Below are 72,089 nucleotides of genomic sequence, written 5' to 3'. Positions count from 1 at the left end.
GAATCTGGACTTTATGTTCCTGATGATGTACGCACAGCCTAAGGGGACATTCTACGTGCAGCTAGAAGATGACATACAGACCAAGAAAGGTTATATAGCCACCATGAAGAAGTTCGCTCTGCAGAAAACATCGGAGAAGAAAAATTGGTTTGTCCTCGACTTTTGCCAGCTGGGGTTTATAGGTAGGTTTAAATTTATCTATAATATGTAGTTTTAACTCATAAATCCTTGACATTTGCCAGCTGGGGTTTATAGGTAGGTTTAAATTTATCTATAATATGTAGTTTTAACTCATAAATCCTTGACATTTGCCAGCTGCGGTTTATAGGTAGGTTTAAATTTATCTATAATATGTAGTTTTAACTCATAAATCCTTGACATTTGCCAGCTGCGGTTTATAGGTTTAATTTATCTATAATATTTAGTATTTACTCACAAACACAGAACAATGTTGTCTTGGTCTATTAAAAAACATAATAATGGATAGGTTTTTATTATTGAGATAACTTTTATTGAATGTTTTTGAGTGTTAAGGGATTATTATTTAATCAGCTGCTATTACCATCATTAATCATTATATTACCTGTGTACACCTGCTATTACCATCATTAATCATTATATCACCTGTGTACACCTGCTATTACCATCATTAATCATTATATTACCTGTGTACACCTGCTATTACCATCATTAATCATTATATTACCTGTGTACACCTGTTGGCATCATCATTAATCATCAAGTCACCTGTGTACACCTGTTGGCATCATCATTAATCATTATATCACCTGTGTACACCTGTTGGCATCATCATTAATCATCAAGTCACCTGTGTACACCTGTTGGCATCATCATTAATCATCAAGTCACCTGTGTACACCTGTTATCACCACCTGTTGTCATTAACCAATATGTCCACAGGTAAAATGTTCAAATGTGTAGAACTGCCGTACTTGGTTCAGTTCTTTATAATGTTCTATAATGATAAACCCGTCGACTGGCTCCTTGACTATCTGATACAGACGAAGAGTTGTAGCTTGGACAAAGACACTGTAAGTTGTGATGTGTTGTGTTGTGTTGTTGTTAGTGACTCCTAACCCACCTGGTGTTGTTAGGGGCTCATAACCCACCTGGTGTTGTGTTCAGTAATGGCCTGGTACATAAGCCATAAGCCCTCTTCTATACTAACCTAACTTAACCCTAACCTAACGTAACTTAACCCTAACCTAACATAACTTAACCCTAACCTAACGTAACCTAACCTAACTTAACTTAACGTACTTAACTTAATGTTTTATAGATTCCCGTAGCGATCGCTCGAGTTCTTTATGACGACAACGACATCGTCCATACTTGATGTTTGATGTCGTCTACACTAACACAATTAACGATGTTGTGATGTAATATATAAAGTCTACTGTGATCGTTAAGTGATTATGCCAGGTCGTTGGTGCAGAATGTATCTTGTATATCAATCAAAACTTTCATCTTTTTTATAAATCCCCAAAAAATTAAAAAAAATAATGAATAATAATCATCGGTGGTTAATGCAGCATTGTCTATAACGACCTGAGAGTTGTTAAGGCTTCATTGAGTAATGCTATTGGTCCAGGTGGGTCAGAGAACTAACAGCAGAAGACGGACACACACATTAAACCCTGTAACTGGTATACCTAACTATCCTAACAAACTGGTGAACGATTAGTGTAATTAACTGCTTGTACAGGGTGGTTCAAAAGTAACTTATGTATATATATGGGTATTTTAAGACCTCGTAAGTGTCATTTTCTTGTTTCACCCTGTATGACCTTATTAACTGCATGTACAGGGTGGTTCAAAAGTAAATGACACGTATATGAATACTCTTGAGGCCTTCTACTTGTAAATTGTTCTTGCTCCACCCTGTATATCCTCTTGGTGTCTGGTGGAATGGCTGTCTGTCCCAAGGTCCTACTTGAATGCTCATAACTGTCCCAAGGTCCTTCTCGAATGCTCGTAACTGTCCCAAGGTCCTTCTCGAATGCTCGTAACTGTCCCAAGGTCCTACTCGAATGCTCGTAACTGTCCCAAGGTCCTACTCGAATGCTCGTAACTGTCCCAAGGTCCTACTCGAAAGTCTTCCTAAAATACTCATAATTTAAGTAATTTTAAGTATTCTCTAAACCTGTATCCCTCCCCTCCTCCTCCTCCTCCCCCCTTCCTCCCTCCTCCCCTCCCCCCTCCCCCCTCTCGATGGAATGGCTGTAACCTGTGTCAGTCTGTAATGGCATGTACAGTAACTTCCCCCTCAGGTGATGGGCTACAGAGCATGACTTGTATTCTCTTGTATTTATCTAATGTATTTTAACTACAGTACTGTATCCTTGTTGAGTGTATGCTGTATTTATAGGGAGAGGGACGAGGAGTGTATGAATTATTAGTTACAAGTCAATTAGGTTCCAATAGACCCCAGTTCCAATAGACCCCAGTTGCAATAGACCCCAGTTGCAATAGACCCTAGTTGCAATAGACCCCAGTTACAATAGACCCCAGTTCCAATAGACCCCAGTTCCAATAGACCCCAGTTCCAATAGACCCCAGTCACAATAGATCCCAGTTCCAATAGACCCCAGTCACAATAGACCCCAGTCGCAATAGACCCCAAAGGTGTCCATATCCCAGGTTATAAAAGTCATCTGTAATCTGTGTCGCGTTAAATAAAACCTCAGATAATGATTTAGAAGCTACAGGTTAACTTGGTAATGTCCCCAACACACACTGTAGGGAGAGGAGAGAGCTACAGTTACCTCTCCCTCTCTCCCCCTCTCTCTCTCCCCCTCTCTCTCCCTCTCCCCCCCTCTCCCCCCTCCCCCCTCCCTGAGCCGTAAAGAAACAGTTCAAACGTAGATAAAATGTGTGAACTAACTATGGGGTGTAAAGGTGATTTTAATAAATACATGAGGACTTTTTTAACGCAAGATGTTTATTATTTTTCAGCTTCAAGTTTATATATAGAGACAATTGTTAGCTTAATGAACTTATGGGACCTTTACTGACAAAACTTAGCTGTTAACTTACTGAACTTGTACTTAGCTTATAGGACTTTTACTGACAAAATTTGAGTTATACTTGAGTTGTGGTCCTACTTGAGTTGTGGTCCTACTTGAGTTGTGGTCCTACTTGAGTTGTGGTCCTACTTGAGTTGAGGTCCTACTTGAGTTGTGGTCCTACTTGAGTTGAGGTCCTACTTGAGTTGTGGTCCTACTTGAGTTGAGGTCCTACTTGAGTTGAGGTCCTACTTGAGTTGTGGTCCTACTTGAGTTGATGTCCCACTTGAGTTCTACTTCTGGCTGTTTATATGCTATAATATTTCAGGAGAATACAACCATAGTTACTATTGGCCACTTAACACACCAACCATACACCACTTAACACCATACACCACTTAACACACCAACCATACACCACTTAACACCACACACCACTTAACACACCAACCATACACCACTTAACACCATACACCACTTAACACCATACACCACTTAACACCATACACCACTTAACACCACACACCACTGGTTAAAATGCGTCACATTCCAGGCAAGTGTTTCAAGACCATAGACCTGTCAGCACTGGTCACGTTCTTACTCATCTTTCATAACGACAAGCCGTGTGATTGGCTCCTTGACCATCTCATTCAAAACAAAGTGTGCCGATTTGACCAGCCGTCGGTACGTCTTGACCAGGCTAAACTACCTCATGCCTGGTTTGGTCTTTACACCTATTACAATGGCTCATTATTCACTTAACTACAGGCCGTCGCAAGTTCTCCTCTACTTATGAACTTTAAGAAGTGTCTCCTGTACAACTTGTAATCTAGTTTGGCTCTTACGTACATCTTTTAGTTTGGAAAATATGTTTATAATCTACTAGGGTAAAATTAGACCCAAAAATACTTATTAACAAAGAATTATCATCAAATAGACTTAAATTAGTTAAGACTCAGGAACTTTTGTCATTCATAAGTAAAGGAAAAGATTTAGTTGAGTTACTAAGAAGAATTACTATTATGTCTGGTTTGGTAACACTGTACTGAGACCACTGGTTTGGTAACACTGTACTGAGACCACTGGTTTGGTAACACTGTACTGAGACCACTGGTTTGGTAACACTGTACTAAGACCACTGTTACCAGATCAACGTAGGAATAAAATATGATTATTCTTGGTAAACGTTAAGAGAATTATGCTACGCCTTTTATCTGATATACAAACAGCGAAACCTCTATATACTGGACTATGCAGAGGAAAATCCCTTATATCGAGGGTTCGCTAGATGTTAAACCCCCATATAACGGATTAGAAGGAGAGATACGTCCATTATATCGAGGGTTTGCTAGATGTTAAACCCCCATATAACGGATTAGAAGGAGAGATACGTCCATTATATCGAGGGTTCGCTAGATGTTAAACCCCCCATATAACAGATTAGAAGGAGAGTTACGTCCATTATATCGAGGTTTCGCTGTATGTCAACAAACGCTTCCAGATTTAAGTGTTGTTGAGTTTGGCCTCAGGGGTTGAGAATATCCCCGCTCACCCAAGGCACCGCGCTGGCGTATACTGCACCTCTTGTACCAGTTGACCCGGAGAAGCTTTACACTTGTGGTCCTAGAGAGATCTGTGAGTGTTCGTGTTACATCACCAACACTGTTCACACATCAAATCAGGACAATGTTGTTCTTGTAACACTGAACAAACATCCACATTAACATGGCCACGTGTATAAAGTCTTCTGAGTCACCCTGTACGAGCTCCACCAATCTGCTTTCTTCCTGAGTGTAAACGACTTAGTGTGATGCACTTGTAGTTATGTATTTAAGTGATACAGACGGTAGTTAGGGCTTGTTACCACCAATAGTAAAACCTCTTAAGTAGTTACCAAGGAAATTCTCAGAGATATTAACATTAATATAACTTGTTAATGTTAGTTTTATGTGTTGCTGCAGTTAAACCTCTATTTAAGGAACTATATAGATCAGAGTCCATTATATTGAGGGTCCGTTAGATATAAAACCTCCATTTAATGAACTATATTGAGGTGAAAGTCCATTATATCGAGGGCCCTTTACATCATATAGATAGAGAAGTCCGTTTTATTGAGGTTCCACCGCACTTCATAATATCCTAAGTATAATCAAAACACTTAAGTTTTAATTCCCCCAAAAATGATTTAATTAATCTTTTACATAAATACAATGATTAATTTTATATCTAATTCTATATTCAGCTCCTCCCCGACTTACGACGGGGTTAGGGACCCAAATCCAGGTCGTTAGTCAAAAATACTTAAATAATACATATAAAATCTAAAATGGTTGTCCCTTTTTCTTCTCAGCTCCACAAAACTCTCACTTTTAAGCTTGCCAGATATTTTAAAGTGAATTATAAACGAAAATTTTGTCAGTACACAGCGCAATCACTAACGTCGGGACTCGAAAATACGTAATTTGACAAAATTTTGGTACGACTGAGGCGGTCGTAAGTCGGGGTGGTTATGAGTTGGGGAGGAGCTGTCTAGAGTTAATTATTATGTGGATATTTTACTAAGATAATAATTTTGTTAAAAGTTGCCAAGATCTGAGAATAGATTTTATGTTCAGTAAATAATGTTATGAAAGAGCTTTGAGTGTATGGTGAAGGCGTACGTACATAAATACACATGAACACGTGCACATACTGTACGCACATATTGTATGCACATATTTCCACACCCACACAGATTAACATACATAGATACATACATTCCCACACATGCCACATCTACACCCATACACACACACACACACACACACACACACACACACACACTTCACAAGGTTAGCTCATGAGTCTCAAGCTAAACCTCCAATCCTTATATGTTAACAGACTGTCTTGGCTTCAATCTAACTTCAAAAATATAATTATAAACTAATTTTTAAGTATATATTTCTAATGAATGACTTTTTGCACATTTTTTCAAGTTTTGCTATGCTTATAGCCGTGAGTTTTGCTGGCATGAGCCGTGGAGTTTTGCTGCGCTTATAGCCGGGAGTTTTGCTGCTTATAGCCGTAGCTTAAGGCGCTTTTATAGCCGGAGTTTTGCTGCGCTTATAGCCGTGAGTTTTGTTGCGCTTATAGCCTTGGAGTTTTGTTGCGTTGAAATATTATTTTATTAAGTATTACAAAATAAGTTTCCCACAGCTGCCCCTAAACATGTTATATACATACATATATACATACATATATGCTGCTGTTACACACATAGCCAAACATACAGGATACTTGGGATCAGAACAGCTAAATAACAAAGACATATTAATGGAGCAACACAAAGATTGTCACTCTAACTTAACCCATATAATGCCTTAGGCTGATGCAACAGTGAGAGGAGTCGAAGTTTGATGTAATACAACACAACATGGTTAAGGATTTTACGCTGTTTCTCCGGCGAAGGCGATAACAAAAAATGGTCAAAATAAACTGAATTATAATTTGGTGAAGTTTAGTGAAGACCACAAGACCTGGCAAGATTATCGCCCGAGTCCTCCTAAACAGACTTCTTCCTAAGACTTTAGACCATCATGTGGCCACTGACAAGATCTTTCCTGCCCTCTGGTGGACCCTCAGCTGCTTTGGCTGCCCACCAAAATTCATCGCCATTGTGAGGCAACTCCACAATGGCACCCAGTCTGAGTTGTTCCCCATCCAAACGGGGGTTAAACAAGGGTGTGTACTGGCACCAACTCTCCTTTCCATTTTCTTGGCTGCCTTCCTTACTCGTGCCAGTGCCAATTTAGCCGGCGGGGTGGACATCCAGTGCCGGATTGAGGGTCTTTTCATCATAAGACTACTCCAGGCAGGAACAAAGGTGTCGGCAGCTTCCATTACTGAACTTCAGTATGTAGACGGCAGCTTCCATTACTGAACTTCAGTATGTAGACGGCCTCACCCTTGTCGCTCACACTGAACGCAACCTACAGGAGATCCTGAACACCTACGCAGATGCTTATCCCTTTTTCGGCTTTGAGGTGAATGTACGTAAGACTCAGATTCTCTCTCAGCCTGCCCCTGGTTCAGCCACACCTCCACCATCCACCCAGCTTAACAGTACTATCCGCTCTAATGTTACCCACTTCCAGTATCTCGGCTCCCACCTGTCCACCACTGCGGACATCGATGAAGAGATTCAGCATCAGATCACCTGTGCATCTCAAGCCTTTGGCAGACTCTATACCCGTGTCTTCAGCTGTTGGGAGCTGAAATTATCTACAAAGTTACACGTATATCGAGCAGTGGTCCTCCCCACCCTGCTGTATGGCAGTGAGACATGGGTCACATACAGGAGGCACCTCAAGGGACTTGATAACTTTTACCAACGTAGTCTATGTTCCATCCTCCGAGTTCGCTGGGAAGACAAGAGAACAAATGCCAGTATTCTTGCTGACATCATCTGTAGGAGCATCGAGGCTACCATTATCCATGAACAACTACGCTGGACTGGTCATGAGTGACAGTAGACTGGCCATGGAAAGCTACTTTACAGTCACCTAACTGATAATAAACGTAGCGCTGGCGGGCAACTGAAGAGGTATAAGGATAGTCTTAAGACAAACATGAAAAAGTCGCCTCACCTGGGAGACAATTACTCCACACCATAACGCTTGGGGGAGCACCACACAAGATGGTGTCAATACTGTGGAGTTAGCCCGACTGTATACCGAGGCAGACAAGCGCCAACGGCAGAAAGACGCTGCCGCCTCCCCTCCCGCACTAGATGTAGCCACCCACACCTGCAACATTTGTGGATGACTGCCGGTCCCGTATCGGCCTCTTTAGTCACCTCAGAACTCACCAACGAAGGTGACATCCTTAATAACTCATATCATTGTATCATAGTTGGATGATACTCCATTACCAGTGTGTGTGTGATTTGATTTTTGATTTTGCCCCGTACAGCGGCTACTTTATTGTGCACCCCACACTCATCCTGTGAGCGGTAGCGCAAAAGGATTACAGAGTAGAGTTTACAACGGGTCATAATAATTAACCCCCGTTGTCAGGATATTATGGCACTGAATGTTACACAGTATTTCATTTACATTATTTGTTTAGTTCTATACATAAAGCGTAACTTATTCACAAATGCGTGAGTACAGGAGTGTGAGGCAGTATGTCTGGCCTCACACTTTGTTAGTACAGGAGTGTGAAGCAGTATGTCTGGCCTCACACTTTGTTATTGTGTGTGTGTGTATGGATGGCAGAGTACAAACAATATTATTACATTATTAATAATTTTGACCACAAACCCAAAAACTATAATAATTACATTGATTCTCCATAAAGGTAATTTATTTCAATACCTAAATTATTATTACCTTGAACAGCATAATTATATAATTTCAACAAAATATAATTGACTTGACGACCATAATTATTACTATATCACCTTGAAGGTATCTAGTATCAAAGACATTACTACACATTATATTACCTAAAACCATAATTAATCTGTATGACATTAATATAATTCCAACAAAGGTAACTTGTCTATAACACCTCATAAGCCTAATTGATCTCCCAAATGAAGACACAGGTAATTGATGGTCGTTTAACCTTTGCACAGTTACCCAGACAGCCTTGTATAGCACAGCTGCTTGTTCGTATCTGCACCTCTTATGCTATAGCCACTGAGCTTCTGTGCATGGTGATATATACCTGTCCCTATAGGCCTAAGCATGACTGCCTATATAAGCCTATATTAATCCGCATGTAACAATTTATTGATATATTACTTTTATTTATTGCAAAAGTCAAGATGAATTATTTTGGCCATATTGTATCATATATTAAATATTTTGGCCATATTGTATCATAAACTATTAAATATTTTGGCCATATTGTATCATATAGTATTAAATATTTTGGCCATATTGTATCATAAACTATTAAATATTTTGGCCCAACCTAACCTAACTGAACCCTAAGCTGATCTGTCAACTTCTCGTTCTGTTTACTGACCAGAAACACTGCAAAAAGGCAAAGGAAAATGTCTGGATCCACTTCAAACCTTCCCTCTTTCAACACATAGGGACGCACTCATCTCTCAAGGGCAAAGTGCAGAAGTTAAAGGTGAGTGTGTGAAGTGTGTTGGTGTGTGGGGGGAGTGTGTGGGTGTGTGGGAGTTGTTAGTAGACTATCACCACTAACACCTTCACTACAGGGACGACATTTTTAATATATGGTTAACAACAGAGGTGACCCCATACACAAGGTGTTAGTAGACTATCACCACTAACACCTTCACTACAGGGACGACACTTTTAATATATGGTTAACAACAGAGGTGACCCCATACACAAGGTGTTAGTAGACTATCACCACTAACACCTTCACTACAGGCACGACACTTTTAATATATGGTTAACAACAGATGATTTTATTCAGCTCAGAGGCTATAGGAGCTAATATTCAGGTGATATAAGCTGTGGGCTGATTATCACATAACCCATTGTCTCCCCACGAACCCATTCACTGACCCACACTAAAACCCCTATGTCAGTATACGTGCCTGTCTGACCACCTTCACTATATAAACAATATATCATGTAAATAACAACAAAAATAATATCTTTTTGATTTATAAAGTTAATATCAACATTATACTAAATTTTCCCAGTAGTTTATATAGCCTTTTGTCCTGAATTTATATAATAATGTATATTGATGTTTTCCCAAGATTATATAAATCAGGTTAATTTATGTTCATTGTGCTTCTTATCTTCAATTTATATATTTCTACGTTTTCTAAAGATAATTTATATATTTTTTATGTTTTCTAAAGATAATTGATATAATTTACATATATCTAAACATTTTTATGCCTTGTTCTGATGTTTTTAGATAAATTTGATCTTAAACCAATTTTTTTTATATGGTAGAATTTGTATAACAATTGTCTATACTGCACTTAATATTCCTAGCTGCTTATAATCTGTATATCTTGATGTATATATTCCATAGATCTATTTAACATTTTAACATCTTTATAACATGTGAGTCCAAAGTCCTTGATGTGCATGTTAAATTATTGTCTGCAAATGTAATGTATTTTAACATCTTTATTAACATCAATTTAACATCTCTGGTCTAGTTTTAAATCTTTATAAAACATCCCAAGTTAAATTCGTCATGGCTGCCCTGTGTGTTTACTGGGCCGTTGTCTAAATCAATTTCTCGATGTTGTGTTGTTTTTTGAGAGTCTTGTGTTGGCTGACGTATTTTATCTCTGTGGTCGACGAGAGAGTTGGTCTATGGGGTGTTGTCCGAGTGACGACGAGTGAATAATAAATACAATATCGGGGGTTTGGTGAGAATTATCCAAACACAAGTAAATAATAAATACAGTATCGGGGGTTTGGTGAGAATTATCCAAACAACGAAGTGTAAACACCAAAGAGAAGGTCGAGTCCTGGGGTTGACGTGATTGGCTGATCGGCGATAACTAGAGAACGACGACGAGTTAAAATCCAAGACGAGATGTAGTCAGTCCTAGGGTTGTTAGCGGTGGTAAAGAACAGTAGTTAATATATAATACAAACAATTAAATTAAACTAGATGAAAATACAGATAATTTAACTGAATTTCAGGACAAATCTGCTGTAGGTATACCGGGAGTGAACTTTGGCTACAGGAAGACCTACAGGAAACAGGTAGTTTGATGCTACAGTAGAGTACAGTACACTACAGCACACTACACTGCAGCACACTACACTACAGCACACTACACTACAGCACAGTAGAGTACAGCACATTACAGCACAGTACACTACAGCACAGCACAGTAGAGTACAATACACTACACTACAGCACAATACACTACAGTACAGCACAGTACACTACACTACACTACAGCACAGCACATTACAGCACAGCACAGTACAGTAGAGTACAATACACTACACTACAGCACAATACACTACAGTAAAGCACAGTACACTACACTACAGCACAGTACACTACAGCACAGCACAGTACAGTACAGTGTGACGTTAGTTTAGTTGACCTCACCCATGTTAGGTCAGCTTTACCTGTAACGTGGTCACCAGGTCTTGATTATGTGGTAAGACAGGTAATTATATAGAGGTAATTATATAGAGGTAATTATATACAGGTAATTATATAGTCTATAACCTGGCAGCTGAGGCCTAGAGTCAATTTGTAACAAGGCTGTTGATTGGTTGGTGGTGAGACACAGGACCAATCACAAGAAATCTTTAGTATTTAAGAAACAATAGGAATTTTTGGTTGATATTTGATAATTTTCTCACCTGTGGAAGTAAAAATTAAGGTTGGTTAGGATAGTTTAGGGTAGGGTAGGGTAGTTCAGGGTAGGGTAGGGTAGGGGAGGGTAGTTTAGGGTAGGGTAGGTTAGTTAAGGGTAGGTTTGGTTAGGATAGTTTAGGGTTGGGTAGGTTAAGGATAGTTTAGGTTAGTTTAGGGTAGGATAGGGTAGGTTAAGGATAGGATAGGGTAGGTTAGGGTAGGTTAGGTTATCACAGCAGATAATCCAAACATAAGGAGCGTACTCTAGGTAAGGTGACTCAATGCACCAAAGCCATTATGAGTTGAATGATCACAGCACCTTGCAACACCTACATAATTTCCTGCATTAAATCTGTTTGTGTTTTAATCTGCTACAGGGTGTCTCAGAAAATATATATACACACTGGCATTCAGATTTTTTCGACAGATTTTTTGACAGATTTTTTTTGACAGATTTTCGAGATTTTTTTGACAGATTTTCGAGATTTTTTTGACAGATTTTCGACAGATTTTTTAACAGATTTTCGATATATTTTGGTAGATTTCATGAATGTTTTCTGATGTGTGAGGTCTGACTTTATCGCGTCACACATTTGGTTCGTTGACAAGTGAAGGCAATGGTGTTTTTGCAAGTCAAATATATTACTTAATTTACAAAGTATTTCTCGATTTACAAAGTGTTCAAGTTACGTCAATTTACAAAGGTTTAAATTAATACCTAGATTTACAAAGTGTTCAAGTGTTGCCCAATTTACAAAGGATTTTCTCAAGAATGGGACATGATTGTAAATGCTAAGACTCCCTCATACTGATAAACAAAGCCAACACACCCTGAAATAAACTCGTAAAATATAAATGTCATCAATTTACATTTTCTTTACAGTAATGGGACACTTAAACTCTAGCACCAATTTACACAGTATTTTACAGTAATACCTTTGTAAATCATAGTACATAAGACCAAGTGTGTATGTTGATATTTTCCTTGAGATAATCAGTACAGTAATTAGTTTTATTTCCTTTAATTTGATCAGTTTTAGAGAGAAATTTGAGCTGCAGTAGATAGATCATTGTTGTCATTGTCATTATTGTCATTATCATTATCATTATCATTAGTTCGTCATTATTAAATGTGTTGTGTTGTCTGATTGTTACTTCTGTTATCTGACTCACTGTTAGACTGTCACTGCTGTTATCTGACTGTCACTGTTAGACTGTCACTGTTGTTATCTGACTGTCACTGTTGTTATCTGACTGTCACTGTTGTTATCTGACTGTCACTGTTGTTATCTGACTGTCACTGTTGTTATCTGACTGTCACTGCTGTTATCTGACTGTCACTGCTGTTAGCTGACTCGCTGCTGTTAGCTGACTCACTGCTGTTAGCTGACTCACTGCTGTTATCTGACTCACTGCTCGACTCACTGTAAAACATTACTGTTCACCATTGAGTCACTCATTCACTGACTGTAGCCATGAAGAATGAGAAGCTTATGTATACTGTATATCCCTGTATACTGTACTGTATATATCCCTGTATACTGTATATCCATGTACCTGTATACTGTATATCCATGTATACTGTACTGTATATATCCCTGTATACTGTATATCCATGTATACTGTACTGTATATATATCCATGTATACTGCATTTGCATGTCAGGAATGTTGTATTTTTTACCTTATGAATGAAGCACTAGTTTGCATGTGTACTAACGACCTAACTGGTTGGTTTGTTATAGGTGAGTCTCCCTATAACACTATATGGTTGTGTTATAGGTGAGTCTGCCTATAACACAGCCATATATGGTTGTGTTATAGGCTTCAGTGATCATTTGCCAGCCTACGATGCATGTTCTGTATAACATTCAATAATTATCTATCTATAATATGCTTAATTATATGTAATGTTGCATATATATAATTTAGATTTGATTATAAAACTTATCTATAATTCCTTTTTGGTTTTAGTATAATTATTGATGATTTATGTCTAATCTTCAGGTGATCTAAGTTCCAGTTTGATTTTATTTTGGCTATAAGCTTTATTTAACCTAATCTGACAATAAGCTTAATTTAACCCCATCTCATTATAAGCTTAATTTAATCTGATCTAACCATAATTTAACTGAATCAAAATTAAACTATCATAACCTAACCAAACCCATCTTTCAGTAAACTCTATGTTATAATCTTTTCTTTGCAATATTATACCCACAAAGGTCACAGAGGTCAAGTTGTATAGGTCACAGGTCAAAGGTCAAACTATCATTAATAAAAATCCTAAGTCAATTATAACTTGTATCTTCCATTTACCTTTTCCTTTCATAAACTATTAAATCAGTTTATATGTTTTTCTCAGTAATATTTTGGGTTTGATTCTTGTTAAATGTTTATGAATGTATATATATATGTAGGAATGTTTAGTATATATGTATAACAATCTTTAATATAAATTCTAATCTTTAATATAAATTCTAATCTTTAATATAAATTCTAATCTTTAATATAAATTCCAATCTTTAATACACAGTTTCTCCCCGACTTACGACCGGGTTAGGGAACCAAATTCAGATCGTAAGTTGAAAATTCTTAAATAATACATAGAAAATCTAAAATGGTTGTCTCTTTTTCTTCTCAGTACCACAAAACTCTCACTTTTAAGCTTGCCAGATATTTTAAAGTGAATTACAAACACAAATTTTGTCAGTACACAGCGCGATCACTGACGTCGGGACTCGAAAATACGTAATTTGACAAAATTTTGGTACGACTGAGGCGGTTGTAAGTCCGGGTGGTCATAAGTTGGGGAGGAGCTGTATAATGTCCACTCCAATCTTTACTATACTCTAAAATGTTCACTCCAATCTTTACTATACTCTATAATGTTCACTCCAATCTTTACTATACTCCATAATGTTCACTCCAATCTTTACTAAATAAATTCCAATCAATTTCAGGACAAATTATTCACTTCCATCTCTTGCACAATTAATTATCATCTAATTAATCACTTACCCCAACACACAGGATAAGCAGTTCGGCAAAATACAATTATTCTTCCCGCACCAAAACCCGACGGCCATCGTAGAGACGCAGATCAAACCCTACAAGGCCTTCACGTTACTGCGGGCCTACAGGGGTGAATCTTACTTCTGGGGTCTACTGCCTCAACAAGGAGATAAACTTAAATTTAACTTCGAGCCGCCTGTTGTCTTGAAAGGGTGAGTGATTTGTGTTTGGTTAGGGTTAGGTTAGGTTAATGTTAGATTAGGTTAGTGTTAGTTTGGGTTAATGATATAGTTAGGTTAGTTTTGGGTTAGTGTTTGGTTAATGTAAGGTTGGGGTAGGTTAGGTAAGTGTTAGGTGAATATTGTGTGTATTGCATTGCTGAATAATATCTCCATTAGCTGGAACAATTGGTCCAGAACACTTCCAGGAATGACAGATTTCCAGGTAACCAGACGACTCCCTCGAACCTGGAAAAATATCCCCCATCCCCGTAATATTCCAGGTAATGGAAAAATATTCTTGACACTTCCAGAAATAGCTCAATACATTATCTTCTGGGTACAGTACTGGAAAAATTTGCTCGAGGTTTTCCAGAAAATGTGGCCCTCGGGAAATCGTTCCGTAAAATTCCGGCTTTGGGAACGATTATCCGAGAAAATTTCAATTCCGGCCATTTGAGAGTTCCGGGTTTGAGGGATTCTGGCCAATGGAGATATTACTGTGTATGTATTGTGTGTGTGTATGTATATGTATTGTGTATGTATTACTGTGAGTGTATTGTGTATGTGTGAGTGTATTATACATATGTACAATAATACATAATGGTCCCCTATATTAAGGTGTATACGTATCCAGGTTCGTCTTTCGGAGCGGCAACGTGGAACACCCGTCAGACCGGCTGTACAACACAACAGTGGAAGTGTTGCCCAATGAACCTCTAGAGAAGATGCAGGATTACAAAAAAGGCCTCTTGAGGACTACCCAGGATGGCTATATTGTTGTGGGTATGTTGTTGTGGTTGTGGTGGTTGTTAATGTGTTGTTGTGGTGGTTGTTAGTGTGTTGTTGTGGTGGTTGTTAGTGTGTTGGTGTAGTTAGTAGTTGTTAAAAAAATATGAGAACATTTTAAAATTAACTTCTTTTAAATATGTTTAGAATTATGAGTTTAAATCAATTATGTCTTAAGTTATTATCAAATGAACATCTTTTTTTAATATATAATTAGACATTAAATTATTTATTCTTAAGATATATCAAAGTAACATTTTCTTAATCTAATAAATTAATCCCTAAAACATATCTATTTAATCTCTTTATGTGAATAATTATATGCAAATTCGTTGTAGGTGATTTTGACGACATGGGCCTGGCGGAAGGGACGATAGACGAAGCACTGGGGGAGATCAAGACCCTCAGACTTAATGTGCACGTAGAGAGTGACAACTGGGCCATACTGAGTGAGGTGAGCTGCTTAGGGTAGGGTAGGGTAGGGTAGCTGTATACCTGCATTGAACCAATCAGAGAGCTTTATTCCCAAGACCAATGACAGAGCTCCATTCCCAAGGCCAATCAGAAAGCTCCTTTCCCAAGGCCAATCACAGAGCTCCATTCCCAAGGCCAATCATAGAGCTCCATTCCTAAGGCCAATCAGAAAGCTCCATTCCTAAGGCCAATCACCAAGCTCCATTCCCTGATCCATTTGTAAAACTTTATGACAATTTTACTGAATACATATTATTATTATTATATTACTACTACTACTACTGTAGTATCATCTCTACTATGTGGCCTCCAGCCTCCCCCAATAGCCACACCTTCGCCGCCATTTTATTACCTTAATATTAAATATCCTAATACATAAGTAGCTATCCTAGCTGTGTTGAGCTGCAGATCTATGGGGCATTCAGTGACTGTTGCCTCATAGTCAGTATCTGCAACTGTTGTCGGCTTTGGGGCCAATGCTCTCGTTCCCCTGAGGCAGAGCAATGCCGACTTAAGGAGAGAGAAGGACAGTCGACATCTCATCCAGGCTGTAACATAACTTCTGGGCTGCTTCTTCTGTTCGGAGATCACCTCCGCGAGTCTGGCGTAGAAACATCTTGCACTTGGTCCCATCCCACCAGAGGCTGTGAGCACTAGAGGAGTGAAGCTGCCTTGATCAACGTTCCGAATTCTCTCCCCATATGCCCTTATCTTGTCGTTCTCGTTCCTCCTATGTGCAGCATCGAGAGCTAGGTTACGGTGACATGCGGCCATGGTATAAAAAATCCTGATGTGGAAGAAAGCTCGCTGTCCCCGCGTCCAGAATCTTACTGCTACAAAACTATTATTATTATTGTATTAGTAGTAGCAGTAATAGTAGTAGTAATAGTAGTAGTAATAGTAGTAGTAGTAGTAATATGTAATGCAATAGTAAGTGTTAGTGCGACCAAGTAGTATTAAAAGGAAAGTAATAATATCTTCAGGGCTAAATCTCAATAGCTTCACTTTATGTTTTTCTCCGACAGATATTTATCGAAACTCCAGAATCGAGGTGACCCGACGCTATGCTGGCCTTCACACTATGGTGCCACTGTGGGAGTAGATCCTGCCCACAGTGACCCATGGCCCACACTACTACCATCTCTGTTGGCCTTCACACTGTGGGTCAGAGTAGATCCTGCCCACAGTGACCCATGGCCCACACTACCACCATCATCATCAGCCTACTGTTATATTGTTAACTATATGTCTTATGTATAATAACGTAATGTGTTATATAATACAATGCAACACAACACAAGCTGCCTTACCTACAACAACACAACAACAGAACACAACACAACACAAGCTGCCTTACCTACAACACAACACAACAACAGAACACAACTCAACGCAAGCTGCCTTACCTACAACAACAGAACACAACTCAACGCAAGCTGCCTTACCTACAACAACAGAACACAACTCAACGCAAGCTGCCTTACCTACAACAACAGAACACAACTCAACACAAGCTGCCTTACCTACAACACAACACAACAACAGAACACAACTCAACGCGTAGTTGCCTACCTACAACAACAGAACACAACTCAACGCAAGCTGCTCTTACCTACAACAACAGAACACAACTCACCATTAAGCCAGTTTTACTACAACAACAGAACACAACTCAACGCAAGCCGCCTTACCTACAACAACAGAACACAACTCAACGAAGCTGCTCTACAACACAACACAACAACAGAATACAACTCAACGCAGCTAGGCTCTTAATTTGGCAAATAAATAGAACATAACTCAACGCAGCTGCCTGTACCTACAAATAACAGAACACAACTCAACGCAGTTGCCTTTTACCTACAACAACAGAACACAACTTAACACAAGCTGCTCTACTTCAAATACAACACACACAACAACAGAACACAACTCAACGCAAGCTGCCTTACCTACAACAACAGAACACAACTCAACGCAAGCTGCCTTACCTACAACAACAGAACACAACTCAACACAAGCTGCCTTACCTACAACACAACACAACACAACCTGCCAGATACCGTAATGTACTGAGGTGCGCCATTTAGCGGTCGGGATGCGTTCCTGAAAGACAGATGTCCGAGTTAACAGAGATGTGAAGTAATATGACAATGTCTTATACAGGGGTAAGTCACTCAACACCCTGCAACACTCACCAACACCCACCAACACTCAGCAACACCCAGCAAACAGGGGATCAGGCTTAGCTATGACATAAGTTATTCTTCAACTCATAATTTTGGGTAAATAAACTTAATTTTCTTCATTATCTTGTACTCTGTTAACTGTGTACTCTGTTGCATGCGTACTCTGTTACATGCGTACTCTGTTACATGCGTACTCTGTTACCTGCGTACTCTGTTATCTGCATACTCTGTTACATGTGTACTCTGTTACGATAAGGTCGAAAATATTAAGGGATGAAGAGTCCGTACAGTACTCAATAACACAATAGTACAGGTTAATGAACGGTGTACAGTACTCAATAACACAATAGAACAGGTTAATGAACAGTGTACAGTACTCAATAACACAATAGTACAACAGGAACGATGAACAGCGATCAATAACATACACAGTACTATAGCTCGGCTCAGATGACTGTTCAAAGGCTAGTGTATTAACAGCCTGGGTTAATAGGTGGCGCCACTAACATACCCTCTACAGTATGTGGTCTTTATATAATAAGTCTCGAGACATACTGTAGCTAAAACAACTATCTGTGCAGGTGGGGGTCGACATGGTCTCATAAATGTTGTGTGACTAGTGACAGCCCTCATATACCAATATTTATCGTCCATGGTCTCATAAATGTTACGTGTGACTAGTGACAGCCCTCATATACCAATATTTATCGTCCATGGTCTCATAAATGTTACGTGTGACTATTGACAGCTCTCATATACCAATATTTATCGTCCATGGTCTCATAAATGTTACGTGTGACTAGTGACAGCCCTCATATACCAATATTTATCGTCTATGGTCTCATAAATGTTACGTGTGACTAGTGACAGCCCTCATATACCAATATTTACCGTCCATGGTCTCATAAATGTTACGGGTGACTAGTGACAGCCCTCATATACCAATATTTATCGTCCATGGTCTCATAAATGCCATGTGACTAGTAACAGCCCTCATATACAATATTTATCGTCATGGTCCATAAATGTTACGTGTGACTAGTGACAGCCTCATATGTATCGATGGTCTCATAAATGTTGTGACTAGTGACAGCCCTCATATAGCAATATTTATCGTCCATGGTCTCATAAATGTTACGTGTGACTAGTGACAGCCCTCATATACCAATATTTATTGTCCATGGTCTCATAAATGTTACGTGTGACTAGTGACAGCCCTCATATAGCAATATTTATCGTCCATGGTCTCATAAATGTTACGTGTGACTAGTGACAGCCCTCATATAGCAATATTTATCGTCCATGGTCTCATATTGCCCCCCAGAAAGTATACAGAGATAGTTGTTTCACCTACTGTATCTCCTCTGGTTAACTAAAAATTCATTATTGCTTTTTTGCTGTAAAGACTTAATGATTATTTTTTAAATCATTTCTAAAACTCAGGTTGGTTCATAGGCAGATATAGGACCCCCTCTCCAAGTGGTTTAGTGGCAAAACTGACACTACAATGTTCCCACCAAGTTGAAGATTTATAAACCAAACATTTATAGATTGTTGAAAAACCAATGGTATTAAAAATTCTAAATTGCTAAGTGAACGATCGTTAAATGGTGCATCCCTGTTAGATACAGCATAACAGCTGTAGATAATGTCAGTAATAAGCTGTTTTTTAAGAGTTTTTATTAACTGTATTGTAAATATATATAAATTCATTGTAAATTTACCCACAACACAATTTGGACTTTTTTAAAAGTTGTTACCAATGATAAAAGATATTTTCATAGGTATTAATTATTGCACAGTGTGTCGCTATACTGTACAACTTAATGTTTTATATAAAGATACATGGTACACTGAACAGAAGGTATTATTCAGAATCTCACACACATTACACTGACGACAATTTGTGTTCCTGTATAAAGTTACATGGTACACTGAACAGAAGGTATTATTCAGAATCTCACACACATTACACTGACGACCTTCAGGTTCGTTTAATTAGGTGCGTAGAGCATCTAACACACCTTCAGTACACACACACACTAAGGTGCGGTCAACTCCTCAACTGCCGCACACCTTTCCAAGATGTAAACAATTATTAACCATAATTTTAATACGACAGCAACAAACTAATAATAGAGATATAATTATTTATTAACTTGTGGTTTAGTTATAAGATTATGTGTAAGTTAAGTGAGGTCGGGAAATACTCCTGACTATGTAAATATTCTTCATCCATAAGGACCATATTACCCAAGAAACATATGAGGGGAACATCTTTGGAACCTAACACATTATACTGTACTGTATATTACCCGTTACTGTATATATATACTGTAATGTTCATCTCCGGAGAGTTAATTCAATGACTCGAGTATATCGCTGACTTTCCGACCCCCAATGAAAACACACGAGAAATCACAGTACGTTTGATGTCACTGTTGATGTCACTGTTGATGTCACTGTTGATGTCACCTTTTGATGTCACCTTTTGATGTCACCTTTGATGTCACCTTTGATGTTGTTTATAGATGTAAACTTTTATTGAGGAAATGTAGGTGATTTATTTCTGATGATATTTACTGTAGCTGTGGGCGTAAGAATGAGGTAAGTAAGTGGATGGCTGGGTAGATAGATGGATGGCTGGGTAAGTGGATGGATAGGTAGGGTACGCCTTCACATATAGATACTTTCACCACAGGACCAGTACATGCCCAGTACTTGCCAACAGTGTGTAACAGAGAGCCAGTACTTGTCAACAGTGTGTAACAGGAGCCAGTACTTGTCAACAGTGTGTAACAGGCCAGCTGGCAGTGTGTAACAGGGAGCCAGTACTTGTCAACAGTGTAGCCAGTACTTACTTACAGTGTTAACAGGGAGCCAGTACTTGTCAACAGTGTGTAACAGGGGCCAGTACTTGTCACAGTGTGTAACAAGGGGCCAGTACTTGTCAACAGTGTGTAACAGGGAGCCAGTACTTGCCAGTAACAGTGTGTAACAGGGAGCCAGTACTTGTCAACAGTGTGTAACAGAGAGCCAGTACTTGTCAACAGTGTGTAACAGGGAGCCAGTACATGCCCAGTACTTGCCAACAGTGTGTAACAGAGAGAAAGTGACCAAGCGACTCTTAGGACAGTGTGTAAGAGAAAGTAATCAAAGCAACTCATAAGACAATGCCCCACACGCCTTGATAACACTCACTCTTACAAAACACAGTTGAAAATAATAATATATCAGGAAGAACGTAAAACCACATTTCCTTAATAGATCTTTTTCGTCTTGGGTTCATTAAAACGACGAACTTTACGGCGAGATGTACACTTGTGGTCAAAATTCCCCGAACAGTGAACTAAAATAATTATGAATAATACTTTAATATAAAATTCTGAGCCAAAATGAACAATTCTTGGATATTTTGAACTAGACGTGAATGCCAGAGTAGTGATTCCCGACTGACGGAAGATGTTCGGGGAATTTTGACGTCAGTTTTTATACAGACGGTCCGTTACAAAGCTGTTGTTTAATACACTTGGTCTCTTGACTGACCAGATAACATTGTGTATCATCTTGAAGACGAAATAACAATGTTTTTTAGAAATAGTTTATTATTTTGTAGACTTAACAAATGTTGTATAAATTTCTAAAAGTTGTTTCTACTAACAACACTTACACGTACTGTAACGATAACAAACTTTGAGTGAATGATGGAAAAAAAAAAATATTATGCAAATGTATAATGAAAGAGAAGCCATTTTGTTATAATGTTAAATACAGTAGATAAATTTTTGTATCACTATTTTTCATTAACCTTCATTTTGTAGTGAATAACATTTAGTGTAGGATATATTTTGGTGATTTATGTAGTGTAGTGTTTATTTAGTACTAATATGGGACCTTGATATAGTGAAACACCTACATAACAAACTTCTCTATATAGTTCGTTAAATGGGGGTTTTACATATTATGGGCCCTTGATATAATGGACTTTCATCTCTATATAGTTCATTAGATGGAGGTTTTACATATAATGGACCCTTGATGTAATGGACTTTCATCTCTATATAGTTCATTAGATGGAGGTTTTACATATAATGGACCCTTGATATAATGGACTTTCATCTCTATATGGTTCATTAGATGGAGGTTTTACATATAATGGGCCCTTGATATAATGGACTTTCATCTCTATATAGTTCATTAGATGGAGGTTTTACATATAATGGGCCCTTGATATAATGGACTTTCATCTCTATATAGTTCATTAGATGGAGGTTTTACATATAATGGACCCTTGATATAATGGACTTTCATCTCTATATAGTTCATTAGATGGAGGTTTTACATATAATGGACCCTTGATATAATGGACTTTCATCTCTATATAGTTCATTAGATGGAGGTTTTACATATAATGGGCCCTTGATATAATGGACTTTCATCTCTATATAGTTCATTAGATGGAGGTTTTACATATAATGGGCCCTTGATATAATGGACTTTCATCTCTATATAGTTCATTAGATGGAGGGAGGGAGTGGGAGGGAGGGGCTCAGTCTGCTGCGGGACACGGAGGAGGCAACACACCACTCGTCTGTCTCACCTCGTCCATTATAAGGTAAATTTTATATCTGATTTAGTCAAGTTGTTTAAATTTATATTAGTGTAAAAGTATTGATATATTAATGTTATTTATTTATATAGTTTATGCCACGTAGTTTAGTTATTTACTGTATTATTGGTTAAGTTAATTTCCTACAATTAATTTATTTTAGAAGGAAATAATTTAAATTAACTTAAAACTTTACTGAAGGTACAAATGGTTTAGTTTATCAATTTTATGAACAAGCATAAGTTAATGGTTGTTAAGGTCGTTAGCACATTGGCTAACTACTTCAAAGCATTGTAGTGGAATTCTCCCCTACAAACGCTGTTTGTCGCTGCCTAGCCGACCCCACCAATTCCCCAGTGTATGCCTCGTGGTCTGGGTCAACCAGCGCCGCCATACACCACGGAGCGGGGGTCAACTGCTAAGCCACGCCTACCCCCGCTATTTAAGACCTGACCTCGTGGTGATCTGTCTCTCTCTCTACCTACACCAACCAGCCAGCAACACCTCCTCCTGCCTGGCGGTCCTCGCTCCTCCGCCTGCCTGGCGGTCCTCTCGTGATCCTCGCTCCTCCGCCTGGCGGTCACCATCCTCCGCCTGCCTGGCGTCCTCGCTCCTCCCGCCTGCCTGCGGTCTCAGCCTCCTCCGCCTGGCGGTCTCGCTCCTCCGCCTGCCTGGCCGGTCTCGCTCCCTCCGCCTGCCTGGTCCTCGCCTCCTCCGCCTGCCTGGCGGTCTCGCTCCTCCGCCTGCCTGGCGGTCTCAAGCCTCCGCCTGCCTGGGGTCTCGCTCCTCACCTGCCTGGCAGTCCTCGCTCTCCGCCTGCCTGGGCGGTCTCGCTCTCCTCCTGCCTGGCGGTCCTCGCTCCTCCTCCGCCTGCCTGGCGGTCCTCGCTCCTCCTCCGCCTGCCTGGCGGCCCTCGCTCCTCCTCCGCCTGCCTGGCGGCCCTCGCTCCCGGCGGCGAGCATGGCGACCCACAAGCTGTCCTTCTCTGAGCACCCTCACCAACCAGCTCCCTCTACATCACGCTTGTAACCACGCTGCCTTCCCAGCACCAAGCTGCATTGTACATCCAATACAACATGTATATAGAGAGCACATTGTGAGTTTCCTTTCTCCACCCCATCCTGAGTGTGAACCAAACATCTCATACCCCACAGCATACTTAACTATTTTGTTCATAATGTTATTTACCTTCGTGAAATATTGGTTAGTTCTGGTCACAGTACTACAGAATGGCTATACAGTACTACAGAATGGCTATACAGTACTACAGAAGGGCTATACAGTACTACAGAATGGCTATACAGTGCTACAGAATGGCTATACAGTACTACAGAAGGGCTATACAGTACTACAGAATGGCTATACAGTGCTACAGAATGGCTATACAGTACTACAGAATGGCTGTGACAGTGCTACAGAAGAGCTATGCAGTACTACCAGAATGTTTTATACAGTGATACTACAGAATGGCTATACAGTACTACAATGGCTATACAGTACTACAGGGTAAAAGCTATACAGTACTACAGAATGGCTATACAGTACTACAGAATGGCTATACAGTACTACAAGATAGCTATACAGTACTACAGAATGGCTATACAGTACCAAATGGCTATACAGTACTACAAGAATAGCTACTTAGTACTACAGAATGGCTATACAGTACTACAGAGAACTACAGTACTAGAAGAGGCTATACAGTACTACAGAATGGCTATACAGTACTACAGAATGGCTATACAGTACTACAGAATGGCTATACAGTACTACAGAATAGCCATACATTGCTACAGAATAATACTATACAAGTACTACAGAAGGAGCTATACAGTAGAAGGGCTATACCAGTACTGAAGAGGCTATACAGTACTACAGAGAAAGGGCTATACAGTACAAGAAGGGCTATACAGTACTAGAAGACTCTCTACAATTACTACAGAATGGCTATACAGTACTACAGAATGGCTATACAATACTAGAAGGGCTATACAATTACTACCAGAATGGCTATGCAATTACTACAGAATGGCTATACAGTACTAGAATGGCTATACAGTACTAGAATAAACACTGATACTATAAGGAGCTATACAGTACTACAGAAGGGCTATATACTGTACTACAGAAGGGCTATGCTGTACTACAGAAGAGGCTATACAGTACTACAGAAGGGCTATACAGTACTACCAGAATAGCTATGCAGTACTACAGAATGGCTATACAGTACTACAGAAGGGCTATACAGTACTACAGAAGGGCTATACAGTACTACAGAAGGCTATACAGTACTACAGAATGGCTATACAGTACTACAGAAGGGCTATACAGTACTACAGAATGGCTATACAGTACTACAGAAGGGCTATACAGTACTACAGAAGGGCTATACAGTACTACAGAAGGGTTACACAGTACTACAGAAAGGCTACACAGTACTACAGAAGGGCTACACAGTACTACAGAATGGCTATACAGTACTACAGAATCGCTATACAGTACTACAGAATGGCTATACAGTACTACAGAATGGCTATACAGTACTACAGAAGGGCTATACAGTACTACAGAAGGGCTATACAGTACTACAGAAGGGCTATACAGTACTACAGAAGGGCTATACAGTACTACAGAATGGCTATACAGTACTACAGAAGGGCTATACAGTACTACAGAAGGGCTATACAATACTACAGAATGGCTATACAGTACTACAGAATGGCTATACAGTACTACAGAAGGGCTATACAGTACTACAGAAGGGCTATACAGTACTACAGAAGGGCTATACAGTACTACAGAAGGGCTATACAATACTACAGAATGGCTATACAGTACTACAGAATGGCTATACAGTACTACAGTAACGTTCATAAGTAACGTTCATTATTCTCAAGTAACGTTCATCATAAGTAACGTTCATCATAAGTAACGTTCATCATAAGTAACGTTCATCATAAGTAACGTTCATTATAAGTAACGTTCATTATTCTCAAGTAACGTTCATCATAAGTAATGTTCATTATTCTCAAGTAACGTTCATCATAAGTAACGTTCATTATTCTCAAGTAACGTTCATCATAAGTAACGTTCATTATTCTCAAGTAACGTTCATAAGTAACGTTCATTATTCTCAAGTAACGTTCATCATAAGTAACGTTCATTATTCTCAAGTAACGTTCATCGTAAGTAACGTTCATTATTCTCAAGTAACGTTCATCATAAGTAACGTTCATTATTCTCAAGTAACGTTCATCATAAGTAACGTTCATTATTCTCAAGTAACGTTCATCATAAGTAACGTTCATTATTCTCAAGTAACGTTCATCAAAGTAACGTTCATTATTCTCAGTAACGTTCATCATAAGTAACGTTCATTATTCTCAAGTAACGTTCATAAGTAACGTTCATTATTCTCAAGTAACGTTCATCATAAGTAACGTTCATTATTCTCAAGTAACGTTCATCATAAGTAACGTTCATTATTCTCAAGTAACGTTCATCATAAGTAACGTTCATTATTCTCAAGTAACGTTCATCATAAGTAACGTTCATTATAAGTAACGTTCATTATTCTCAAGTAACGTTCATCATAAGTAACGTTCATTATTCTCAAGTAACGTTCATCATAAGTAACGTTCATTATAAGTAACGTTCATTATTCTCAAGTAACGTTAATCATAAGTAACGTTCATTATTCTCAAGTAACGTTCATCATAAGTAACGTTCATTATAAGTAACGTTCATTATTCTCAAGTAACGTTCATCATAAGTAACGTTCATTATACAAATTTTTATGTTAAATATCACAGGATATAATTTAAATTATTTATTGTTATTCGTAATATTTATTTTTTCTTTACAGATGAGATCCAGTTGTTAAGAGTTGAACCATGTGAGGCAGACTAGTTCACTGTACCGCTGGTCGTTAACGTGTAAAGTACTGTACCGCTGGTCGTTAACGTGTAAGGTACTGTACCGCTGGTCGTTAAAGTGTAAGGTACTGTACCTAATTATTTATTGATTTAAGGTATTTTGTTTTGTAGTGAATTTAATTGTTCATTTGATCTTTGTAATTGTAGGGCGGTCAATCAGACTGTTGTCAAGTACTGGGCATGTACTGGCTCTCTGTTACACACTGTTATCAAGTACTGGGCATGTACTGGCTCTCTGTTACACACTGTTGTCAAGTACTGGGCATGTACTGGCTCTCTGTTACACACTGTTGTCAAGTACTGGGCATGTACTGGCTCTCTGTTACACACTGTTGTCAAGTACTGGGCATGTACTGGCTCTCTGTTACACACTGTTGTCAAGTACTGGGCTGTACTGGCTCTCTGTTACACACTGTTGGCATGTACTGGGCATGTACTGGCTCTCTGTTACACACTGTTTGTCAAGTACTGGGCATGTGCTGGCTCTCTGTTACACACTGTTGTCAAGTACTACAGGAATGCACTGGCTCTCTGTTACACACTGTTGTCAAGTACTGGGCATGTACTGGCTCTCTGTTACACTGTTGGCAAGTACTGGGCATGTACTGGCTCTCTACTACACTGTTGGCAAGTACTGGGCATGTACTGGCTCTCTATTACACTGTTGGTAAGTACTGGGTATGTACTGGCTCTCTATTACACTGTTGGTAAGTACTGGGCATGTACTGGCTCTCTATTACACTGTTGGTAAGTACTGAGCATGTACTGGCTCTCTATTACACTGTTGGTAAGTACTGGGTATGTACTGGCTCTCTATTACACTGTTGGCAAGTACTGGGCATGTACTGGCTCTCTATTACACTGTTGGTAAGTACTGGGCATGTACTGGCTCTCTATTACACTGTTATCAAGTACTGGGTATGTACTGTCTCTATTACACACTGTTGTAAGTACTGGGCATGTACTGACTCTCTGTACACTGTTGTCAAGTACTGGGCATGTACTGGCTCCTCTGTTACACACTGTTGGCAGAGTACTGAATGTACTGTCTCTGTTACACTGTTATCAAATTACTGGGCATATGCACAGCTCTCTATTTTTACACTGTTGGTAAGTACTGGGCATGTACTGGTTCTCTGTTACACACTGTTGGTAAGTACTGGGCATGTACTGGTTCTCTGTTACACACTGTTGGTAAGTACTGGGCATGTACTGGCTCTCTGTTACACACTGTTGGTAAGTACTGGGCATGTACTGGCTCTCTGTTACACACTGTTGGCAAGTACTGGGCATGTACTGCTTCTCTGTTACACACTGTTGGTAAGTACTGGGCATGTACTGGCTCTCTGTTACACACTGTTGGTAAGTACTGGGCATGTACTGCTTCTCTGTTACACACTGTTGGCAAGTACTGGGCATGTACTGCTTCTCTGTTACACACTGTTGGTAAGTACTGGGCATGTACTGGCTCTCTGTTACACACTGTTGGTAAGTACTGGGCATGTACTGGCTCTCTGTTACACACTGTTGGCAAGTACTGCATGTACTGGCTCTCTCACACACTGTTGACAAGTACTGCATGTACTGGCTCTCTGTTACACACTGTTGTCATACTGCATAAAATCAGCTCTGTTACACACTGTTGGTAAGTACTGGGTATGTACTGGCTCTCTGTTACACACTGCTGGTGCACTGGGCATGTACTGGCTCTCTGTCACACACTGCTGACAAGCACTGGGCATGTACTGGCTCTGTCACACCACTGTTGTCAAGCATCAAGTATGTACTGGCTCTCTGTTACACACTGTTATCAAGTACTGGGCATGTACTGGCTCTCTGTTACACACTGTTGGCAAGTACTGCATGTATCATTTCTTGTTACACACTGTTGTCAAGTACTGCATGTACTGGCTCTCTGTTACACACTGTTGTCAAGTACTGGGCATGTACTGGCCTCTGTTACACACCGTTATCAAGCACTGGGCATGTACTGCCCCTTGTTACACACTGTTGGCAAGTACTGCATGTACTGGCTCTGTTACACACTGTTGTCAAGTACTGCATGTACTGGCTCTCTGTTACACACTGTTGTCAAGCACTGGGCATGTAATTGCTCTCTGTTACACACACTGTTGGCAAGTACTGGGCATGTACTGGCCTCTGTTACACACTGTTGTCAAGTACTGCATGTACTTGGCTCTCTGTTACACACTGTTATCAAGTACTGGGCATGTACTGGCTCTTCTGTTACACACTGCTGTCAAGTACTGGGCATGTACTGGCTCTCTGTTACACACTGCTGGCAAGTACTGGGCATGTACTGGCTCTCTCTGTTACACACTGTTGGTAAGTACTGGGCATGTACTGGCTCTCTGTTACACACACTGCTGTCAAGTATCAGCATGTACTGGCTCTCTGTTACACACTGCTGGCAAGCACTGGGCATGTACTGGCTCTCTGTTACACACTGTTATCAAGCACTAGTATGTACTGGCTCTCTGTTACACACTGTTGGCAAGTACTGGGCATGCAATTGGCTCTCTGTTACACACTGTCAAGTACTGTAAGTATGTACTGGCTCTCTGTTACACACCGTATAAGTACTGGGCATGTGTACTGCTTCTCTGTTACACACTGTTATCAAGTACTGCATGTACTGGTTTCTGTTACACACACTGTTGCTGGCACTGGGCATGTACTGGCTCTCATTACACACTGTTGTCATACTGGGTATACTGGTTTCTGTTACACACTGTTGGCAGTACTGGCATGTACTGGCTCTCTGTTACACACTGTTGGTAAGTACTGGGCATGTACTGGCTCTCTGTTACACACTGTTGTCAAGTACTGGGCATGTACTGGCTCTCTGTTACACACTGTTGGCAAGTACTGCTAAGGTACTGGCTCTCTGTTACACACTGTTGTCAAGTACTGGGCATGTACTGGCTCTCTGTTACACACACTGTTGGCAAGTACTGCATGTACTGCCTCTGTTTACATTAATTGTTGCTCAAGCATTGGCATGTACTGGTTTGTTACACAATGTTGGACAAGTACTCAGTATGTACTGGCTCTCTGTTACACACTGTTGGTAAGTACTGGGCATGTACTGGCTCTCTGTTACACACTGTTGGCAAGTACTGGGCATGTACTGCTTCTCTGTTACACACTGTTGGTAAGTACTGGGCATGTACTGGCTCTCTGTTACACACTGTTGGTAAGTACTGGGCATGTACTGCTTCTCTGTTACACACTGTTGGCAAGTACTGGGCATGTACTGCTTCTCTGTTACACACTGTTGGTAAGTACTGGGCATGTACTGGCTCTCTGTTACACACTGTTGGTAAGTACTGGGCATGTACTGGCTCTCTGTTACACACTGTTGGCAAGTACTGGGCATGTACTGGCTCTCTACACACTGTTGTACTGTTGGCTCTCTGTTACAGTACTGGGCATGTACTGGCTCTCTGTTACACACTGTTAGCAAGTACTGGGCATGTACTGGCTCTCTGTTACACTGTTGGCAAGTACTGGGCATGTACTGGCTCTCTGTTACACACTGTTATCAAGTACTGGGCATGTACTGGCTCTCTCTTACAATATATTTTAAAAGTTAATTGAATTTATTATAGATATAAGATAAAATATTATGTGTAATAATTAAAATAAATTAGTATAAAGGAAAAAACTTTATTTAAATGATGAAAAACCAGAATTTATTGATTCAAATTTGGCGCCAAAACTGATGACCTGTATTTCTGTAGAATAACTTGGTATTTAAATATTTATTCATATTTATTCTATAATACAATAGATAAAATACATAAATTAAAACAAAATAATAAATAATTAAATAATAAACCAAAATAAACCAAATAAAATTACGATTAACAAATAAAAAGAATTAAAATCCCAAATAAATAAAAATAAAACTCAAATAAACAAAATTAAAAACCCCAAATAAACAAAACCCAAATAACTAAAATAAAACAATAAAAAAACCCAATAAAAAAACCTAAATTAAATAAAAATAAAATAAACTTAGTAATTATTAAGAAATTCATAGAGACTCAGCTGGGACAACAAGGCGACATTAACCACAAATAACCTGAATATTAAGGTATTTTAACCTCTATTACGGCTATATTAACCCACTAACTACCCAATAACTATCAATATAAGGTAATTACTCTCTATTAACTACACCTGACACTATATATAACTGTTAATTAATAAATATAGAGGTATGATATATCTCTTGTGTATTTAAGTAATATTTAGGGTATTTTAGGGGTATTTTAGGGGTATTTTATCTATTTTTTAGGTATAATAGACTTAAAATAGTCACTAGGGTATTAATAACCATATAGTAGATGTGTAATATAGTGTCATTATTAATCTCGTATATGACTTTTTTTTGATATATTTCATCTATGTTTCTTAATTAATTATATTTTAAGATATTATTGATTGTATTTTGTCTATATTAATTACCCCAGACTATTAATGAGCTCTAATTACTATAGAGGTGATATTTATTGATGGTATTTTGGTTAATATTTCCAGAGTTAACAATAGTTTTAATATACTTTTTTATTAAGGAAATTAGTGTATAAATTAATCTTTTCTGTACAGTTTTCATTAATAATTATCATTAGTTAATTTGAAATCATTCCTTGTTAATCTCAGGTGATCCAGAAGTTGATTAAAATTACTTTTCTTTAATTTATCGTAAAGTAAATCAAAATAAAAGTTGCCGCTATGATTAAAATTTTATTCATTCTTTAATTTAAATTGAAGAGTAAAAAAAAATATCTTGAACGATAAATTGTTGACGGAAACTCTGTAAAGTTGTTATTATTGTGACTCGTAAGACGCCCCATAGTAACGCTTCTCTCCTTAATTAATCTTCAAGTCTTTATCTTAACTTATTGTGTCTTAGTGAATGTCTAGCCATATGGGTAAGATTAGGTTTGGTTAGGTTAGGTAAAAATTGGTTAGATTTGGTTTGGTTAGGTTAGGTAAGAATTGGTTAGACTTGGTTTGGTTAGGTTAGGTAAGAATTGGTTAGATTTGGTTAGGTTAGAATTGGTTATGCTTGGTTAAGGTCTGTATGTACTTTTATCTGTGTGTGTGTATGTAATAATAATAATAATAATAATAATAATTAACGGTTTATTGAAAGAGCTTGGCAGCCAGAAGGTGAAAATATACAGTTACATATTTGGGGAATGGGTTATGAATTACAAATAATATACAAGTAACATAAGTGACACAAATAAGACATATAGTAACTAGATGGGGAAAAGCTCAAACTACAGTTCATTTCAACATAGTGACAGTGCAGGAAGTAGTGTTTACTGGGAGTGAATACACTGGTTTATTACAAGTTATTGATAATTTTTACAATGGTTGGGACTGGGCTGTTCTTATAGCGATCAGTTCGTGCACGTATGGGCTGGATGCGGTTGTGGTGTCGAACGGCAATTCTCGGACTAGGGATCTCAGGTGGTAGTAGGAGCCGGTGTCGAGGATGGTGTAGAAGCTTCTTACCAAATTTGCAGATGAGGTCGTGGTGATGGTCAGTGAGAGTCGAAAGGGTCAGTGTGTTGAGCGCTTCTTGATATGTGGAGTAGGAAGGGGAGAGAATAATCTTGCATGCCCTCTTTTGCACTTTTTCTAGGTGTTTACGTTGTGTGGCATTTAGGGAGGAAGACCAGGTGGGGGAGGCATAGGTGAGCTTGGGAAGTATGAATGTTGTGTATACACTGAGGAGCTCGTGTGCAGGAACTCCGAGGGACTTGAGTCGGCGGAGGAGGTGGAGACGGAAACTGGAGGATTTGACAACTTCACTGACGTGTGGTTTCCAATTTAGTTTGTTGTCTATGGTGACGCCGAGGAGCTTCGTGGAATCTACAACCTGGAGTGTGTTCGGACCTAAAGTAATGGAAGGAGGTGGGACAATGTCGGAGGAGAGGTTGATGTGCATAACCATGGTCTTGGTATGGTTGATGGTGACATGTGGGTGGCCCAGTTTTGGAGACTGTTCAATAAATCCTGAAGGGCGGTATAGTCGGGAGCAGAATTGTTGACGCTGATCCCAATGGTGGAGTCGTCGACATATTTCCAGCGAGCAGGGGTTTCTCTTAGGGCATCATTGATGAGCATAAGGAAGCAGAGTGGTCCCATCTTGGTGCCTTGGGGGACGCCACAGGTGAGTGACTGAAAGGTGGAGACAGCCCCTCGGAAGCGTACAGCTTGGCGTCGGTCACTGAGGAAGTCTGTAAGCCATGGTATAAGACTTCTCCGAAGCCCGAGGTCAATAGCTTTGCTGATGATTATATTGTGGTCGACTAGGTCGAATGCTTTAGTGAAATCAATGAAGGCGACAGCTACAGACGTTTTTCGTTTCTCGAGATGGCGGTATATGTAATCGAGAAAGCTGACAAGACAGTGAGTGGTGGAGGAAGTTTTCATGTTGCCAAATTGCTGAGGGTCTACGACTCCTGCAATATCAGCATAAGCCCAGTCAAACACAAAGCCTTCACAGATTAGGCTGGGTATTGGGGTGATTGCAATAGGTCGTAGCTGATTTAAGGATTGTGGGCTGGTTGACTTGGGCACTGGTGATACATAAGAGGTCTTCCAGTCAGCTGGGCATCTGTGTGTGTGTGTGTGTGTGTGTGTGTGTGTGTGTGTGTCTCTATCGGTGTGTGTGTAATAAATAATAATAATAATAATAAACAGTTTATTAATATAGTTGCAGCCGGTGGCATAAAATATACAGACTTACATTTGATTTAGACATAATGATATGCGTTGAATACATTTACAGGGCTGTACAGTACAGGAGTTGTTTTAGCAATGGGATGGTGTTGTTCTTATATCTATCAGTGCGGAGGGCTGCAGGTGGCGAGGATGGTGCAATAGTCCACGGCCAAACCTTGCCAGTGCTTGGTGGTGGAGGTCACTGAGGGATGGCATCTCTTGGGTGGAGAGAGCGCTGGTGTAGTATTCTGCGCCGAGCATGATTCTGCAGGCCCTTTTCTGTACCTTCTCTAGCTGACGTTGTTGGGTGGAGTTGAGAGAAGACGACCAGGCTGGTGACGCATACGTTAGTTTGGGGAGAATAAAGGCGTTGTAGATGGTCCTCGGCTCTGGCGTGGGTGTCCCAAGTGACCTGAGTCGTCGTAGAGACGGTACGAGGCTGCCTTGACTGTGTTATTTACATGGGCCTTCCAGTCCAGTTTGTGGTCTATAGTTACACCCAGGAGTTTGGCAGACTGCACCAGCTGGAGAGGATGGCACACACTGTGACTGCTGGGGCTTGAGTGGTGGCGATATTGATGTGCATGACTACGGTTTTGGTGTGGTTGATGGTGACCGTGTGTGGGTGTGGGTGTGGGTGTGGTTGGGTGTGTGTGGGTGTGTGTGGGTGTGGTTGTGTGTGTGTGTGTGGGGGTGTCTTAAAACCGAATCCATGACAAAACCCCAACAGGTTTCTACCGACCGAGCGACAGACAGACCAACAAAGCGACTGGGGTTTTGTCCGTAGGGGTTTTGTTCATAGGGGTTTTGTCCGTAGGGGTTTTGTCCGTAGGGGTTTTGTCCGTAGGGGTTTTGTCCGTAGGGGTTTTGTCCGTACACCCTTAAAATCGTATTCCAATATAACTCTTCACAAGATAACGTTCACACATGTTTGGCTAATCCCTAATTCTCTGAAAACTGAACTAGTCACGTCTAATTGCCATAAGTGTTTAAACGAGGTAGTTCTAATCCTTTACTGTATATAACTGGTCATGAACGAGTTGTTTCATAACTATTACTTACCATTTTTGGAAGCTTGAGGACGTTTTGATTGAGGAAGTTTATTTTACCTGATAATTAGACACCCTAGTTTATTTTACCTGGTGATTAGACACCCTAACCTAACCTACCGTAGTGATTGAACCAAGACCAGGTGACACAAGATATAGTTCCTCCCAGACCTGTAACCTTCCCAGATAGATGCAGTCACTAGAGCTATCATCTGTCACACCGTCTATACTGTGTTGACATCATGGTAAGGGGACGGGTGACTTGTTTATTTTTGTTGATGTGGGGATAGGTTAGAGTTTGGTTAGGATAGGTTGGGATAGGATAAGTTTGGGTCAGGATAGGTTAGGGTAGGTTAGGTTAGGTTAACGTGAGTGCTGATACAAAAACTCACATTATATTTATTACTCGTTGGTCTCTTGGTCACAACCAGTTGAATTTAACGCCACTTTATGTCACCTGACCCAGTGTATTGAGGTGTATCTGGTTACCCTTCTCCTGCTCTCCTTCCCCTTCCTCCCCCCTTCCTCCCCCTTCCTCCCCTCCTCCTCCTCCCCAATTATCTTACCTTACATTAATAACACAAACAATGACATAAATAGTTTGAGATAATCCACCAGATGGCGCTGACCCAATAGTCCTCAAGAGTCCGGTATGACTGAGTACCAAGAGGGACTGACCCGTAGTACCTTGTATAAGAGAAGCCTTACGTGTGTGTGTGTGTGTGTGTGTGTGTGTGTGTGTGTGTGTGTGTGTGTGTGTGTGTGGGGCCATTTTATGGGTATACATGATAATTTTAGTGAATCAATCTCTCTCTCTCTCTCTCTCTCTCTCTCTCTCTCTCTCTCTCATTTGGAGTGGGGTAGTGGAGGGAAGGAGGGGGGGTGGGGAGGTCGGGGGAGGGGGAGGGGTTAGTGGGGTTGGGTTGGAGTGTGGTGATGTAAGGTTGGGAATATTTATTTGAGAATGTGTTAGTTGGCAGCTGGTGAGGGAGAGAGGGAGGGAGGTGAGGGAGGGAGGGAGGGAGATATGTTGGAGAAAGAGGGAGGGAGGGCATGATAGCACCACCACCACCACCTCCACCACCACTACCACCACCACCACCACCACCAATGACATAGGTGTAAAATCGTCACCATAAGCTCAGTCTTGCTTCAACCTCAGTGAGTGAAACACCACACAGTGCCAATCAGAAAGGCTCGGTGCCAATCAGAAAGGCTCGGTGCCAATCAGAAAGGCTCGGTGCCAATCAGAAAGGCTCGGTGCCAATCAGAAAGGCTCGGTGCCAATCAGAAAGGCTCAGTGCCAATCAGAAAGGCTCGGTGCCAATCAGAAAGGCTCGGTGCCAATCAGAAAGGCTCAGTGCCAATCAGAAAGGCTCAGTGCCAATCAGAAAGGCTCAGTGCCAATCAGAAAGGCTCGGTGCCCAAGAATGTATAGAAGATTTATATTACGATTTTTATATAAACATTAATGTAGAACTTTATTAAATTTAACTAGTTTTAAAGATTTAATTAGGTTAGGTAAGATTAAATTAAGCTTAGGTTAAGGTACATTAGGTAAGATTAAGCTTAGGTTGGGTTAAGGTATATTAAGTAAGGTCAGATTAAATTAAGCTTAGGATAGGTTAAGTTAAGGTACATTAGGTAAGACTAAGCTTAGGTTAGGTTAAGGTACATTAGGTAAGACTAAGCTTAGGTTAGGTTAAGGTACATTAGGTAAGACTAAGCTTAGGTTAGGTTAAGGTACATTAGGTAAGGTAAGATTAAATTAAGCTTGAGTTAGGCTAGACTGTGTGTTATATTAAACCGTTAACAACAGTGGTCAGTGTCTCTGCTGATTTAAGCTTTATGTAATGTGATTAAAGTTTATCAGGAGTCAAGTGGGTGAGAGAGATAGCTAGCTGTTGATTAAGCACCCCCTCGCCCCCCCTCCCCCCCCCTCAAGCTTTATTTCACCTGATTAAGCACCCTTAACCCAACCTCCTCCCCCCCCCCAAATAGCATTAGGTTAGGGTGGTTAATCTTCAGGTGAAATAAGCTGGGTTAGGTTAAGCTGAGGGGGTGTTTAGTCAGGTGAAATAAGCTGGGTTAGGTTAAGCTGAAGGGGTGCTTAATCTTGAGGTGCCTGACAGGATGGTTCAGTGTGGTGCTGAGGAAATGAACCGTTGATATTGACGATAATTTATGAGGAAATAAGATTTGTTTATGAAATTATTATAGTTTGAAGGATGTGGTTAGGTTAGGTTAGAGTTGAGTAAGTCCATAATCTATTAATAATCTTTTAATAACAAGTGGAGGTTATTTACAAAGTTTGGGCGACCGGCCAAAGGGGACTGTCATGGCGTCTACAACAGTTAATACTATTTCTGTAACCAGTTTTTTTATCTTAACTCTAATAGACCACAACTGAGCCATAGTTTTGTAATTTACTGTATTAGTTTTAAAATACGACAGTGTGTGTGTGTGTGTGTGTGTGTGTAATTTGGTGTGTGTTTGTGTAATTTTAGTGTGTTTGTGTATGTATGTATAATTGTGTGTGTGTGTATACTGTGTATAAGTATGTATGTGTGTGTGTACAGCATGTGAGTGTGTGTGTGTGTATACTGTATATAAATAATAATAATAATTAAGGTTTATTGAGAAAGTTGTGCAGCCCAAAGGCTGAACATGTACATTGGACAAAAATGAATTATTACATACAAAGACATGGGGGGGTGGGTCGTTTAGCACAAGCTGTCATTACTGAAAGAAGAAGGAACAATTATTGAACATACAAATTATTATAGTTTACAGTTGATGGCCCGGGCCTGGGCTGGTCATGGAGACACCGGGTGGTGAGGTGTTCACGTGGTGTAGTAACTCGTCCTCGGGTGTTGATATGAAGGACCTCACATGGTCATGGAAACACCGGGTGGTGTGGTGTCACAGTACCTCGCTCTGCCACATGGTATTGTGTTATCTCATAGTCAGGTGTGAAGCAGACCCACTGTTGTTCCCAGGGTGGACTGATTAGCACCACCTGGTCGTAATATGGTGGTCAGTTCCCAGGGGTGCTTATCTCACTGGTGGGACACGGCTCTCACTGGTACTGTCTGGTGCTGAATTCACTGACTTAAACACTGTTCATCACTATTTAACACTGTTCATCACTGTTCATCACTGATTCCACTTTTATCCGAAACGAAATTATCACTTTTGAATATGTTAATATCCCGGTGGTGAGGATGGGTCGGGGAGAGGGGCCGAACATGGCCAAGGGGCAGCAGCACCTGGTAGGTCTTGGCCCTCTGGTGGTCAAGGATTTGTGTGTGTGTACAGCATGTGAGTGTGTATATACTGTATGTAAGTATGTGTACAGCATGTGTGTGTATGTATGTATAAATAATATCTAACCATTAATCATAAATATTGTACATATTGTGTGTTTATATCTTAAGTAATAATGTATATAATGTATATATTCTATTTCCAGCAGATGTATATATTTATTAATTTTTATACATTGTGCATAACCCCAATACTGTATAGTGAAGATTAGACACCCTAAGCTTATTCCACCTCAATATTAGACACCCTAAGCTTATTCCACCTCAATATTAGACACCCTAAGCTTATTCCACCTCAATATTAGACACCCTAAGCTTATTCCACCTCAATATTAGACACCCTAAGCTTATTTCCCCTCAATATTAGACACCCTAAGCTTATTCCACCTCAATATTAGACACCCTACTCTTATTCCACCTCAATATTAGACACCCTACTCTTATTCCACCTCAATATTAGACACCCTACTCTTATTCCACCTCAATATTAGACACCCTACTCTTATTCCACCTCAATATTAGACACCTAAACATTCCACCTCAATATTAGACACCCTAAGCTTATTCACCTCAGATTAGACACCCCAAGCTTATTCCACCTCAATAGACACCCTAAGCTTATTCCACACTCAATATTAGACACCCCAAACATTCACCTCAATATTAGACACCTAGAAAGCTTATTCACCTCAATAATAGACACCCTAAGCTTATTCACCTCAATATTAGACACCTAAGCTTATTCACCTCAATATTAGACACCCTACTCTTATTCCACCTCAATATTAGACACCCTACTCTTATTCCACCTCAATATTAGACACCCTACTCTTATTCCACCTCAATATTAGACACCCTAAGCTTATTCCACCTCAATATTAGACACCCTACTCTTATTCCACCTCAATATTAGACACCCTAAGCTTATTCCACCTCAATATTAGACACCCCAACCTTATTCCACCTCAATATTAGACACCCCAACCTTATTCCACCTCAATATTAGACACCCCAAGCTTATTCCACCTCAATATTAGACACCCTAAGCTTATTTCACCTCAATATTAGACACCCCAAAACATTCACCTCCAATATTAGACACCTAAGCATTCCACCTCAATATTAGACACCTAAGCATTTCACCTCAATAATAGACACCCTTAGCTTATTCACCTCAATATTAGACACCCCAAGCTTATTCCACCTCCCAATATTAGACACCTAAAGCATTCACCTCAATATTGAACACCTACTCTTATTCCACCTCAATATTAGACACCCTAAGCTTATTCCACCTCAATATTAGACACCCTAAGCTTATTCCACCTCAATATTAGACACCCTACTCTTATTCCACCTCAATATTAGACACCCTACTCTTATTCCACCTCAAGATTAGACACCCTAAGCTTATTCCACCTCAATATTAGACACCCTAAGCTTATTCCACCTCAATATTAGACACCCTAAGCTTATTTCACCGAGACGACATAACTAAACAGCATTATTCCTCTCCTACCACTAAGGGAGACGTTTCTAGCCATCAGATAAGATAGAGGTGTGTCTGTCTGTCAACTCAGTAGTGAAGAAGACGACACATGGATGTACAGGATATGTGAGTCAGTTTCCTCTACCGTACGAGTATTGATAACACTCATGTCTGTATTGTGTGGTACTAACCCCTGTATTTTTGCTGTTATTAATTACTAACTGCTGTACTTTGTGGTAACAGGTAAATAAATTGCTGTATTTGTGCTGTTATTTATTACTAACTGCTGTACTTATCTACTGTATTATCTTATGGTAATTACAGCTACAGAATTGCTGTATTTTTGCTGTTATGTATTACTAACTGCTGTACTTATCGACTGTATTATCTTATGGTAATTACAGCTACAGAATTGCTGTATTTTTGCTGTTATTAATTACTAACTGCTGTACTTATCAACTGTAACTTAATAACAGGCAAATCATGAGCCACATCCCTGACACACCCTATACCACATCCCCCTTGACACACCCTATACCACACCCTCTCCAACACCCCATACTAAATCACCCCAAGAGCATCATCCATCAGTAACATTCATCCGCCATCCCCCAGAGTGATGGACGGCCATCCGGTGCCCGTTCTCATCCAGTCAGAGGACTCAGGCAGCTTTGAACTGGATGAGGACGCCCTCGAGGAAGTCCTACTCAACCCCAAGATAGCCGACAAACACGTGTGCGTGCTGGCAGTGGCCGGGGCGTTCCGTAAAGGCAAATCTTTCCTCCTCGACTTTCTCTTGAGATATATGAGTTCGCAGGTGAGTTGTGTACCTCCTCGTGCGGTGATTAACTTGGGCCGTCGAGGTGATTTAGTCCATGTCGAGGCTTATATTATGAGGTTTGTTTGTTTGTAAGTTTATTTACGAGTTAATTTAGTCTATTTTTCTAAGTTCATTCATTTACGAGTCAATTAAGTTCATTTATTTACAAGTCAATTAAGTCTATTTCTCTGTAATCTTATTAAATTTAACATACTGTATATTAAATATTTACCATTCCTAAAAGTTAACCCAAATTAACATGTGATAATAATTTAACCTGTAATAATATCTCAAATTTAACATCAATCTAACATACTTTTAACTTTGTCATAGTAATTTCACCTATAATAATACCTGAGACTTAACATGTGGTGGTAATTTAACATCTGTACCTAATTTCACCTATAACAATACCCGAGACTTAACATGTGGTGGTAATTTAACATCTGTACCTAATTTCACTTATAACAATACCCGAGACTTAACATGTGGTGGTAATTTAACGTCTGCTCCTCGCCACATACTAACACGCGTCTCTTCCACATACTGTACACCTGTGATGGGAAGCTGTTAACGGTAAGATAATTTTAACGTATATTTTAACCCTCGCTTTGTTTGTTTGCGTCGTACAGCTGAGTATCGATCGACTCTCCTGCTTAAGGGAAACGTCCGGCTGGTACTCGGGAAATTACGGAAACATTCAGAAAAAAATTCCCGAGGACAGGTCTTGCCTATGGCTGTCTGCGGACGTATTTTGATTGTGTAATTCGTAATATTATTGTAGCTCTGCATGGTTGTTCTACCCCCCCCCCACTCCCCCCCTTCATTTAGAGGGCTCTTCTGTTTATGTAGTAAAAGCTGTTATGTTTTTATAATAATAGTCTGGCGTAAAGTAATGAGTCACTTAATCAGTACAGCTCCTCCCCGACTTACGACCGACCACCCAGACTTACGACCGCCTCAGTCGTACCAAAATTTTGTCAAATTACGCATTTTCGAGTCCCAACGTCAGTGATTGTGCTGTGTACTGACAAAATTTTCGTTTGTAATTCACTTTAAAATATCTGGCCAGCTTAAAAGTGAGAGTTTTGTGGAGCTGAGAAGAAAAAGGGACAACCATTTTAGATTTTCTATGTATTATTTAAGCATTTTCCACTTACGACCTGGATTTGGGTCCCTAACCCTGTCGTAAGTCGGGGAGGAGCTGTATTTGGCATCATTCTCAGTTAGCCAACCACAGGAGGCCATCGGTATAAGTCAGTTACCCATCAAACGTGTGAGGGAGAGGTTCGACCGTCTGTTGCTCTCACGCCGCCCCATTGGCCCATATCTCAGGCCGAGTTTTCCGAACCTTCAAATCCGTAAGGCTCGGACATTTACGGACCGAGTCTAATGAGACCAAAACTAAGTCGGAGAATAACGTTTATTTTACACGGACGAACATTTAATTTCTCTCTATATTTGACTTTGTTTATTATTGATGCATTTTCTTTATAAATATTTAGAGGAATGTGTTTTAGTTCGGATAAAAATCAAGAACTTAAGATAAAATTGATAATCATAAATTTCTGTTATGTTGAAGAGGAATAAATTAACTCAATTACACCTGAATTAATTATACCTGAATTAGTATAACATAATTAAGTAGGATTTTGAAAAGTGATAAGAATGTAAGGGAAAAATCAGGTATCAGGGATTAGGAAGAACTGATTCAGGAGTGAAACAAAATCAGGTATCAGGGATTAGGAAGAACTGATTCAGGAGTAAAACAAAATCAGGTATCAGGGATTAGGAAGAACTGATTCAGGAGTAAACAAAATCAGGTATCAGGGATTAGGAAGAACTGATTCAGAACTCAGGTATCAGGGATTAGGAAGAACTGATTCAGGAGTGAAACAAAATCAGGTATCAGGGATTAGGAAGAACTGATTCAGGAGTAAAACAAAATCAGGTATCAGGGATTAGGAAGAACTGATTCAGGAGTGAAGCAAAATCAGGTATCAGGGATTAGGAAGAACTGATTCAGGAGTAAAACAAAATCAGGTATCAGGGATTAGGAAGAACTGATTCAGGGGTAAAACAAAATCAGGTATCAGGGATTAGGAAGAACTGATTCAGGAGTAAAACAAAATCAGGTATCAGGGATTAGGAAGAACTGATTCAGGAGTAAAGCAAAATCAGGTATCAGGGATTAGGAAGAACTGATTCAGGGGTAAAACAAAATCAGGTATCAGGGATTAGGAAGAACTGATTCAGGAGTAAAGCAAAATCAGGTATCAGGGATTAGGAAGAACTGATTCAGGGGTAAAGTGACTATTTATTTGGCATCTTTAATTGCTGACGGGAAATCGATATTGATTGATCAGTTATTAACGAATATCTTGCCTCAGCCGGACGTTCCCCTTAAGACATTGTTGTGATTGTCGTGCTTAATATTGTGTTGTTTTGGTGATGATGCTAACCTGCCGACCCCATAGTTGAGTTTTTGTTTAGGGTGTAACTTAACCTAACCATGATCCAGCTTAGTGGCACCAATCCTAGGCTGATCTTATGCTAAGCTGCCATAACATTGTGCTAAACTAAGCTGATTTAATTAAACCTAAGCTGTTCTAACCTGGTGTGATCTAACCTAATCTGACCCAGCTTAGTGGCATCAATCCCAGGCTAATCTTAACCTAACCTGCCATAACATTGTGCTAAACTAAGCTGATTTAATTTAGCCTAAGCTGTTCTAACCTGTTGTGACCTGACCCAACCAACACCTAACCATAACCTAACCTAACCATAAACTCTCTCTATTATTGTAAAGTGATGATGTTAAATAAGTTAGTTCTCTCTCTGTCTCTCTCACTCTCTTCCTCACTATCTCTCTCCCTCACTATCTCTCTCTCTCTCCCTTACTCTCTCCCTCTCTCACTCTCTCTCTAATATATCTCATTTTTCCCATAATTACAGCAATCACAAGAGTGGCTCGGTGATGTGGACCAGCCACTAAAAGGGTTCAAGTGGAGGCAGGGATCCAAGAGAGAGACGACTGGAGTACTGATCTGGAGTGAACCTTTTGTTATTAAGAAGAGATCTGGGGAAGAGGTGAGCTGTGGGGTGTGTTAGGAGTGTGTTAAGGGTGTGTTATAGGGTGTGAAAGTCTTCTGTTTTTCTCCTCTACCTACTGACCATTCACTCGAGGTGGCCAGTGGGTACCCCAAATTTCCCGGCGTCTAATGTGTCGGTAATACAGATGGGAAGCGGAGGTGCCTAGCTAGGGAGGCTGGGACGTGCGGTAGTCCACTTAACACATACATTGAGTTGCTGATAATATTACTAATAATAAAATACTGAAAAATAAGCCAAATTATCACAAATTTATGGTAAATTTGTCGAAGATGTAAATAATTGTTTATATTGGTTTATTGGCAGAGGGAAGCTCACAGTGTCTGACTGTTCCTCCTCCCACACCAGATAGATGTCTTACATTATTTAACTACTGTTGTTACCTTTAAGAAACATTTGTTAATTATCTAAATGAAAAATGACTCGAGAAAGATTAAAGAAATGTTAATGGAAAATTCAGTCGCCAGTCAGTCATTTGCAATGAGTCAGTGACGCCAAAATAATAGCGATGGTGCTACACCCTGGTGGCAGCAACACAAAACATCACGGCCAAAAATACAAGTTTCACATCCTGTCGGTAATTCTCTTGACCAAAATATGAACAAGTCACACAGCTGCTCTGATCAGAGGGAGAGTTGAGTTAGTATAATGTTACTATATATAATTAACTACTTGATTCCAGTATATATAAGTCCTTCTCTGCTTAAGAATGAGTTACATTCCTGAGGCTTGTTTGGCAGTCCAACTTTACTCTTGTAGATACCAAACATATGGTGTCTCTTATGTGGTGGCGAGTCCCTCTTAACGAGCTTGTACGGTAGTTATGTTCTGTGGTGTTAATGGTGCTGGATTTGAATGTTTCTATGAGATGAGTTAATGTGTCTTGTCTGAAGGGTTGTTAGTCTTAAGGCCATTCGAGCACTTTGATCATTAGGCTGACTTATGAGCCACCCTGTACAGTACACTCTATAACCACGACCACACCATTAACCACACCATTAACCGCACCATTACCCCACAGATTGCGGTCATACTAATGGACACACAGGGAACCTTCGACATACAATCGTCCATGAAAGACTCGACGACAGTGTTCGCCCTAACGACCATGGTGTCGTCGGTGCTGGTGTACAATCTGATGAACAACGTACAGGAGGACGACTTAATGAACCTACAGTTGTTCACGTCTTATGGCATGTTGGCTCAAGAGGACTGTGATAGTGCTCATCCCTTCCAGGTAAGACATCTGTTAAGCTTATTCCACAGCTTTATCACTCAGCTTAAGTACTGAAAAGTGATATTTTAAGGTCAATTGTTCCTGTTAAGTTTAGTTCATTATCACACAGCTTTATTACTCAGCTTAATTACTAATAAATGATATTATAACCAAGCTTTAATTACTCATCTTATCAAAATATCAAGCTTGGTCTATTAATCTCCAGCTTAATTCCATATGTTAGCCTGAACGCTACATCAGAGAGCCAACTACCTATGTAACTGAAGACTTCTACAGTACAGTACAAGTCCAAAAATCCGGACTGCCTGGGGATTGGGTCGGTCCGGATTTTCCTGATTCTCAGGCAGTACTTTTAAAATTCAAATTTAAGGAGGAATAAAGAAGAGATGAACAGGTACACTTTGATAGTTTATTCACTAGTAATATAGCATGGTTCATTTATCAAAACGAGCAGTTTTAAAGATAAAGCTGTGAATTCTAGAATTTTATTCTTTGCCTTTTTTATATCATAAATTGTAGACTTTCCAGTGTGGTATGTTTCCATTAGATCAGTGTTGCTCACACCACGTTCTAGTGTCTTAATTATTTCAAGTTTGTCACTCAGTTTCAACGTGTTCTTCTTTCTCTTCACACAACCAAGTTTATCTACTTTAGGAGCCATTATTATGGGCTTGTACAGTACAGTACTCTCTAAATGGAAACAGTAGGACTCAAAATTACATACGTTGTCACAGTTTGATTGCTTGTTTTAAAGTGGCGACCGCGTGGTCGCTGTGCAGCTGTGGCGCTCACGCATGTGCACATACACACACAAGCCCGCTAAAAAAAAAAAGTGAGTTTTCGAAAAGTCCGGATTCTCGGGTGGTCCGGATTTGTGGCATCCAGATTTATGGACTTTGACTGTATGTCAGTAAAGTTGTTGTCTTTATAATATGTGACTTAGAGGTAGAGAGAATATAGGGGTGTAAGGAGAGGTAGTTTGGCTAGTAAGTTATTATACAGTCTTAGGGGACATCTAAACATCGCCTCTATTAGTACAGTTATTATTATTCACTCAATGACACACACATTATATCCAAGTTACTAGAACATTATATTTACGTTACTAGACACTGACTCTCGGACACGAACATGATATGGATACACTTCCCACCGTAAGTAACTCACACTATGGATAGTTCTGACCCGAGGGAGGCCCAGTGGGTGCTGCTGGACTATGTCTTCTATGGGAGACTCTGCTAGCTGGAGACGTGGTGCTGAAGGGAAGTCTCTCTCCCCGGCTCGACTAGTGACGAGCTCGACTCCGTCTTCCGTCGATGGTGTCGTGAAAGTCGTTTGAATATGAATGACTGAATGAATGCCCCGTGGAATGAGCTGCGGGGCCTTTATATTAGAGGTCACCAGCGGGTCACCTCTCCTAATTAACACTAAGCTCGTTAGATCCGGACGGCTGTTTCCCCAGGTATGGTCATGACACAGGTCGGTAATGCTTCCTAATTATTACCGCCCGGGTGTGTCTTGGCAAGGTGTGGTTTCCTTAAGACGGTCATATCACCTGGTCAAGTACTCGGTCACTGTAGGGTGTGTCTTGGCAAGGTGTGGTTTCCTTAAGACGGTCATATCACCTGGTCAAGTACTCGGTCACTGTAGGGTGTGTCTTGGCAAGGTGTGGTTTCCTTAAGACGGTCATATCACCTGGTCAAGTACTCGGTCACTGTAGGGTGTGTCTTGGCAAGGTGTGGTTTCCTTAAGACGGTCATATCACCTGGTCAAGCACTTGGTCACTGTAGGGTGTGTCTTGGCAAGGTGTGGTTTCCTTAAGACGGTCATATCACCTGGTCAAGCACTCGGTCACTGTAGGGTGTGTCTTGGCAAGGTGTGGTTTCCTTAAAGGTGTGGTTTCCTTAAGACGGTCATATCACCTGGTCAAGTACTTGGTCACTGTAGGGTGTGTCTTGGCAAGGTGTGGTTTCCTTAAGACGGTCATATCACCTGGTCAAGTACTCGGTCACTGTAGGGTGTGTCTTGGCAAGGTGTGGTTTCCTTAAGACGGTCATATCACCTGGTCAAGCACTTGGTCACTGTAGGGTGTGTCTTGGCAAGGTGTGGTTTCCTTAAGACGGTCATATCACCTGGTCAAGCACTCGGTCACTGTAGGGTGTGTCTTGGCAAGGTGTGGTTTCCTTAAGACGGTCATATCACCTGGTCAAGTACTTGGGTGTGTCAACTTATGGGTGGACCTCTGCTCAGGTGTTGTATTTCTCTGGGCTGTAAGTTTTGGTCTGATAAATAATCATTACATATGTCTGCTGGTTAGATTGTGATGTATATAGCCAGGGTATAGGAATAATATAGCCAATATGTGTGTGTGTTGAATAATATAGCCAATACAGGTTGTACCTCTCTAGTCCGGCATCCTGTGGTCCGGAAACTCCCGTGGTCCGGAACGATTTTAGTTTGTCCAATAGGTAGATAGGCAGCTTTTTTTTTTATTTTAATTTTTTTACTTATCTGAATTATTATTATTATTACAGGAGTATTAAATTTTTGCCCCTCAGGCCCCAATGTGGGTCAGTGACCTATGCCCGGGTAGGCTAATCCCCGTAAAAAAAAACAATAGCAAAGCCACAGGAAATTAAGGTTTGTTTACATCCGGCAGTTCGGCTGCTCTCTCTCTCTCTCTCTCTGCTTGTCTATACAGAGTACAACATTTAACCCTTCAATATATATGAGCAGTAAATAAGTGTTGCTTTCATATTCTTATGTCGAGTAATGACGATATGTTTTCATATGTGCTCACTTACATACGCGCAGTCTCACTTTTTTTTTACCATTAATGGTTAGCTACTTATATTGTTCCATTTAGTAACATTAAATAACATTACTTAAAACAACCAAATTAATTTTACTACAGCTACAACCAGGGTCTTATTTTCTTCAGTTTTATATGCAGAACCAGTCAGTCACTGGTTTTGTAATCAACGAAAACAATGCTTTGTCATTTCCTTGTGTGTTTTAATATTCTACGTATTATTAATGAATTGTATTGCTCATTTTGCACACATAAACATTAATTCAATCAAAAAGACATTCAGTAATAAACAATAATGAATCTTTTGTGCATCAGAGAAATGACGCTGTTTACAGTTTATGCACGTTGGCGGGCCGTTCAAACCCGTCGAAATTCGAGTTTCCGCCGTCAAAATTTTTAAATGTGTTGTTGTTTTTTTTGTGTTCAAATAGAAAACGTCGAATTAAAAACTTGCGAAATTTGAGAAGCTACTGTACGACATTTAACCCTTCAATATGTCTTCAAAGAGACCACGAAGCAGAGAAAGTGGTGCTAGTGCTTCCAAGCATAAGCAAAAGTCACTGTCTATCCAGGAAAAGGGTGAATTTCCATGGTCCGGCACCGGTCAGGTCCCGAGGTTGCCGGACTAGAGAGGTACAACCTGTATATGTGTGGAATATGTCAGTGGTTCATTTCTTTGTACCCTAAAGATGCTATATTTTAAACCCTTATTGGTATGTCTAGAATATTGCTTTCTGCTATATTGTTTTGTCTATGTTGTGTTTATAATAGGTAGGACCCATATTATAGTGCAGCGAATAATGGCTCCACAGCTCGTATTATTTTGGTCGAATGCGTCGCAGTTTTTCCCCAGCTTGTGATTATTACTCTGGGGTACAGTTTGTCACATCTCTGCCGTTCAGTTTTGAGGTATTATTTTAAAGCTGTTTGTTTATTTCTGCGTTGACGTTAGGATTTTTTATTTTATGGTTCAGTCGTAGTTTTGTTGATATCTGTTTTGAGCAATGATCGATAAATTAATTAACACCTTCACTACAGGGACGACGCTTTTAATATTTGGTTAACAACAGAGGTGACCCCATACACAAGGTGTTAGTAGACTATCACCACTAACACCTTCACTACAGGGACGACACTTTTAATATATGGTTAACAACAGAGGTGACCCCATACACAAGGTGTTAGTAGACTATCACCACTAACACCTTCACTACAGGGACGACACTTTTAATATTGGTTAACAACAGAGGTGACCCCATACACAAGGTGTTAGTAGACTATCACCACTAACACCTTCACTACAGGGACGACACTTTTAATATATGGTTAACAACAGAGGTGACCCCATACACAAGGTGTTAGTAGACTATCACCACTAACACCTTCACTACAGGGACGACACTTTTAATATATGGTTAACAACAGAGGTGACCCCATACACAAGGTGTTAGTAGACTATCACCACTAACACCTTCACTACAGGGACGACACTTTTAATATATGGTTAACAACAGAGGTGACCCCATACACAAGGTGTTAGTAGACTATCACCACTAACACCTTCACTACAGGGACGACACTTTTAATATTTGGTTAACAACAGAGGTGACCCCATACACAAGGTGTTAGTAGACTATCACCACTAACACCTTCACTACAGGGACGACACTTTTAATATTTGGTTAACAACAGAGGTGACCCCATACACAAGGTGTTAGTAGACTATCACCACTAACACCTTCACTACAGGGACGACACTTTTAATATATTGGTTAACAACAGAGGTGACCCCATACACAAGGTGTTAGTAGACTATCACCACTAACACCTTCACTACAGGGATGACACTTTTAATATTTGGTTAACAACAGAGGTGACCCCATACACAAGGTGTTAGTAGACTATCACCACTAACACCTTCACTACAGGGATGACACTTTTAATATATGGTTAACAACAGAGGTGACCCCATACACAAGGTTATAATCAAACAAACTGCGTAAATGCTACCTTGTACTACTCAGCCTCCCATTGGTCAGTTAAATTTGATAGAAAGAATGTTTATCTCTTTCAAAGTACGTCGCTGCCAAAACAAAGCCTCGTGGTTAGGTTATGTTAGCATTAGGTTAGGGCCATTAAATAAAGGTCAGTACTAGGTCAGGTTAGGGCCATTAAAGGTCAGTACGCTTGGCTGCGCTGGGGCGGCTGTGTGGATTCCTGAGCGCCAGGCCTGCAGGAAAATCAGGGTCCACGACTGGGCCTCCTCCACTGACACTGAAAGCATAGCCATCCTCGCGGGCATTCATGAGGGGGCGGCCTATGCTCGCACTGAACCTCCTGATAATCAGTGACAGCACTAGCGAGGCTCAAATCACCCTCCCCCTCCTCCCCTGCCGCCCAACGCACCCTAGCCGCCGTCGCCGGGCTAGAACAAACTGACGACATCCGTGTCAAGTTTATTTGGATCCCGTCACATATAGGAATAACTGCCTGTGACACTGTTGATCGACTTGCCAAAGAAGCCACACAAGAAGAAGATATTGAAGCCACTCTCGCCCTCTCCCTGAATCATCTCAAGTCTCACATACACGCCACACAACGAGAAGCATTCAACGAAAAATGGACACACCCGAAACAACGGAGCAGCGTCACACTATGCCACTATGACGCTGTAACTGGTGACGACAACCGCCACTACAAAGAGTATATCAATCCCTGACTCGATCTCAACAGATTATGTACATGAGACTGCGCCTAGGGTACAGGTACCTATGGGAGTACATTGGCAACCCTGAGCTTCACCGCACTGTTTGTAAACTTTGTGGCCAACCCGACTCTCACACCCTCTCTCACTACATCCTCACTTGCCCTATGACCTCCTCCTATAGGTCCCCAGCCGTTACCAACACATCTTCCCTCCCTGACCAGATATCCCTCCTCCTAGGCCTGGCACTAGTCATTATTAGGGACCTGTCACGCTTTGCCATAAACAGATGAAATGTACCGGGAATTCCCCCCCACACCACACACTCATCATTCTGCCACTTTATGTAACTTGCTGACAAAACCCATGACCCTTCAGGCTTCCACGCCCTTAATGCATGAGACATAAAGGCAAGCATGAACTTAGCATGCTTCCCTGTTGGGCGCTGTAAACGCTTCTGTGCTTCACCTTGCACAGGATGTAAGGGGGTGCCCAATAAACTAGCCCCCTCCGGGTCAATCTGTAAATCTGTCAGTACTAGGTCAGGTTAGGGTCATTAAATAAAGGTTCAGTACAGTGTGACCTTCTTCCTCCTTAACAGAGACTACACTTCCTGGTCAGAGACTGGGGGTTCCCTTACGAGGTCCCTTATGGTCATCAAGGTGGACAAACACTTCTGGACGACATATTACAGGTAAGATAAACTCTACTTTATTCTACTCTACTCTACTCTACTCTACTCTATTCTATTCTACACATATTACAGGTAAGATAAACTCTACTTTATTCTACTCTACTCTACTCTACTCTACTCTACCCTACCCTACCCCTACACTACACTACTCTACTCTACACTACTCTACTCTACTCTACTCTACTCTACTCTACAGAAGGTCCCAGCCTGCCAAACATCCTCTGATATAAACGAGGTTAAACTTAAATTTTCCAGTACAGTATTTTATTTACCTCATCACATAGTATTGACTTTTATTTACAGTATTTTGTTTTGTTCTTTTGTCATAAATTTACTTTTATTTCCAGTATTTTGTTATTTATTTGTTCTTTTGTGATAAATTAAGTTATTTTAGATGTATACAAGGACTTAGGTGATGACATAGTGGTATTTTAAACATTGTTGTGTGTGTACAGTAAGCAGATAGCTTGTGAACGTCCTCAGGAATGTAATCTGTTTATAACCTGGGGATCACTGTACTGTTCTCTACTGTACTTTACTGTTCTCTAATCTACTGTACTCTACTGTTCTCTACTGTACTTTACTGTTCTCTAATCTACTGTACTCTACTGTTCTCTAATCTACTCTACTGTTCTCTACTGTACTCTACTGTTCTCTACTGTACTCTACTGTTCTCTACTCTACTGTTCTCTACTGTACTCTACTGTTCTCTAATCTACTCTACTGTTCTCTACTCTACTCTACTGTACTCTACTCTACTCTACTGTACTCTACTGTCTCAGAGGTTTAAGTTAACGTGGCAACACAGGTCACCATCAACCACAACTGACAGTCGCTCAGTCATCAATATCATCAAACTTGACTTCCTCTCTTTCCCACATTATTAACCACAATAGTGTTGCATTAATGTGTATTTATTGGTATTTATACATTGAACCTAACACCAAATACAACTGAAATACAACTGAAATAGTGAAATAAGTAGATAATGTTTACTTAACCCTGATGATCCGAGCTGGTGGCGGGAATAGGCTGACAACGTGGAGCATCGCCCGGAGCCAAAAGGGTTTAACACACACTGATGTTTACTACCCAATAGGGGAGTCGTTCCAACACCTCACGTCCAATAACATAACACGTGTTTATTGAGACTTAAAACGTGGAAACCAAGAGATAAATATTTACTTTGTCGGGTTTTTGAAGTCCGGGTTAATGGCCGTAGTTTGGTGGAGGATGAAATGTTTGTTATTGGTCACTAATGTGTTAAGTTGGGTTAAGTTAAGTTGGGTTAAGTTAAGTTAGGTTAAGTTAAATTGGGTTAAGTTAGGTTATATTAGGTTAAGTTAGACCATACAGTAAATCTTAACTAAACAATCCAATTTCCATCTCTCTCTCACCTCACACATCCCTCACCTCACACATCCCTCACCTCACACATCCCTCACCTCACACATCCCTCACCTCCCTCACCTCACACATCCCTCACCCCTCACCTCACACCCCACACATCCCTCACCTCACACCTCACACATCCCTCACCTCACACATCCCTCACCTCACACATCCCTCACCTCACACCCCACACATCCCTCACAGGTAACAGAGAAGCAACACCCAGCACATCAGGAGGTGCGTCGGGATCTGCGCAAATGTTTCCGGGACATAAACTGCTACCTTATGCCACATCCCGGGTTCAAGGTCATACAAAAGGCGGACTTTGACGGCAGATTATCAGGTAAATAACGCGTCTTGTTTAGGGGGGTCACCTGTGGATTAGCCTCCCTCCCCCTACCCCCCACCCTTTCCTCTCCTCTCCCCTACCCTTTCCTCCCCCCCTTTCTTCCCCCCTAGTTTGTGATTGGTTGACACACAGAGAACAGTTCAGAGTGTTAATGTTCTGCTGTATAACGTGTCATAATCATCGTTGACCTCCCCTGACCTGACCTAACTAGAGTAACTACATTATTCCCCCTTGACCCTAATTTATGGTCCCGACTTAACGAGACAACACCTGCCCTTCAGTCCTCCACACCTGGACTATGACCTTATGTGACCCCTATGACCCCTGTGACCTCTGTGTGACCCCTGTGACCCCTTATGATGCATCTTGCGACCCCGTGTTTGGGGGAACTATTGACCTAAGGGCCTTGAGGTCATTTGCTCTCATAGTTAAGTGTGCCATCCTCTCTCTCTCTCTCTCTCTCTCTCTCTCTCGTGTGTGTGTGTGTGTGTGTGTTTGTGTGTACATTACGTTACCATGACAACATTAAACAATAGGTTGTGTGTACACTATGATGAGACCACAGCTGCACACATGCCTAGTGTGCCATTTTATCTTGTGTGTACATGCTGGTGGGATGTGTACATGACTATATGTGACAATATTAGTGTGTGTTTAATGCTGATGTAAGTATTACATATTATTATTGTTGTTGTTGTTGTTGTTGTTGTTGTTGTTGTTGTTGTTGTTGTTGTTGTTGTTGTTGTTGTTGTTGTTGTTGTCGTTGTCACTACACCATAACCTGTGTCACACTGTATCACCACAAGGGGTCGTTTGTCAGGTCTGTGTGAGGCTGACGACATGGGTTACGTCCTACTGTGTGTGTGTGTGTGTGTGTGTTTATGTGTATGTGTGTGTGTACGTGTGTGTGTGTGTGTGTGAGGAGGAACAGTTGCAATTATGACTCATACTGTCATACGTCTCCCCCCCTCCCTCCCTCCCTCTCTCCCTCCCTCTGCATTATTCTCTCTCTCTCTCTTTCTTCCCAGCCCTCCCTCACCCCCTCACCCCCACCACCCCCACCCTCCTCCACCCAGGGCATGACTCACTACCTGGGTCTTATCTCACCTGACTATTGATTGTTGAGAGAGAGAGAGAGAGAGAGAGAGAGAGAGAGAGAGACAGAGAGAGAGAGAGAGAGAGAGAATGTACTGATATATGTATGTGTATTGTGTGTGTGTACTTATATGTATGTATGTATGTATTTATTGTGTGTATATATTTATGTATGTATGTGTGTGTATGTATTTATTGTGTGTGTATATATCTATGTAGGCATGAATGTGTGTGTGTGTGTATAATAAGGACAATACCGTAATTACTTTCCAATACAAACATCGATTTTATCCTCTCTGTCTGTCTGTCTGTCTGTTCGTCTGTCTGTCTGTCTGTCTGTCTGTGTCTGTCTGCCTGTCTGTCTGCCTGCTCCGTGTATGTCTGTCTGTCTGTCTGTCTACACTGTCTGTGTCTGTCTGTCTGTCTGTCTGTCTGTCTGTCTGTCTGTCTCTGCTCTGTCTGTCTGTTGTGTGTGTCTGTCTGTCTGTCTGTCTGTCTGTGTAGTTCGTCTGTCTGTCTGTCTGTTCGTATGTCTTCTCGTACAGGCCATTCTCCTTCCCTCCACTGCTTCAATTTCCCCCACTTTCCAACACCCCCACTTCTCCACCCCCCATCAGTAGTGTGGGTGGTGACAAGAGACAGACTGACAGACACAACTGGAGCTCTATATATACCCCTCCCCAGTGTGACGCCAGGGGGTATTAATAAACCACTTGGCAATACAGCTTGTTTGGTTCATCGAGTTGTGGTTGATGGTGGTAGTTGTGGTTGATGGGGGTAGTTGTTGTGGTGGTGGTTGTTGTGGTGGTGGTGGCTGCTTGCTGCTGTGGTGGTGGTTGCTGTGGTGGCGGTGGTTGTTGCTGTGGTGGTGGTGGTTGTAGGTGGTGGTGGTGGTGGCTGTGTGGTTGATGGTGGTATTGTGGTTGATGGGGGTGGTTGATGGTGGTGAAGCAAGCTGATGGGGGGTGGTGGTGGTGGTTGTGGTGGTGGTGGTTGTGGTGGTAGTGGTTGTTGTTGTGGTGGTGGTGGTAGTTGTGGTGGTTGGCTGCTTGTTGTGGTTAATGGTGGTAGTAATAGTAGTGGACTCTCTAAGGTGTACATACGTTGTGTTGTAATTGGCCATGGAGGGTTGTGAGTTGTGGCCACAGGAGGAAGTATGTGGCCATATAAGGGATGGAATGATGTGGCCACAGGAAGAGGAAGTAATTGAAGAGATGTGGCCAAGGGGGTGAATTTTTTTGAAGATGTGGCCATTTATCAGATGTGGCCACAGTGAGGAGAACCGGTGTTGTGGCCAAGTGAGGGGGTAGGGCCCACCTCTCCCTCCACCACAAGTATGTAACGGGGACACACACACACACGTACACACACGCACGTACACACACACATGACACTCTGATATGACAGAGTTGGTTGTGTAATGTGTGTCTGTGTACGTGTGTGTGTTCTCTCTCTCACGTGTACACACACACACACACACACACACACACACACACACACACACACACACACACACACACACACACACATGACACTCTGGATATGACAGTATTGGTCTGTGTACGTGTGTGTATGTGTACGTGTGTGTGTATGTGTACGTGTGTGTGTGTATGTGTACGTGTGTGTACGTGTGTGTGTGTGTGCGTAGCCTTGATGTGTTCCGCTATCAGTCACCTCACAGGAAGGATTAAGAAGGAGAGGAATGTTGACTTTTTTACTGTGTTAACAACCTGCTGCTGTTAGTGGAGAAACAGGTGGAGGTCGACCTTGAAGCTCCTCCTTGAGTACCTGTGAACCTGTCATTAAGGAAGTGATTAATTACCTGTACTTCATATAATTACTGTACCTGTCAGAGCTCCTGTATCTTGGGTTAGGTTTTAGGGCGACAACAACAATAACAACAACAATAACAACAACAATAACAACAACAACAACAACAACAACAACAACAACAATAACAACAACAACAACAATAACAACAACAATAACAATAATAACAACAATAATAACAACAATAATAACAATAATAATAACAATAATAATAATAAATAATAATAATAATAATAATAATAACAAATAATAATAATAACAGGTAAAGTCTCAGTGTAGTATGGACGCCATCTTGAGTGTTTGAGTGTGATGCATTATATAAGGTTGAGTGTGGTGACGTCATGTGTTGAGTGTAACGGGACTGTGAGAGAGAGGGAAAGAGGGAGAGAGGGGGGTGAGAGGGAGGGAGAGAGGGAGGTGGGAGGAAACAGAGTGAGGGAGGGAGAGGCAAGGGGTGGGATGGCGTGCTCACTCGCTCAGTGTGTGTGTGTGCGTGTGTCTGTGTGTGTGTGTGTGAGACTCAGCTCAGTCGACTTGTGACAGTGGTTGAGTGAACATTACGTACATACATACCATCCCAAACGTACGTACATACATACATACATACAGTACATACATACATACATACATACATACAGTACATACATACATACATACATAATAGTGTTTTGTGTACGTGTGTGTATGTATGATACCACCACACAACTACCATTACTATAACTTATAAGTACACACACACACACACACACACACACACACACACACACACACACACACACACACACACACTGGTTTAATTTGTAAATAAACCAAAAATATAAAATTAATCTTAATTTTTTCACTTAACTCTAAAACAGTGACTAAAAACCACAATAAAACCGACAAATATATTAATTTTATCTTTTGAAACAGTGAAAAAAAAAACCCCCACTTGTGTTGGGTTTTATGGACTGCAGTGAAATAAAACCAAACGTGATTACCACCTTGAGAAACAGTGAAATAAAACCCAATTGTGATAGTGCAGTGAGACAAAAAAAATCACTAGATATTAATTTCATCATCAAAAAAGTGAACAAATTAAACCACAAAATCACTGAACTATTTTTTTCGTAATTTAGTGACAAAAAAAATCACCATTTATCTAGATCGTGACAAATGAAAGTAACTAATCCAGGCCTTTAAAACCCTCGTGTGTGTTTGTGTGTGAACGTGTGTGTGTATGTGTGTGTGTGTGAGGAGATGAGAGATAGAGAGATAGAGAGATAGAGATATAGAGATAGAGAAAGAGAGAGAGAGCCCTGAAAAGTGTTAAAAAGAACTGGATTTGGTGTTACAAGATCCGGCTCACCTGTGGGTTCAGACAACATAGGTAAAGTTGTCTGTACGTTTATGGTGAACCTGTGTACACCTGTTAACACCTGTCTTAGTGGTTATACACACCTGTTTATACCTGTCTTAGTGGTTATACACACCTGTTTACACCTGTCTTAGTGGTTATACACACCTGTTTACACCTGTCTTAGTGGTTATACACACCTGTTAACACCTGTCTTATTTATACACACCTGTCTTAGTTATACACACCTGTCTTAGTGGTTATACACACCTGTTATCATGAGTTTAGTAGTTGTGGTTGCTGTACTGATAGTGGTAGTGTTGTGATAGTTGTAGTGAAGATAGTTTCCGGTTAGATGGTCAGAGTGTAGTGTGGGAGGGTGGTGGTGGTGAAGAAAGGTGTGGTTAATGAGCCACGGCACCACTCACCACCACACACTACCACCACCACTACCACCACTACCACAGTCAACATGTAAACAAACTCTCTCCCGTATGTTATTGAGCGTCTGGCGTTAATGTCTTCTGCCTGTACTGACGAAACTTATGGAGTTTTTTATCTACCGAGGCGCATAATTTAAGTCCCGTTTGGTGAGGGAGTGAGGGAGAGGTGAGGGAGAAGGAGTGAGGGAGAGGTGAGGGAGGGAGGAGGGGTAAGTCTGTCGCCAGTGAGGGAAAGAGAGTCGACGTGTGTGTGTGTGTGTGTGTGTGTGTGTGTGTGTGTGTGTGTGTGTGTGACCCAGATTAAGTGGTTTGAGAGAAAACAGAATTGGTTCCAGACTTATCTTAACCAGTTCTTGCCTCCTCTCTCCTCTCTCCTCCTTCCTCCTCTCTCTCCTCTTCCTCCTCTCTCCTCCTTGGTTGGGTTAGGTTAGGGTCACATCTCAACACCCAACCCAAGGAAGCATTAGGAAGTTTAATAATCAGGTGAAATAAGCTTTGTTGTCCAAGGTAAAATAAGCTTTGTTGTCTAAGCTGGGGGTGTCTAATCTTCAGGTGATGCTTTACCTCAGTAATTACAGGTGAGAGAATTTGTCTCCCTGTCTCACTTACAACAATTCCCTATCGTTTGTGAGGGGGGTGAGAGGGTGGAGAGGGTGAGAGGGGGGGAGGGGGTGGTGAGAGGGGTGAGTGGGCAGGAACGCGTGTGAAGTATTGGATTTGTGGTAATAGTGGTGATTGGATTGTGGTAGTAGAGGAATATTGAGGTAGTGATGGTGGTAGATGGTGGTGGAAGATGGTGGTAGATAGTGGTTGAAGATGGTGGTGGTAGGTGATGGTGGTTGAAGATGGTGGTAGATAGTGGTGGAAGGTGTGTAGTGAGGCAGCCAGTCAGCAGACCATGGACCGTGACGTTCACTCTTGTCTTCTGCTCCTTCCAAGGTCACTCCTGGTGGTGGTAGTTGTGGTAGTAATGGTGGTAGTTGTGGTAGTAATGGTGGTAGTAATGGTGGTAGTAATGGACAAGTCGATCACTGATTCAAACGGCTGCTAAGTTCATTGGCTCGTGTGTGTGTGTGTGTGTGTGTGTAAACAATGGTACTCGTGGAACATTTAACAGAGAGAGAGTATATCTGTGTGGTTGTGTGTACATGATTACCACACACACTCACACACACTCACACACTCACACACACACACACACACACACACACAAGCCAAGCGGAAGTGTACCATCTAGCATGTCACCTGAGAGAGAGAGACCACCTTATCGATATTACCTGGATGTGTATCTGTAGGTAACCATTGTATGTATGTATGTATGTATGTATGTATGTATGTATGTATGTATGTATAGATACCCATTGTGTGGTAGACAGTCACACCCTTGTTCCTTGGTGTTGGGTGTGGCTTCTTAGGGCTGGTTGGGTGTGGCATTTAGAGCTGGTTGGGTGTGGCATTTTAGTATTTTATCACCTGAAGAATAACCACCCCAGCTTATTTTATCTCAAGATTAACCTGACCTAACCTAACCCAACCTGATCTAATCTAACCCTACCTGACCCAACCTAACCCATCCTCATATTAAGGTTAGGTTAAGTTAGGGTATTTTTAGCTCAGATTAGGTTAGGTTAAATTTATTATCAATCCCTAACACATCACAACACATCCCGTCTCTTGCAGATATCGAAGAGGAATCCGTAAATCACTTGATGGTCTTAGGTTAGGTTAGATTAACTTAAATTCAGTATCAATTAATCCCTAACGACACATCACAACACTCAAATATCTCTTAACACATCACAACACATCACTCAAATATCCCCTAACACATCCCTTCTCTTGCAGATATTGAAGAGGAATCCGTAAACCACTTGATGGTCTTGGGTTAGGTTAGATTAGCTTAAATTCAGTATCAATTAATCCCTAACGACACATCACAACACTCAAATATCTCTAACACATCACCTAACACATCCCGTCTCTTGCAGATATCGAAGAGGAATTTGTCAACCACTTGAAGGTCCTGGTGCCTCGACTCTTGGCTCCAGAGAACTTGGTCAAGAAGGAGATAGGTGGCCAACCTATAAAGTCTAGGGACCTGCTCAAATTCTTTACCCTATTCATGGAGGTGTTTAAGGACAATGACTTACCTGAACCTACTACCCTTGTTGAGGTGAGTGCATTGAGTGCGTTGAGTGTGTGTTGTGAGGTGTTAGTGTGTGTGTGTATGTATGTATGTGTCATCAAAACCAAATAAAACACAACAATTTAAAGCCAACCAACACAAAATCACCTCAATTCAATTTGTTTTTTCCAGTTTGCCGCACGAGCCAGCAGTCAAGCAGCTCTCGAGGCCGGCAAAGAATATTACGCCGAGACCATGGAAGCTCTTGTAGGTGGTGACCGGCCTTTCCTCAAGACGGTCCAGATGGAGGCCGAACATAAAAGGGCCAAGGAGAAGGCCATACAGACCTATCTCGATAAGAATAAATATGGCCGGAAAAATCAGAGCGTCGTCGAGAAATACCAAAATATTCTTGTGGAGGTGTGTGGGGTGATGATGATGATAACAATAATGATAATAATAATAGTAATAATGATAATAGTAATAATGATAATAATAATAATGAACATCCACAAACACGCATTTACTTTCCAGGAAGTCGAAAAAATATACCAGAAATATTCACAGCAGAACGAAGCCAAGAACGTGTTTAAGGCGGCCCGCACCCCGGCCACGCTGTTCTCCGTTCTCATGTTCTTTTACCTCCTGTCGGGGATCTTCGGCCTCTTTGGGATGTATTCATTTGCTAATATGTGTAACCTGGCCATGGGGGTGTTCCTCATCATGCTAACTGTTTGGGCATATGTTAGGTAAGGCATCTGTTCTGTTCTGCTCTCTCTCTGTGTCATTGAGTCATTGATAATATTTTTTTGAGTAACACTGAATATATCTCTCTCTCTCTCTCAATGCGTAAACAAACCTCTCACGTCCGCTGCATTTTCACAGGTACAGCGGAGAGTACAGAGATGCGGGCGTGTACATCGACGAATTAGCCACATTTTTATGGGAAAACGTGAGTCGTAACCAAACTAAATATACTTTTTATATTGTTCTTGTGATAACTGTGTGTACTAGCACCACCCTCTTGTGAAGTGTTGGCTAGGGTGCGTTTAGTGTGGAGTAGAGTGCGGTCTTTATGCCACTCTTGTGAAATGTTGACCTCTAGGGTGCGGTCTTTATGACATTCCTGTGAAATGTTGACCTCTAGGGTGCGTTCTTTATGCCACTCTTGTGATTAGTTGACTGAGTGCGTGCAAATAATCAAATCACTCTTCCTGTTACTGACCAGAGTGTGTTGTTACTGACCAGAGTGTGTTGTTACTGACCAGTGTGTTGTTATTGACCACAGAACATTGACCAGGGAGAATTGTTATTGCCCACAGAGCATTGTTATTAGCCAGAGAGCATTGTTATTGGCCAGAGAGCATTGTTATTGGCCAGGGAGCATTGTTATTAAATGATAAATCCCCTTCGTAACTTGCAAATAACATTAATTGAATTATAAGCTGTGAAATGAGAGTTTATGTTAAGGAATTAGTTAATGAGGTAACTGGTTAATTTTAGAGGTGGTCAATGTTTTAAGAGGTTAAATTATCCCAGGTTAATGCCACTGTTTTAAAAAGGTGTTACCTGGTGATTAGACACCCTAGTTTATTTTACCTGGTGATTAGACACCCTAGTTTATTTTACCTGGTGATTAGACACCCTAGTTTATTTTACCTGGTGATTAGACACCCTAGTTTATTTTACATAATTAGATTAAGTTAGGTTAAGCTAGACTAGATTTTGGTTAGATTAGGTTAAGGTTAGGATAGGTTAATGTTAATTTAGGTTAGATTAGTTAAGTTTTGGTTAGGTTAGGTTATGACCTACTGTTTATTTACTGTATACCAACACCTCAATATTCTCCTCAAGTCTTACCTCACACCACACCCTCACCACACCCTCACCCCTCACCACACCCTCACCACACCCTCACCACACCCTCACCCCTCACCACACCCTCACTACACCCTCACCCCTCACCACACCCTCACCACACCCTCACCCCTCACCCCTCACCACACCCTCACCACACCCTCACCACACCCTACACCACACCATATACCATACTATACTCGGTTTCCTCTCTTTCCACGCATCCATATTTTGAAAGGTAAATATTCATTGTGTTCTCAGTTAAATGGTTTCTGGACGGCTTGTTTGTATTACGTTTGTTTATTTCGTTTTTATCCTTTGTTTATTTTCTCGTATTTTAAGTTATTATTATTTTTTGTTTTTTGTCGTTGATTTTTTATTTTATTTGCTTTTTTAAAATTCGCTGGTTTGTGTTGTTGTTATTGCATGTGTTTGTTGCATTTTGTTGTAGGTTTAAGTTTTTCTGTTGTAGTTGTTGTGTTTGGTGTTGTAAGGACGTGTGTGTGTGTGTGTGTGTGTGTGTGTGTGTGTGTGTGTGTGTGTGTGTGTGTGTGTGTGTGTGTGTGTGTGTGTGTGTGTGTGTGTGTGTGTTTTGTGGGGGTAATGTGTGTGTGGGGGGGAGGTTGTACGTAATAATAATAATAAACGGTTTATTAATAGAGTTTCAGCCGGTGGCATAAAATATACAGACTTGCATTTGATTTAGACATAATGATATGCGTTGAATACATTTACAGGGCTGTAAAGTACAGGAGTTGCTTTAACAATAGATGGGATGGTGCTGCTCTTATATCTATCAGTGCGGGCTCTTATGGGCTGTATGTATGTATGTATGTATGTATGTATGTATGTATGTATGTATGTGTAGTTAGACATATAAGATAGTGTAGGTATACAGTACAGCATGTATATAGGCAATACAGGTATATAAACAGTGTATACATAGACAGAGGCAGTTATTTCACCTGATGGCTACCTGAGGGGTTAGGTTAGGTCAGGTAAGGTCAGCATTAGATTTGATAAGATTAATTTAGATTTGGTTAGGTTAGGATTTGGGTGTTAAATCAGGTGAAATGAACCATGGGGGTTAATCTTCAGGTGAACTTGAATAAATCAGTAATTAAATCAAGCTACACACCTGAAGCACCTCCCATCCACACCACAATGTCAGTTAAATCAGTAAAGGCAGAAACAGCTCACAAAACAACCTCAAAATAATTGACTGATTTCTTTTAAGTCAAGTCAGTAAAGGCAGAAACAGCTCACAAAACAACCTCAAAATAATTGACTGATTTCTTTTAAGTCAAGTCAGTAAAGGCAGAAACAGCTCACAAAACAACCTCAAAATAATTGACTGATTTCTTTTAAGTCAAGTCAGTAAAGGCAGAAACAGCTCACAAAACAACCTCAAAATAATATAATTGACTGATTTCTTTTAAGTCAAGTCAGTAAAGGCAGAAGCAGCTCACAAAACAACCTCAAAATAATATAATTGACTAATTTCTTTTAAGTCAAGTCAGTAAAGGCAGGAACAGGACACTACCCTAGGCCATAAAACTAACACCTTCCGTATGTTGCAGGTCATACACCCTGTTTACCAGACTTACATGGAAAAGCATTTGAGGGAGGCGGCAGAACAGGCGGCCCAACAAGCCCTCACCAGCACGCTGACCAATGGCAAGGTCAAGTCATCATGATCCACCAATCAGCTCCTCTCTCCCCGCCTCAGAACAAGCGTTTCTACCGCCCGTGTTAACTACTTTGCGTTATAACCAGTTTTTTGTTTTTTTTATCGGAACTACGGTAAAAACTTCCAAATAACGAAGTTCTCTCTCTATATAGTTCATTAGTTGGGGGTTTCACATCTAACAGACCCTCGATATAATGGACTTTCATGTCTATAAAGTTCATTAAATGGGGGTTTTACATCTATCAGACCCTTGATATAAGAGACTCCTCCCTATGAAATCCATTATATCGAGGTTTTGCTATATTATAAGGAAATTGTTGTCTAGACGTTCTAAAAAAAATACTATTTTTTGTGATAGTTATAAAAAAAATATCCCCAGTGGTGTTGACAATGAACCTCTTGATATATTAGTGATAATATTTTTGTGTACCATCTTCGGCTGTTGGGGGTGTGGTCAGCTGTTGCGGGTGTGGTCAGCTGTTGAGGGTGTGGTCAGCTGTTTGTGTCACATCCTTGAGACGTTTATAATCTCTTAAGGGCAGTACATTGTAAAGTCTGTCTGGCTTCATTTAATTATTTTTATTTTGATCGATTGTAAGAAAGTTTATTCTGAAGACATTATTATTATTATTATTATTTTTAACTGTGGTATCGTAAAAGAAATACTTGTTCGGAAGATATTATTATTATTATTGTTATGGATAAGCTATTGAAAAAGGGTTAAATGTGGATATTTCATTATCATTGTTATTTTATATTTGAAAAAAAGGTTTTGTGTAAAAAGGTCTCTTCCAGGATGCTTTGTAATTTATTATGCCAACGCTTACAAGTTAGTGTCTGAGGATAATGATGTGGTCGGCAAAATGCTCATTTTTCTTACCCTCGGATAAAATGCATTCTTACCCTTGGACAAAATGCATTCTTACCCTTGGACAAAATGCATTCTTACCCTCGGACAAAATGCATTCTTACCAATGCATTCTCGGATAAAATGCATTCTTACCCTCGGATAAAATGCATTCTTACCCTAGGGCATTGTTACATTCTCGCAAAAAATTCTTACCCTCGGACAAAATGCATTCTTACCCTTGGATAAAATGCATTCTTACCCTCGGATAAAATGCATTCTTACCCTCGGATAAAATGCATTCTTACCCTCGGATAAAATGCATTCTTACCCTTGGACAAAATGCCTCTTACCCTCAGACAAAATGCCTCCTTGTTTTTTTCCTTAAAGTGCCAAATAACTTTCATAATAGTGCAAATAAACTTCTTTCCTGCGATTTCTCTTTGACTTGGAGTAACGATTCGATTTTCTTAATTTCTCTTTGTATTTGTAATTTTAAGGAATCATAAGGTTCTTAAGTCCTGTACAGTATAGATTTGTGCACAAACTCGACAACTTAGACGTGTATGTGGGAGATTCTCGAAGGATTTGTGAGTTCTGGGGTTGATGGTTGGAATGTTTGTAGAATTTCCATGCAGTTCGTTTCACCTGAGGATTGACCACCGTATTGGTGACCTGACCTGACTTACCCTAATGTAACTTGATCTACCCTAATCTAACCTGATGTACCCTACCACTACCACTACCCTACCCTACCACTACCCAACCCTTCCCTTCCCTGCCACTACCCTACCCTACCCTACCCTACCCTACCACTACCTCCATTCCCCAAAAGGCATCAGGGTGGTTAATCATCAGCTGGGGTGGAGAACTGTCTTCGGGCCAACCATAAAAATAAACGTTTGTTTCTCCTCAGTAAACGTCTCGTAAAGCTCCCCTCATAACAACCCGAAGACGCGGAAATAACACGAGATAAATGGAGCCGTTTGCATTGTTATATCGACCGTGTTCGGTATTATTTTTCTCTACGATGTTTTACGGGGCTTTAGATATTTACGGTCAGGTTTTTCACCGACGATAAATAGACCATAAAGGGGGGGTGTCTGTTTCTCTTGTTTATAATAGTGAGTCGTGTGTTTTTTGGGGATTCTCAGTATATTTTATGCATTTTGGAGAAGTTTATCGCTTGTAGGAGGGATTGTGGGGTTGTTTGTTGCGTGTTTAATTCACAACAATAACCACAACATTGTTTATATTATTTTAACTTATAGTCAACTTGTATTCATTATTTTTCTCGCTTTGTCGACGAGTTCATCGCTTATAGACCGGGCTGGTTCTCTGCCTCAACACGAAGCTTCTGTTATTTCATTGATCGTCGAGGAGTTCGTCGCTTCCACACGGGGATGGATCTTCACGACAACGATAATATTATTTTTCCTGCATTTTCGAGAGTTTCGTCCCTTGTAGGAAGGTCCGTTTGTTTACACTCCACGACAACCACAAGATCTTAATATTCACTTAACGGGAAATAGGGGGAAGAAAATGCCATATTATTTAGTGTTATTAAGCCTCATCATTGACTGCCATTATTGTTTACGTTATTTTCCGTGCTTCATACGCCGCCATTCTCATAACCTACCCCACCACCCCCCCTCCCCACCCCTAGGCTGTTAGAGTAATTTGGGTTCCTTAGCGGATAGAGATTATTTTTCTACCAGTGAAATACAATAGGTTTTAAGACGTCGTTGAACGTGTCAAACAACGGATGGAATTGTTGTTCGGTGTTTCTGAGGTCCGTGGTCGTTGATGTGGTTCTGATCTCTGGAGTTGATGGTCGTTGACTCGTAATAGAAGGATGCCCTAAAGATCGACTCGGAATTTCTACTCTCTGATTGGCTGATAGTTAATTACACCTTCCCATCATATCAACTCAAAATTTCTGTTCTTTCTGATTGGCCGATTTTTACACTGTCCTGTCCAATCGACTCAATTTCTGTTCTTTCTGACTGGCTGATAAATAAAATTTCTCCTCTCTGATTGGCCCAATAATTAAACTCCCTCCTCTCTCATTGGCCATTTATTAGCAGAGTTGCCTGAAGTTTTCGTGCTCCGATTGACTGGTGTTTCAACGCATAATCAAATAATACGTTTAATTGGACTGCCGTCGCCACACACAGAGAGTCGTGTGTGTGTGTTGTTGCCAGTTTTTGGTCATGGCAGAAGATTGTGGCCACGATGTCGACTGGGTAAATGAACCGTCAATCTGTCTCTCTCTCTGTCTAATAACAATCTCCCTCTCCAACTCTCAGGCCAATTTCTCTCTCTCTCTCTCTCAGTTCAAAGCACTTAACAGTCTCTCAGTTGCAAGCACTTAACAACACACTTACAATACTCTTAACATTTGGTGCATAATTTTATAAGTAATACAGAGTTTTCTATATATCTTAAGTAACTAAGGCTACTGTGTGGCATCATGTTAACAGGCTATAAATGCGTCTATAGAGTTTACTGACCTACGACACTTATCCTAACATGTTAAAACCATGATTTATTTATATAACTTGTGATCATGTTAAGAGGAGGCTATCGCTGTGTGGAGATTTACTGACCCACGACACTTAACCTAACATGTTAAAGGTATGGTTTATGTATTAACGTACATCATGTTAACAGGCTGTTATTCTCTAGAGATTTATACACCTTCCAGTCTTTCTACTAACAGGTTAAAAATCTTGATTTATTTATTAACTTGGATTATGTGTGAGTTTTTTAGTTTTATTATTACACATGGAGGTTGATGTTGTATATGGGTGATATATCCTGGGGTGTGGTGATGATAAGAGTCAGTTGTGGAAAATATCACGTTACTAACACTAGCTGTTGTTGTAGATATTGTTACTCTAATGATGTACATAGGTGTTAAAACCAGCCGACTTGCGGAGGAAAGCTGTCGGAACGGATTTATTTCAATGGCGTCTTTGATTACTTTAAGGAAATTATTGTAAATTGTGGACTTAAGAACACATCAAAAATCATATGTGAGTGGTGGGTTACAGATTGTGAATGATGATATTTGTAAATTTAGTGTGTGGGTTACCTGAGGATTAGTCCCGTCTGTTTCCTAGGTAGTTTTGGGGGTTAAAATCTTCAGGTGAGCATTTGGGGGTTAAAATCTTCAGGTGAGCATTTGGGGGTTAATCTTTTCAGGTGAGCACTTGGGGGTTAAAATCTTCAGGTGAGCACTTGGGGGTTAATCTTTTCAGGTGAGCCATAAGGGTCAGGTTTATAAATAATGTCGTTCATGAGCTGTAACTACATAACAGATACATAAAAATATATATTTATATATTTTTAGAGTTTGGTAATGAAGTTTGTGAGGAAATAGTTAGAAGGCAGTTTTAAGTTAAAGAATGTTTTGATGTATAAATTTTAGTTATGATTACCATTCATACACAGACATACAGTACATACATAAGGTATTAACGGTACTACACATATACATACAGTACTACACATATACATACAGTACTACACATACATACAAATATACACATGCAGTACACACATATTAGGCAAGAATTAACATTGGAACACAAATACAAAAGGATTTACAGTTTATAGTTAAAAGACCTGGTGCATGATGTTGTAGGTAAGTTCATGTGTTAATGATGGTTGATATTTCTTTTACGTCTTTCTGAAGGAATTATTCTTGTTCGCATCGGAGAAAAGTTTGGTTTATTTAGTTAAATTCTTTCCGTTATTGTTGAGGTAATTCACAGACACACACACAGTTTTATTCAGCACAGACAAACACACAAGATAACTTTATTCTTAACCTTTGCTGTAAAGTTAATATTTTTAACCAGATTTTGGTGTTAAAATTTTAATATCAGGTTTAGTTTTGTGAAGATATTATTTACTAAACTGAGACATCAAATTAACATGGTAGCAGCAGTTAATGTTAAGTGTTTGAGGATTTAATAAGAGTTCAGTCTATAATGTTCAAGGTTTTAACAAGTGCAGTATGTTGAGTAAGATTAATTGCTGCTGATCGCTGTAACTTGAAGCAGTTTTAGGAAAAAGCTGTGTTGTTATGATACAGTCCCTTTGAATTTGTTACTTTTGTCCTCTTCACCGCTGATCGTCTCGTTAGTCGTAGCAACAGCCTACGTTGTGTTCATTGTTCCTCAGTAGAACATTATGATGCCTGAATCTCCTTAACAGGTAACTTGTTGCTTGTACCTTACCTGCCTGGGTGTTGGTGAGCTCTCCAGGTACCTCCTTACCTGCTGTAGGTATTGAAGCAGCCAGGAACAGTTTGATATGAGACAACTTGTTGACTGTATGTATCCCTTTAACTCTTGTGTTGCATCAGGATCACAGTCAGGTGGCCATTAGGCAGCTTCATCCATACAGTTAACAGTCTAGGAACACTTACCATCAGTCCCAGTCTTACATCAATATTAGTTTTAAAAAGATTCCCGATGTCTATTTTCAGTTTTTTACAGTCACTCAGAAGAGAAGAAATGTGGCCTAGTTTTGTGGCGGCCATTTGAAGTTGTAACTCGAAGGGGAGAGTTACACGATGGATGCATTACCAGTTGAGGGAGTTTTGTGTTCAGTAATGTGAGGTTTGGAGTATTTGAGGGTCAGTGTTGGTAACTCTTGTGGTTGTATTCCTTCAGGGCAGTTGACTTGGGATGGATGCTTGAGTTTATTAGTTTGTCAATACACACACATACACACAGTACAGTATATACACACAATACATACACTCAAATACACACACAACACAAATTACACCCCCACATACAAAACACACACCACCCACACAACACACATCACCCACACAACACACACCACCCACACAACACACACCACCCACAACATGCCACCCACACAAAATACACCACCCACACACATTACATACAATCAAACACTCAAACACACACACATTACATATACTCAAACACACACACATAACACACTTTACATACACTCAAACACACACACACACTTTACATACACTCAAACACACACACACTTTACATACACTCAAACTCACACACAACTCACATTACATACATACACTCAAATACACACAACACGCATTACATACAATCAAACACACACACACAATATATACACTCAAACACACACACACAATATATACACTCAAACACACACACACACAATATATACACTCAAACACACACACACATTACATACACTCAAACACACACACACAATATATACACTCAAACACACACACACAATATATACACTCAAACACACACACACAATATATACACTCAAACACACACACACATTACATACACCTTTTACACTCGACCATGAAAATCTATACTTATGTTTAACATCTTAGAAATTCATCATTGTTGTTAAGGTATAAAAATATTTACATATATGCCTTATAAATGTTGTTACAAGTGTTATTATAAGACGTTGTTTCTCGTAGTTGAGGCGATGGTTCGTCTTGTTGTTATGATGGGAATGTTATGAGGTCGTTAGAGTAGCGACCAGGAGAGTCAAGTTTGGGTTCTGGCATTATTATGGAGTTGAGATGTAATTCATATACTGTTACAATGTCACCCACACCATTAAGACCATTATCAAGGTGTTGGTTTGTGACCCATACACTATTAGAGCTTTAAATTATCACCCATACACTATTAACAGTCACACACACTATTAACAGTCATCCATACACCATTAAGGCTTTAAATTATCATCCAGTCATACACTCCATTATAAATCATCCACTCACTACTATTGTTCTTAAGTTGTTCCTCTCACTAAATAATATGCAGTTAAGTACACAACTAATCGTTCAACAGCTTTCCTACGGCTTAACTATGTTTATATAACGCCACAGACGTCAAGGTGACACGGTCTTTAGCGAATGTGTCGTGACGCCGTCTGTTGTAAGTGCCTTGCCACCTCCTGAAGGATTGTTTGTTAAGAATAAATAGCTTAGTCAGATATTTATGTCCATGTGGGATGATCTGTTCACCTCTTCCCTTCTAACCTCCACCTCCTCCTTCTCACCTTTTCCCTCCTTCCTCCTCACTGACACTTCCAGTATTATGCTGTTTTCAAAAGCTCAATTTAATAGATAGGGGTCGTTATCTCTCCACCCTAAACAATGTGTAAAAATAACCTATTGTGTTTTGGAATTCTCGTGTCCGTGAATTTTCCAAAAAAGTGTTGGATCATCTTCCATGTTTTTCCTTTATGTCTGGTTCTAAAATTTTGGATATTTTTTATGTTAATAAAGTTTATATAGACTTTGTGCGTTTAATTCGTGCAGGCAACAAACGGCGTGAATAAAACGTAGTATAACCTAGAGCCTATTACAGCCGTTTGATGCACAATAGTGAAAAACATCTCGTATCAACTGACGTCGTTTAAGGTAAGTCCAATCAAGTACAGTTGAATATAGCAACACGTGGCATAATAGACATATTACTTGGCGTTCAAACATTTACCGATTGTACACTTGAACACAGAGCACATGTATGTATTTTTATGCCGTTTGTTAGTTTATGATTTACAACGATCAATTCATATTACACAATGTCATGTTTTGGTCTTAGTATGTCATCATTAACTAAAGAACTAATTGATCTGAAAATTACTGTATTATTAATATCATCCAAGAATAATTTAATATAATCATTCAAGAATAATTCGGTATCATCCCAGAATAATTTAATATTTAGAAAAAAGTTTTTATTATAAACGGTTTTATTAAGTCTTAAGTGACATTATTTTCTTATATTAATAGTCAACTGGACGGGTTTGTTTATAAGTTCCTATAACTTCGATGCTCTTCTGATCTTCTAGGGTGTTAGTTGAAGTTAATTTAAACAGTCTATAGTTAAATATAATAACATATTTAGTCACAATCATTCTCATCAAGTAATATGAGTCTCACAAATTATTTCTATGTATAGTATATAATCAGATAACTGTGTCTAAGAATCTAGTATTACTCTAAGCCTCAATTATCAGGTTAGAATCAACAGACTGTAACCTACAATAATTCACGACAAATTTTCCATCTAAGAAATTATGCTGTAATCCGCTACAAATATATACAGTAGAAATAAATAAATAAACCTACGATTCTTGTCAAAACGTCCGTCAGCGGTGGTCACTGGAAGGGCGGATCGAGGAAGTCCGTAGACCGTACTTGCTGTGGTGTTCCTTGATGACCGTGGGAGGTGTGGGCCAGGGCGACGGTCTTGTGCAGGCGCGACGTGAGGAAGCAGAGGAACGCTGCGCCACCAACACGCTCAGCCCGAGGAACCCGGACAGGACCATAAACGTGGCAGCGACTGGTGCAGCGCCTCCGTTTGTGTGAAGAATTCTGTGAGACGTGAGGCGGCGATTAATGAAAGGACCAACTCCCCACTATTTATTTTGGTAAGTTTCGTTCTACTATGACAAGTCTGCTGTTGGCGTACTGGCAAAATACCATTAACGATACGGCGTAAATCTCCGGCGTGTGGTAATTTCAGTGTCCGGGGAAGGCGAGGCAAAGTCGAACTCTCCAGTGGCCCGCCGACCAATCACAGCCTGCCTTACTCCCTGAGCTAAGAGCATACCGGCCAATGAGAAGCCTGCTATGTTCTATTTTCAGCATCCCAGAGGAGGAACATGTATCTGATGCTGAGATAACTAGCCTCCTCCCCTGCTAGCAAGTTCTTCAGCAGTGCATAATCATCATCTAGTGAGTGTTACCAATATGTTTTTTACTTTATTATTTAATTATTTTCATCAATGTTTAATTTTACACCATTTCATTATTTGACGTTAATTTGCAGTTAAATCGTACATCACGTTTCATTTATTACAAGGATTATATTCTGCATTAAATCACCTTTATCATGAGACGCCTACTGAACAGAAGTGATGATTTTTTGGAGATTCTATGATGCCTCAAACACTTCCACACCTAAATCGCATCTCGGAAACCCATAGTTGGTGAAGTAATTAGAATCGACAGTCATTAAAATATTCCTAGCATCATTACAACCACTAATTCAGGGTGTCTACTGGCCAGACATAACAAAATTCCTCTAGTCCAAGAGCCCAGGCACTTTTAATCCTTGTGTCTGAGGCCAAAAGGTTTGAAATTGGATTTCTGAATCAGAATTTTATGCGAATCTGAAAATCCATTTCTTAATTACGCAGCTGCTGGATTTTTGGAGAAAAGCAGCGTTTTTGTTGTTTTAAGCACCTTATTTTGGGGAAAAGTATAAAACAGCGATTTTACTTCGTGGAGTTATTAAATATCCATTTATACTAGCATGTAGGGTATCAAAGTACAGATATTACATCTTTTTTGACATACATACATCAAAATAAGACATGTAGCTGGTATCCATAGTAACAAGAGCTCTTTGTGAAAAATAACCAGTTCTTTAATGGGGTGCAGTCAGTGATTTCTCATGAAGGATGTATAGGTCTATAATGTCACTGTGATACTGATCTTGTAGAATTGGTTATAACCTCTGTA

At 40.2% G+C, this 72,089-nt stretch overlaps 2 protein-coding genes across 5 annotated transcripts in view; both read left to right on the top strand.

Moving 5' to 3' along the window:
* The window catches only part of LOC121865971 (alpha-1,3-mannosyl-glycoprotein 4-beta-N-acetylglucosaminyltransferase B-like), a 27,755-nt gene extending 10,353 nt beyond the window's left edge, over positions 1-17,402 (top strand). The window contains 7 exon segments of the mRNA XM_042365539.1: positions 1-182; positions 922-1,052; positions 9,042-9,149; positions 14,375-14,568; positions 15,212-15,360; positions 15,702-15,817; positions 16,863-17,402. The exon segment at positions 1-182 is cut by the window's left edge and continues 15 nt beyond it. Of these exon segments, the coding sequence (XP_042221473.1) occupies positions 1-182; positions 922-1,052; positions 9,042-9,149; positions 14,375-14,568; positions 15,212-15,360; positions 15,702-15,817; positions 16,863-16,892 (910 nt within the window). The 3' untranslated portion in view covers positions 16,893-17,402.
* Positions 17,403-30,618: 13,216 nt separating this feature from the next.
* On the top strand, positions 30,619-63,664 carry LOC121865970 (atlastin-like). Of its 4 annotated transcripts, XM_042365535.1 has the most exons (13): positions 30,619-30,690; positions 39,240-39,328; positions 39,818-40,019; positions 40,590-40,598; positions 42,978-43,112; positions 44,155-44,370; positions 50,488-50,580; positions 52,177-52,315; positions 59,014-59,198; positions 59,343-59,570; positions 59,685-59,899; positions 60,036-60,102; positions 62,588-63,664. In XM_042365535.1, the coding sequence occupies exons 2-13, from the start codon at positions 39,312-39,314 to the stop codon at positions 62,702-62,704; spliced, it is 1,623 nt and encodes a 540-aa protein (XP_042221469.1). In that variant the 5' UTR covers positions 30,619-30,690; positions 39,240-39,311; the 3' UTR covers positions 62,705-63,664. The 4 variants fall into 4 exon arrangements, with proteins under 4 accessions (XP_042221469.1, XP_042221470.1, XP_042221471.1 ...); XM_042365536.1 differs by lacking the exon at positions 40,590-40,598; XM_042365537.1 differs by lacking the exon at positions 39,240-39,328 and having other exon boundaries at positions 30,620-30,690.
* The last annotated feature ends 8,425 nt before the right edge of the window (positions 63,665-72,089 follow it).

The sequence above is a fragment of the Homarus americanus genome, unplaced genomic scaffold, assembly GCF_018991925.1.
Source record: "Homarus americanus isolate GMGI-L3 unplaced genomic scaffold, GMGI_Hamer_2.0 scaffold40764, whole genome shotgun sequence".
Taxonomy (NCBI): Eukaryota; Metazoa; Arthropoda; class Malacostraca; order Decapoda; family Nephropidae; genus Homarus; species Homarus americanus.
The sequence above is the reverse complement of the archived record's forward strand: the minus strand, read 5'-3'. Positions and strand labels throughout refer to the sequence as shown.

Coding starts and splice junctions, on each gene's coding strand:
- LOC121865970 (XM_042365535.1), top strand. Junction 52,316..59,013: donor CTTTGACGGCAGATTATCAG/GTAAATAACGCG, acceptor CGTCTCTTGCAG/ATATCGAAGAGGAATTTGTC. Junction 59,571..59,684: donor ACCAAAATATTCTTGTGGAG/GTGTGTGGGGTG, acceptor TTTACTTTCCAG/GAAGTCGAAAAAATATACCA.